Source organism: Labeo rohita, chromosome 8 (genome assembly GCF_022985175.1).
Source record: "Labeo rohita strain BAU-BD-2019 chromosome 8, IGBB_LRoh.1.0, whole genome shotgun sequence".
Classification (NCBI taxonomy): domain Eukaryota; kingdom Metazoa; phylum Chordata; class Actinopteri; order Cypriniformes; family Cyprinidae; genus Labeo; species Labeo rohita.
In genome coordinates this window covers 29,158,875-29,230,963 of record NC_066876.1, presented here as the reverse complement: position 1 = coordinate 29,230,963, position 72,089 = coordinate 29,158,875, and the positions used below count along the sequence as shown (strand labels likewise).

The 72,089-nt window shown below is 34.5% G+C and overlaps 3 protein-coding genes across 12 annotated transcripts; 2 read left to right on the top strand and 1 right to left on the bottom strand.

The window, feature by feature from the left end:
* Positions 1 to 13,184: 13,184 nt before the first annotated feature.
* On the top strand, positions 13,185 to 29,164 carry mapk13 (mitogen-activated protein kinase 13). Its single transcript, XM_051116855.1, has 12 exons — positions 13,185 to 13,567; positions 15,357 to 15,486; positions 15,883 to 15,941; positions 16,249 to 16,354; positions 18,145 to 18,174; positions 21,103 to 21,150; positions 21,239 to 21,353; positions 24,470 to 24,541; positions 26,616 to 26,695; positions 26,968 to 27,046; positions 28,377 to 28,550; positions 28,642 to 29,164. Exons 1-12 carry the CDS (start codon positions 13,455 to 13,457, stop codon positions 28,722 to 28,724), a joined length of 1,089 nt encoding a protein of 362 aa, XP_050972812.1. The 5' UTR covers positions 13,185 to 13,454; the 3' UTR covers positions 28,725 to 29,164.
* Positions 29,165 to 30,906: 1,742 nt separating this feature from the next.
* brpf3b (bromodomain and PHD finger containing, 3b) lies at positions 30,907 to 48,186 on the top strand. The gene is given in 14 exon segments (XM_051116854.1): positions 30,907 to 31,561; positions 34,087 to 35,627; positions 36,851 to 37,007; positions 37,120 to 37,251; positions 38,495 to 38,623; positions 39,966 to 40,128; positions 40,131 to 40,277; positions 40,488 to 40,769; positions 42,683 to 43,258; positions 44,043 to 44,121; positions 44,206 to 44,300; positions 44,387 to 44,475; positions 46,558 to 46,712; positions 46,865 to 48,186. Coding segments are annotated over 13 exon segments (3,693 nt in total). The 5' UTR covers positions 30,907 to 31,561; positions 34,087 to 34,122; the 3' UTR covers positions 47,049 to 48,186.
* Positions 48,187 to 52,379: 4,193 nt separating this feature from the next.
* On the bottom strand, positions 52,380 to 70,027 carry nr1h5 (nuclear receptor subfamily 1, group H, member 5). Of its 10 annotated transcripts, XM_051117501.1 has the most exons (14): positions 69,876 to 69,907; positions 62,133 to 62,187; positions 62,006 to 62,045; positions 61,777 to 61,862; positions 61,198 to 61,336; positions 59,188 to 59,541; positions 57,254 to 57,394; positions 56,936 to 57,078; positions 56,014 to 56,106; positions 55,847 to 55,934; positions 55,653 to 55,769; positions 54,958 to 55,038; positions 54,711 to 54,824; positions 52,380 to 52,797 (listed from the first exon to the last, which is right to left on the bottom strand). In XM_051117501.1, exons 5-14 carry the CDS (start codon positions 61,292 to 61,294, stop codon positions 52,583 to 52,585), a joined length of 1,443 nt encoding a protein of 480 aa, XP_050973458.1. In that variant the 5' UTR covers positions 61,295 to 61,336; positions 61,777 to 61,862; positions 62,006 to 62,045; positions 62,133 to 62,187; positions 69,876 to 69,907; the 3' UTR covers positions 52,380 to 52,582. The 10 variants fall into 10 exon arrangements, with proteins under 10 accessions (XP_050973458.1, XP_050973456.1, XP_050973455.1 ...); XM_051117499.1 differs by having other exon boundaries at positions 61,198 to 61,862; XM_051117498.1 differs by lacking the exons at positions 61,777 to 61,862; positions 62,006 to 62,045; positions 62,133 to 62,187 and having other exon boundaries at positions 69,876 to 70,027.
* Positions 70,028 to 72,089: the final 2,062 nt, after the last annotated feature.

The window sequence follows — 72,089 nt, the reverse complement described above, 5'->3', positions numbered from 1 at the left end:
AAAAGGTTTTCACTCCCTGGCTCTTAATGCATCATGCTTCCTTCTGGAGCATCAGTGAGCGTTAAAAGGGTTATTGTTGGAACGGTTCAAATACACAAAACGCTGCAAAACCAAAGAATTTGTGAAACCTGAAGGATTTTTCTGAAGAACAGCGGGCAGTTTAACTGTTCAGGACAAACAAGGCACTTATTTCAAGAAGAATCAAGAGGATGTAAACTTTTGACCGCAACTGTATATATATATATATATATATACTTAATGAAACATGCAGTGCCAGTAGTTATAGCAATGGAGTGATAAATATATATAAGAGCTGAGTGAGTCAGACAGGAAGTAGCACAAAGTGCTGAGAAAAACGTAGCAGTAATCAATAGTGGTGCTATTTGGAAGAATCACAGAACCATTAGGTTTTGTTTTTGCGCTGGCAGTTAAAGCTATTTGATTTTGAGCACAATCAAAAGCATGGCTTGACAAAGCTTGTCTAGGCTATATTTGATCACCGATCGTTAACTTGCGTGAAAGCTTAGGAAGGGTATCTGGAGGTCTGAAAAAGGTCTTAAAAAGTCTTAAATTCACAAAGTCATGCATTAAATGTTGCATACACAGCAAAATTAATATCTTCTTCAGTATTTTTATCCTGAAATTACATCCTTAAATCAACTTCCATTTACTTAAAAAAGCAAAATGGAGAGATAAAGTTTTTATTTCTGAGAAACCGCAAGTAATTGAGTGTATGCCTAAAATAAACAAATATGTCAATGTCAAAACTTGATTGAATTAAGTTGATTATTCTGAACCCTCTGGCAGGTGATTTTTCTGCTTTCAAAATATATAAACTTACTTGATTTTGATGCAGTTCTCAGAAAACAAACCTTTTATCTCATGTAATTTTCTTCTTAGATAAATTAATTTTAATTAAGGAATTTTTGGACATTAGCAAAACAAGATAAAAACAGGAACATCACTTTTTTGCAGTGTGATCAGAAGGTACAGTAAAGGTTATTTCCCTATATGGCTGAATACTATCCATGTAGTTTTCAAGCCACAAGCCTCATGTTGTTTCAAACACGCAAGGGATACATTGTAAGGGAAGATTGTGTTCATCTTCAGAACACAAATTAAGATATTTTTGACGAAATTGAGAGCTGTCAGACCCTGCATAGACAGCAACACAACTGAAACGTTTAAGGCCCAGAAAAAAAGTAAGGACATCATTAAAATAGTCCATGTGACAGTGGTTCAACCATAATTTTATGAAGCTACGAGAATACTTTTTGTGCACAAAGGAAATAAAAATAATGACTTAATTCAACAATTTCGTCTTGTGAACCCACATCAAAGACTGCCATGTTGTTGTCTATGCAGGGTCAGAAAGCTCTCGGATTTTATCAGAAATATCTTAATTTGTGCTCCGAAGATGAAAACAGGTCTTACAAGTTTGGAACGACATGAGGGTAATTAATGACAGTAATTATTTTAAGACTTTAAGTTTTTAAAAAGTCTTGAATTTTCTGTAAAAATCCTGCAGAAACCCTGTCTCAGAAACCCAGCACTTCTGATTCATTGTATTACAATTATTAACAAAATGCAAAGACGCTATTGAAATTTCAAGTTGGCATCAAAGCCATTTATATAGTGATCAACTTGAATTTTAGCTACAACCCTGCTTGTAGGTCACATGTACCCTCTGCCAGGTCAAATGTGAGACATGAAGTCTAAGACCTGACGACTGGGATGGAAGACAGGAAGGGTCTCTTTCCATCTCTGTCCCTGTCTCTGTCTCACAGGTGCTGGCCTCCTGGGCCTCGATGTCAGGCATGCAGCATCACTGTCACTTAACGGTCCGTAGCCGGCTGGGGGATGACAGGCGTGAGTAACACACTTTTTTTTACTGACTTTAATATACAGTGACACACAGCGACCACATTCACTCAATCAGAAACACGACATCTGAATGCCCACCCGAAAACAAAAATGCACATATGCATTCTATTTATGTACAGACAAATATATGCAGACGTTTGACGGACATGCGTATGTGTGTGTCATATCTGCAGAATCTCAGTATGTATGTATTTCTGTTTTGTATTTATTCAGTTATCTGGTTAATGGAGAAATATGGTGATTTAAATGTTTAAATACTTCTTCATCTCAGCCTAAAGAAATTCAGTCATTTTTTACTCCCCCTCATGTTTTTCAAACTCATATGTCTTAATTTCTTATGCAGTATTCCCATTCAAGTACAACTAGCACACTAGTTGAAATTTCAAACTTCAAAACGTATGCAAAAGCACCAAACAAAATCAATATTGCTTTCCTAGTCTTTCTCATACAAGTTTTATGTGAGGAGGAACAAATCAAAAATTATTTCATTATAGTAATTTAATTTTGTGAGTCTGCTACCAGATTCTTAGGAGTTTGAATCCAAGAAATGGATTGTGAGTGAATCATTCAGACTGTTTCATGAGCTGGAACAGCCAATTCATTAAAGGGAACCCCAGGTATTAAGACTTGTATGGCTCTTACTGAAATATGTAGTAGAAAACCCATTAATATTCATGTTATTTAAAAAATCCACATCGTTATACATATTTTGGACTATGGATGGGGCGCCATTATTTCGGAAAATAAAATACTGATACGATGACCACAGCTGAAAGAGCTTACAGGTGGTGATGGATAGAAGTGTAGGCTTAAACCAAATCCTGTACCATTGATTTTTTTTTTTCCCCACAAGGAGTCTAAACGCCGCCGGATATCAAGTGAAATCCACACTGAGAAATTCCTTCAGGTTGTGACGTCATGACAAGCGTCACATGTTAGCTTCCTGCCAGGATGTCATCTAGCATTTCTTGTCTGTGCCGTTTGTATACTCTTCTGTAGCTGTGGTCTACTAAAAGCCTCAAAGGCATCAAGGCTAAAGTGGAGAGAACAAAGACACGGGTCTTTAGAAATTTTTATTCGTCCACAGGCATCTTCCCGTTCTTTTCTCCTCTTCTTATCGCTAGGAAAAGCAGTGAAGGCTTACATCGCTTCTCTAGTTGACCTTCGACTGAAAATTACAACCAAAACCCGCACAATGTGGCGTCGTATCAATATTTTATTTTCCGAGTTGTGTTGCGGTAAAAATAGCAACAGGTAGTGCCAGTAGCTCACTTAGTGCAGCCATTGCACACCATGGTCCAATATATGTATAAAAAGATGTGGATTTTTTAAATAACTTAAAGGAGAAGTCCACTTCTAGAACAAAAATTTACAGATAATGTACTCACGCCCTTGTCATCCAAGATGTCCATGTCTTTCTTTCTTCAGCCATCAAGAAATTGTTATTTGAGGAAAACATTTCAGGATTTTTCTCCATATAATGGATTGATATGGTGCCCTGATTTTGAACTTCCAAAATGCAGTTTAAATGCGGCTTCAAACGATTCCAAATGCGGTTGTAAACAATCCCAGCTAAGGAAGAAGGGTCTTATCTAGCGAAACAATCTGTAATTTTCATAAAAATACAATTGAAATAATTTTTAATCTCAAATGCTCGTCTTGTCTTGCTCTGCCTGAACTCTGTGTATTGTGACTCAAGACAGTTAGGGTATGTCAAAAAACTCCAATCATATATTCTCCCTCAACTTCAAAAATCATTTCAAAATCATCCTACATCACTGCAGAAGTACCGACCCAGTCTTTGCAAAGTGAACATGCAAAGAAGATCAAATACCCTTAACAAAAAAAGGTAAAACAGCAATATAGGATGATTTTAAAGTTGAGGGAGAACATGAGATGGGAATTTTTCGACATACCCTAACTGTCATGAACCGGAACAAAACAGTTCAGGCAGAGTGAGACAAGACGAGCGTTTGACATTAAAATGTATATAAATTATATTATTTTTATAAAATTACTGATCGTTTCGCTAGATAAGGCTCTTCTTCCTCGGCTGGGATCGTTTACAACTGCGTTTTGGAAGTTCAAAATCGGGGCACCATATCAGTCCATTATATGGAGAAAAATGCTGAAATGTTTCCCCTTAGAAAACAATTTCTTTACAACTGAAGAAAGAAAGACATGAACATCTTGGATGACAAGGGGAAATAAATTATCTGTAAATTTTTGTTTTGGAAGTGAACTTCTTCTTTAAGCCATACAAGTCTTACAAGTTCCCTTTAAGAAGATTTGACTCATTTGAGAATCATTCGTAAAAAATCATTTAAGAATCAGATATCACAACTTCTGTTGTAAGCTCTAAACTAAAAGGTTAGCAGTGCTATGGAAGAAAGAACATCATTGAAATGACTCAAGGGTCACTGTTTTTAGGTGAACTATTTCTATGATATGCAGATTCAACTATAAATTTGTTGGTTAATTCCCCTGAAAAATTTAAACACCATGACTGGTGCTACAAAACATTACTCTGCTTGTCTGAGCTATAGTTCATGAAGCTTTGAAACCTTTGTGCATCTTTTTTTTTTTTTTTTGGAAACAGCGTTTCAAAGCATGTACCATGCTGTCCAAGTCACGTGATTTCAGCAAATGAGACTTTGTTGCCTTTGAAAAAGTTTGAATTCCGATGAATCTGGTGTTTATAACAGAACAGATATTATACATATACTTCATATGTAATGGCATTTAATGATTTGTAGGTTACATAAATGATATTTTCATAAAAAAAACATTTGTAATTGGTTTGTAAAAGGTGTCTAGACTCTATATGCATGCTTGGGTTGAGTTATTGTTACATTTACACAATTTTAACCAGCAGGTGTGCCCACAGTTCCTGGTTTTGAGCACTTTGGAACAGTGAATCATTTTGGTTAAACTGATTCAGTGATTCGAAAAACTCTGGCTCTCTCATCACTAGTTGGAGCATCTGGATGAGCCTGATATTAGCTAAACTAATGGCCTGAGTTAAGGTGGGACTATCTGATTGTCTGTTTGGGTAAACCTGTTTGAAACATTATGCAATTAGCAAAATTATGCTTTCAAAAGCAACTTGCAAATGAAAAAACAAAAGCATTATTTCTCTATTTGTGGTGACCATAGTAATGTAGAAATCACACACTTCAGCTTTAAATTTGTTTAGTCTGATGCATGTTTATTGTATTAGACTCTTTTGCATAAGCTTGGCTGAGCAAAACGGATCATTTCGATATATGATCTTGGATGAAATTCAGCCCTCTGTATTTATCAGTTTTGGCTCATAATAGCTGCCTTTGTTTTGCAGAGCATTGCATATTCTCTGTCAGAGAAACATGACAATGAGGGGTAAGTGCTGTAGTCGAATAATGGAGGACCCAAAACGTCTCATGTGTTTAATTTCCCAATGAATCCAAATTAATGAGCAAATAAACCCATGCATAAATAATTGAGATACATAAATGACCAGCGCAGCAGCCTCTGCGGCACAATAGTGTCTCATTAAGAGTTTATAACAATGAGATGATGAGAAAGAGGAAGAGAGAGAGAGAAAGAGAGGAAGCCTGGCAACGGTGTGGTAAAGGACTCGTCTCTTAATGTAATGGATGGTAATGACAGCGCTTACTGTTGCCCGAATGTACGTTGACCGGTCACACAGTGCAGGGCCGCCGGCACTGTCGAGGATAATTAAAAATGTGTGTGTGTTTGCAAAGAGAAAAAGAAAGAATGACTTTGCGGATGTGTGCGCGTGTCTGTGGGGGAATAGAAAGAAAGCTTATTACCCATCTGCCATCCAATTTCAATCTCTTTAAAACAAATGAAACATTCACAAGACCAGGGACTTTTCATTATCTCCATCCTCAGCCCTAAAAGGAGCCTTTTACTGCCTCTGACTAAACACCAGCAGATGAGGAAGTAGAGGTGAAACGGGAGGAAATGAAGAGCTAGAGGCAGGAGAAATCTGAACTCGGCAAATGGCATTTACGTAGCCTTTACCATGCAGGTCATGCTGCCAAACCCGAGCAAATCAGCTCGTAAATGAGGCGAATTAGACAAGAAACCTGTTGCTAAGTGGAACGGTTCGGATCGCGGAGCGTTCCGCGTAATCTCTGAATCATGAAGACGCCGTAACTCGTTCTCATGTTTGAAACATCATTCCCGAGGTGCCTTGTCATCTTAAAAGGAACATGCTGAGCTCCGACAGCACCGAGCGGCGCGGTTAGTGAGCCGTAGCGTGCCGTTGCTCAATCTCCTGTGGGTTGTTGGTAGCATTAGCATGCTGAGGGCTCCCTGCAAAACTTCCTGTCCTGAGGTCACATCTAAATGGGAGAGATTTGAGAAGAGGAGTCTGGGTCATGGAGAAGGTCGTCGCCATTAATCATGCCAGAGTCTCTTTACCACCAGTCCCAGATAGCATCATTGATTGAGGCCAGTGATTAATTCCCCGCTAAAGCAGGTGGAACTTGTGAAATCACATCTTTAATTTGTTTCTAATCACTGCCTGGATGGTCACATGGCAACCAGGACTCATGAAAAATGATGAATGTCTTCCTTGTGACATGAAAAAAAGCTGTATTTATAGGGTCCTTGAGGAGTGTTCAATGATTCCAACATGGTAAAAAGGAGACATCTAGAAGTTTCACTTGATTTGAATCATTTACCTAAACAAATCTTTCAACAACACTGGTTCATTCAGGAACAAATCAAGACTGTCTTTATGTGAGAGGTATTGAATTGTTCAATCAACTGATTTTTTCAACAAACTGATTCATTCAACAACAAATCAAGGCTGACTTTATGAGCGAGTCATTGATTCATTCAACAATGCTGATTAATTCAGGAACAAAACAAGTGATTGCCTTTTAGTTAGTCACTGAATCAACCGAATTGTTAAACAACACTGGTTCATTCAGGAACAAATCAAGACTGTCTTTATGTGAGAGATATTGACTCATTCAATCAGCAGATTCTTTTAACAAACTGATTCATTCAAGAACAAATCAAAACTGTCTTTATGAGTGAGTGAGTGAGTCACTGATTTGTTCAACAGCATTGATTCATTCAGGAACAAAAACAAGCTAACTGACTTTATGAGAAAATGAATGAATCATTCATTACACAGATTCATTCAAAAACAGACTCATTCAAGAACAAAACAAGCGATTGCCTCTTAAGTTATTCATTTACTCAGCCAAAACATTCAACAACACTGGTTCATTCAGGAACAAATCAAGGCTGTCTTTATGTGAGAGGTATTGACTTTTTCAATCTACCGATTCTCTCAACAAACTGATTCATTCAAGAACAAATCAAGACTGACTTTATGAGCGAGTCAATGATTCGTTCAACAACATTTACTAAATCAGGAACAAAGCAAGCAAATTGCCCTTATAAGAAAATAAATGAATCATTCATTAAACTGATTTGTTCAAAAACTGACTCATTCAAGAACAAAACAAGTGATTGCCTTTCAGTTAGTCATTGAATCAACTGAATCGTTCAACAACACTGGTTCATTCAGGAACAATCAACTGACTGTTTTAACAAATTGATTCATTCAACATCACTGATTCATTCAGGGACAAAACTAGCAAATTGCCTTTATAAGAAAATTAATGTATCATTCATTAAACCATCAGTTCATCTTTTCATTCATTGAACCAATTTGTTCATCAACACTGGTTCATTCAGGAACGAATCAAGACTGTCTTTATGTGAGAGGTATTGACTCGTTTAATAAACTGATTCTTTCAACAAACAAATTCATTCAAGCACAAATCAAAATTGTCTATATGAGCGAGTCATTGATTTGTTCAATAACACTGATTTTTTAAGCCGAATCATTCAAAAACTGAATCATTCAAAAACAAAACAAGTGATTGCTATTTAGATAGTCAATGAATCAACTGATTTGTTCAACAACACTGATTCTTTTAGGGTCTCCACTACTGTATATATTGCTTAGGATGCTCAACTTTTGCTGTAAATAGTAGATAAAATCTATGTTTATTTATCCATACGTATTTTTTATTCCCAATGCAGAATTAAGCTATTTCCTGAAAATGTGAGAATCATAAGCCACTAAAGGTAAATAAATAAAAAATTGCAGTAAACAAGAAAACTATTTCGCTACATACCTGCATTATTATGATTACTATATTACATCAAAATAATATAACAAATACCAGTTTGCTACATTAAGCAGCATAACAGACTTGTACAGCTAATATAACTAGAATTGATGTCTTGCACATACTTTAAAACTAAGGTAGATAATAAATATTATTTAAATATTTGTCATACCTATAGTATTTTTAGAGATAAATGACTGTTGTGAATTTGTTACATGAAAAAAAAAAGATTTTATGTAAGTGTCCTCTTAACTGTTATGCAACCCATTGTCTTGTATGGGGTTTAGCCAAATTAATGAATGTAATCACTGATGTGAAAATGTCCCTCTTCATATCCTGTTACTTTCAAAACACATTTTTTAGATGGAGCATTAAAACCACTGGATTTATAATCTCACTTGACTGAATACCATCTGAAGTCCACTTTGCAGGGCACTCTCAGCTAATCACAATGTATACCCCTGTATAACCTCCAGTTTTTCCCTGCATCCCCTCTGCTTTTCTTTGAATTAACTCTGTCTCATATCGCATCTAAATACGCAAGAACTGAAAAGAGGATCAGAAATGCCAGTCAAGCAGAGTAATTTTCTAGACGCAGAACGAACTGTTGATCTGATTACAAGAGGGATTTTAACAAGTGAAAATAATGAATGTTTTGTTTGTTTGTTCTAACTCTTCTATATGACTGCATTTTCCCCGCAGACAAGCAGCCAGTCATCTTCAATGTCCTTCTTTTTCGACGCAAGACGGAAAATGTCTAAATTTGCACTAATATGAAATCTCATGCTCTTTAAATTATTCATGAGTTGAGAGGCAAACTAACCTGACACACTTCTTCCATTCTCCAAACTCTCTTTAGAGAGAAAGTGGGGTAAATTGGGTTGTTAGAAGAAAAGACAAAGATTTGATACAGTTTTATACAGAAAGAGTTGATAAATGGCGAATATACTGCATTCTGAGTTTAGTCCATTAAATTTTCCTATAGTTCTCAACTGGTGGGTCGTGACCCAGAAATGTGTTGCATATCTGTTTTGAGACGATGCAAATAAAATGCAACTGTATAATTATAAAAAGTTAGGATTGCAAAATAAATGCTTTTATGTCATGACCCAGAGAGGGTTTTCTTTTTCCTAAAAATGCAAGCTTTTTTTATAACAACTTTTTTTTCTTCCCCCCACACTTGCAAAAGTGAACGACTCACAAAAAATATGGTATAAATTTTCTTGTTTTGCTATATTATTACCAAATATCTGATTCAATCTTTTTTATATCAACTTATTTTCTTTCGAACCCCACTGGTTTCGTATTTCTGATTGATTATAGGTCTCACTGATCCGAGCTTATGCACCTTATTTTGAGTGAACATTGCATTATCCACAAAATAATGCTTTTTTCACAGAAAATGAGCTTATGCGCCTCGCTTCTTGAGTGAACAATGCCAAAATTATCCTCAAATAATGCTTTTTCACTCAAAAACTGAGGTGCATAAGCTCAGATGAATAAGTCTGTCAGTTCTAAAAAGAAATACAAAACCTGTGCTAATTGAAAACAAGTTGAAAAAAAGATTGAACCCAAGACTTGGTGATAACAAACAGCATAATGAGAGATTTGCAAGCAATTTTTAAAAGGAGCATTGAGATTTTCAGCACAACACAAGGGTTAAATGGAAGAGAAAACACTTCCTGCTTGTTTTGTTGCTAATATCAAAAGCTAGTATCAAACTTTATGGTGGGCGTAATCAATTGCTAATTAGAAGCTAGCAAAATTAGGCTGGATGTTGAAGTCTGTGTAAAAATATGGGTCCTGATGAGAAAATAAACCAGTGGGGAAGCTCAAACCTGTCTCACTCTGTTCAAAAAAAATTGTAAACGCTGTAAAACCTACACTCAATGTTTTATTAAGACTTCTGAATGCACTGTTATAGTGCATTATTAAGGCTTTCCTAAAGCTAACATGTATTCGTTTGAAATGATTTGCCGACGTGTCAATCCAGGTTTAAATGAGTATTTTAGCTGTGGTTTACACCACCACCCAGATCTTTTAATAAATAAAACCCCCCGAGTTATGAATACATATTAGAGCGACACTGCTGACATTTAGATCCGGTTTGATTATTCAGACAGGATGAAGAGCCAAAGCCCCCCACAACCGTTAGTTCAGGAAGGAAGAGCCCACCACAACGCAGTCTGCTGCTAATGAGCCAATTATCTCTGCACTGCAACACAGGAAGTCGTGGCTGTAAAACAGTGACTTTTTTCATTCATCATTTTCACAAGAGCGTGTCAGCTAACTCTCTGACACTGAAAATGTTAGATGGATTTAGACGGGCTTATTAGACAAGCTGAGTTTTTTTAATGCTTTCATATTCCTGTTTAACCAACACATATATTAAACTTAGAGACCTAATAGGTGTTCATGAGTTGCTACAGAATCTCACATAATATGTATATATGTAAATGGCACATCTAATCAGGTTGTGATGATGGTTCCATGACTAATATTACACAGCTGTCATGCCTGCTCACGTTATGACTGTCTGACAGTGCCATCTAGTGGCTTACATTTGTTCAAATAAATACGCTTTCATTACAAAGCCTGTAAGAATTTTATTTTTGTCTTTCACTGTTATAGCCTTCCAATAATTGAGTGGTTCAGTGCCCATAAAACTAGTAGAGAGATGAATAAGCCCCAGAGGGAATATCCAAGAGCTACTACTCCCAGATTCTCCACTGCATTTAATTTTGTGATGGCTCACTATAACCTTTACTGTACTATCCATCACATTGGTATAACTGTCCTGATATACCAATAGGATGTGCCAGTTTCCATTACAGCCAGGCTGAATATTAGTCCCTTATCTGCTCTAGTCTGACGGCCTATGAGTGAATCTGGGCCTTACAGGTGTGTTTTATAGTGTATGGATAATACACATTTGTTGTTAGAGCAAAATCTCTCTCTCTGTCTGTCACTTTCTTTCTCTCTCTATAAGCAATGATACTTGATTAGAATTTTTATTATTATTATTATTATTATTATTTAATTTTACCTAAATTAAGTCTTTGCGGAATTTCTCTATTAAAATATCACAGCACATCTGTGACCCTGGACCACAAAACCAACTGTAAGTAGTATATTTGTAGCAATATCCAACAATACATTATATGGGTCAAAATGATCGATTTTCGTTTTATGCCAAAAATCATTAGCATATTAAGTAAAGATCATGTGCCATAAAGATATTCTGTAAATTTCCTACCGTAAATATATTAAAACCTAAATTTTTTATTAGTAATATGCATTGCTAAGAACTTCATTTGGATAAATTTAAAAGCGATTTTCTCAATATTTAGATTTTTTTTTTTTTTTTTTTTTTTGGACACTCAGATTCTAGATTTTCAAATAGTTGAAAATCTCGGCCAAATATTGACCTATTATAACAAACCATACATCACTGGAAAGCTTATTTATTCAGCTTTAAGTGACTGGTTGTGTGGTCCAGGATCACATTTATTAATTATGAACATTTACTGACATTTATAAAACATTTATAAACATTTATTATTATTTTCAGTTTCAAGTACACATTTGCCTAATTTTATCATTTTGTCTATGTATTGAATCTCTCTCCCTCACTTTCTTTTTAATGAATGATGTTTTATGTTTTTAGTTATCTTATTCATTTATTTATTTAACCCAAATTGTTTGTGGAATTGACATAATTTCTCTATTAAAATGTCACAGTACATTTTTTAAAAAGGAGAACTCCACTTCCAGAACAATTTACAAATAATGTACTCATCCTCTTGTCATCTTTTCAAAGAGTGTGTCAGTACTTCTGCAGCGATGTAGGATGATTTTGAAATGATTTTTGAAGTTGAGGAAGAAAATCCGGTCAGAGTTTTTCGACATACCTGAACTGTCTTGAGCCAGAATACACAGAGTTCAAGGACTGCAAGGCAAGATGAGCATTTGAGAATAAAAAGTATTTAAATTGTATTTGAATGTAAAATGTAAATAACTGATCGCTAGATAAGACCCTTCTTCCTCGGCTGGGATTGTTTACAACTGCATTTTGGATCGTTTGAAGCCGCATTTAAACTGCATTTTGGAAGTTCAAAATCGGGGCACCACATCAGTCCATTATATGGAGAAAAATGCAGAAATGTTTTCCTCAAAAAACATAATTTCTTTACGACTGAAGAAAGAAAGACATGAACATCTCGGATGACAAGGTGGTGAGTACATTATATCTATGTATCTATCTATCTATCATTCTATCGTTCTATTGTTTTGTCTGTCTCTCTACAAGAAATGGAACTTGATTTGATATTTTGTATTGTTCTTAACTTTTTGTTTTTAAGTGTTTAAGTGTTTGCAGAATTTTTCTGTTAAAATAATAACCATTTTAATAACCATTTTCACTTTTAACTATGTACACATTTCTCTTAATTTTGTCTAAATTTGTAATTATTCCATGTAGAATTGCAGAATTTCTCTATTATGACTGTTCAGCTTCATTACACACAAATACGTTTATAAATTTGTTAAAAGAAAAGGCTACCTTGCACTTTTTCCATAAAAGCCTAAAAAAATAATACATTACAACAAGGTTCATTAGTTAACATATTTAACATGAACTAAGAATGAACGATACTTCTACAGCATTTATTCATTTTAGTTAATGCCAATTTCAACATTTACTAATGCATTAGTTGTTCTTGTTAACATTAGTTAATGCACTGTGAATTAACATGAATAATGAACGACTGTATTTTCATTAATTTACTTTAACAAAGATGAATAAATGCTGTAATAAATGCATGGAACCTAAATTGGTTTTATGTTAACATTTTTTTTAATAAAAAACTGCTGTCATTAACAATCATTTTGGAGAACAACTGAGTTGATTGTCATGAAGGTGACAGAGGAAAGCAATAACAGGTGTGGTTCAGGAACAGTTTTAGATCAGAAATGTTATTTGCTTATTATAGAATTTGCTAAAGCATAAATTTTCTCCTTCAGGGTTAATGACCAAACACGTTGCGTTAACTAAACTGAAGAACCGCCTGCATGTGTTTACATGAAGGTGAGCCGCAGTGTGTCAATCAAAGCGGCAGTTGTTTGAATTCGAAAGTAGGCGTGTGCGGGGGATCATGACGTCAGCGTCAGACAGTTCTCAGCGCGTTCGATCACGGCGAGCGTTCCAAACTTTCAATGGCTAGTGATTTAAAGCGTCGATTCCGCGGCCGCTCCGCGCTACATGTACCCATATAAACGGCGTTTTATTTTGGCGTGAGAAAGAATCGTTCCTACGCAGTGACCTTTTGGTGCTCGGATGCATAATATCGCGTAGGAGTCGCCTTGTGCGCGGTGAACGTTTGCTCTCTGCCTGTTTTCCTTCATCGCTAAATGGAGTCACGGGTGGAATTCAGTCGAGAGGAGATCAACAACACGGTATGGGAAGTTCCGGACAAGTACGTTTGCTTGAAGCAGATCGGAACGGGAGCTTATGGCAGCGTGTGGTGAGTTCCTAACAGACAGGTAGACGCTCGTGAGCAGCCTCTCAACAGGTTGCCACATGAAGCAGAACTATGTGGCAAGCCGTCTTAGCATTCATTGCTTCCAACTAACTAGATTCTAGTTAGTAGTACTAGTGACTAGACCTAATTATGTTAGTCAGCGGTACTTAGGTTTGCAGCTAGTCACTATTACAACACTGTCAGGTAGGTTTTTCATACTTGTTCTTTAGTTGCTCATAACTAATTAGTTCATAATAACTGGGAAGTACTACTATTGTTACCTAATTAATATTTACTGGTAAAACTGAAGTACATATTAGCCTAAAGACAACAGGATAACACTTAATAAGGTCCCATTAGATAACGCATTTGTTAATCTTTGTGAAAGTTAGTAGATAATATTAACAGATACAAATTTTGAGTTTAATAAGCTTTTAGTATGGTAAGCCCCCCCCCCATTGTTTGTTAACTAAAGTCGTTTCAAATTTATTGAAATGGAAAAAAAAACCTTACAGTCAGGTGTTACCTTCATTGGATTAAATGTACAATTTGTTACCGAAAACAATGAGTAGTTATTTGTTACTACTGGGATGGTGACTAGTTAAGTAATGAGTACTAGTGATGACCTGAATTACTGCTAGTATCTAGTGAATAATCACTACTACACTATAACTGACTGGATTAATGAAAAATAAGTAGTAGTAACATGCATATAGATGCTAGTTAGTTTTATGGAACGTTATTATGTTATGTTATGAATGTTAATGTTATGTTCGTGCGTCAACTTTTTGCCATGACATAATAATCTGGCTTGAATTTTGTAAACATTGCCCATTGAGCAATGAGTTTCAATATACCTATCAAATGAGTTCATCTACCTACTTGGCTGGAGTTATGTAATAATATAGAAATATAATATAGGGGCAGTCTGAGACTTTGGGCTGATAAGATAACCAATAAGAAATTTGTGAATGATAACTGATATTATCTACACTGTAAGGCCTGATTTTCACACTAAGTGTAATCACATGCTTTCATTGGAAAGCAGGTGTCAAATGTACTTTGCAGTAGAAAAGATTTATAAAACAATGGATGCTTTGTAGTTTTGAATTTTTTTTTTGTTTTCAACATCCAGTAACGGCTAAATCAGACTGATGTCACCAATATATCATGCATTCCTAATTTTGCAGACTCTTTGCTCTGCTTATGCTGCTTTATATGAAGAGTTCACTTGCAAAACCAGCTAAATCCATCTGACGTCTTTCTTTAAAAAATGCATTTTTATCAGGCTCAGATGTATAGGTTTCTATGTAAGTACCGGTATTCCTGATTGGGCCGAAGCTGGTATTTTAGTGAGTTTGAAGAAAAAGTACTTGATGGACGTATAATATGTGTCGAGAGCAGTGTCCCAGTATCATTATCTCATTTTTGACCGAGATGGCTTTTAGCTGGTTTTGCATGTGAACTCTTCATATACTGTAGTCACATCATTGCTAAATTTAGTCATTTTATGATATATCCTGGCAGCATTGACATTTCCTGTTCAAGGTTTAATGCCACAAAACCTTCACAACAGCTCTAAGATCAAACACTGGTGAAAGTGGGGGACTGTGAAACCCACATGCTCTGACAAAAAGGCTTTGCAGCAAAGCAATGTATCATCAACTAACATGCTTGTGCACTATCTTATTTGAATATTGCAGTTTCTATATCAGTTCCTGAATCGGTCGTTAAACCTTCAACCTCGGTTCAAAATATCTGTTTTTGAGCGCGATTGTTCTCCTTTTCGTAGCTCGGCCATCAACAATAAATCCAAAGAGAAGGTGGCCATCAAGAAGCTGCACCGACCCTTTCAGTCAGAGATCTTCGCGAAGAGAGCCTATCGTGAACTGAGGCTGCTCAAACATATGAAACATGAAAATGTAAGTGTCTTTTATGCATGACGTGCCGTGAGGCCAGATTTTGTTGCTTGCATTGTTAGTTCTGTTTTCCAGCAGTTTCAATTGTTTGAATGACTTTTGTAAGGCACAGAAGGACTTGTATGACACTATATTCACATTGTTTTCACTGAGAATGGTGTGAGTATCAAATGTTTAGCTTAGCGGACTCAGTGTGTGAGCTCAGAACTGGATACTTGTGGCGCCTGGAGACATGCTCATGATTGATTGTAGTGTCATAAACTGTAAGCGCCTTATACAAGTATTTAAACCCAGGCAGCCTTATTCAGTCAGTCTGTTCATATAACACCATTATAACATCTTGAAAAGGCTGTGACTCAATTGCCTTTTCGCTGTGTCAATTTTGCTGTCCAACCCAAGGTAATAGGCCTGCTAGATGTCTTCACTCCTGCCTCCAGACTGGACGACTTCCAAGACTTGTAAGTCTTAAATGAGTGATCTGTTAGCCATATGTCTGAGAGAAAAAAAGAGAATTCTGTCTTTATTCATGCATGATCTTTTCTAATGTAATTTTCCATGCAGAGAATAACAAAAAAGGGTTTGAAATGGTCAATAAATATTGACAGTTCATTTTTGGGTGAATTAGTCTTAAAACCAAAAGAAAAAAGAAATAATTCCTTTCCATGCAGAGAATAACAAACAATGGGTTTGATAAATAACGACAGAATTTATTTTTAAGTGTATTATTCTTTAAAATAAGAAATAAACAATTCCTTTCTGTTTTAGCTACCTGGTGATGCCGTACATGTACACAGACCTCTCTAAAGTCAAGGGCATCCTTACAGAAGACCGTATCCAGTTCCTGGTCTATCAGATGCTGTGTGGACTAAAGGTCAGACCAAAACAACTCACAAAAAGAGGCAAAATTTTGCCAACCAAGCATGATGTAACAAGTTTCCAGCAGTTTATCTGTCTACACTGAACATTACAATGCTGTGTGATGCAACACAACCAGTCAGAACAGGGAATCAAAATTGACTGTTAATACACTTCCGTTCAAAAGTTCAAGGTCTGTGAGAAGTTATTTTGTGGGATAGATTTTTCTTAAATTCAGCTTTGCCATAACAGGAATAAATTACATTAGTAATAAAGTTGAGGTCAAAAGTTTACATACACCTTGTAAATTCGGCAAAATGTTAATTATTTTACCAAAATAACAGGGATCGTAGAAAATGCATGTTATGTTTTATTAAGTACTGACCTGAATAAGATATTTAACATAAAAGACGTTTACATATAGTTCACAAGGGAAAATAATAGTTGAATTTATAAAAATGACCCTGTTTACATACACTTGATTCTTAATACTGTGTTGTTACCTGAATGATCCACAGCTGTTTTTGTTTAGTGATAGTTGTTAATGAGCCCCTTGTTTGTCCTGAACAGTTAAACTGCCCGGTGTTCCTCAAAAAAAGTCATAAAGATATTTAGGCAAAATAAGAAAAATGTATGCATCTTCATTCTGTTCAAAAGTTTACACCCCTGGCTCTTGTTGCATTGTGTTTCCTTCTGGAGCATCAGTGAACGTTTGAACCTTCTGTAATAGTTAAATATGAATTCCTCAGTTGTCCTCAGTGTGAAAAGATGGATCTTAAAATCATACAGTCATTGTTGGAAAGGGTATAAATACACAAAAATGCTGAAAAACCAAAGAATTTGTGGGACTTGTAGGATTTTTCTGAAGAACAGCCGGCAGTTTAGCTGTTCAGGACAAACAAGAGACTCATGAACAACTATCACTAAAAAAAAAACCACACACAGAGCTGTGGATCATTCAAGTAACAGCACAGTATTAAGCATCAAACGAATGTAAAGTTTTGAACAGGGTCAATTTTATCAATTCAACTATTGCTTTCTGTTGTGGACTGTATGTAAACATCTTTGATGTGAAATATCTTAATCAGGTCAGTACTAAATAAAAAATAACCTGCATTTTGTATGATCCCTTTTATTTTGGTAAAATAATTAACATTTAGCAGATTCTGCAAAGTGTATGTAAACTTTTGACCTCAACTGTATATTTAATGCATATTTCATACATAAACATATATATATAGAATTGTTATAATAGAATTATTAATATATTAATAATATTTCACATTTCTGTATTTTTGATCAAATAAATGCAGCCTTGGTGAGCACAAGAGACTTCTTTCAAAAATGTTTACAAAAATCTTACCGACCCCAAACTTTTGAATGGTAGTGTGTGTTTGTGGACTTTACTGTACATGATTCATCAATGCACGTTATTACAAGAAAAATGCTGCACCCCTGAAATCACCATAATCCATTTAAGTCTTAATAAATAAAGTTGCTTCTTTTATTTTCTTTTTTCTAAATACATCACGTTACCGAAGTAAATCGGGTTGTGCATGTAGTTTCCTGTTGACTTTCAGTTGGTAAACATCTAACATATCTAAAGCAACTGAATAACTGACGGAAGACAAATATGTACAGGATGTATAAAAACAGAAGTATGCTGTGGGTTTAAGATTATTTGTCAGTTTTTCAGATCAATCCTATTAGTGTAATCAAATACTAAAACATAACACTGTGAAGAATGTCATAATACTGACTTTATTTCTTTCTTCCTCCCTGTCCCTGTTTCTCTCCACTCCACAGTACATTCATGGTGCTGGCATCATTCACAGAGTAAGTGAGACTGGCAATGAATAAACAGCATCTGCTCATAATTATCATTTCCACACAGATCTGAATTAAAGACACATGGCCTCTCTTGGGATCGCTGTAGCTTTTCCCCGGGAGATGCAAATGTGCTCCATGGGGGAGTTTTCATCTCCGTCAATTACATTTACTTACTGCTAATGCGCTAATATGTATTGATCAGTGGACTATCAACAATGATTAACTACACTGAGAAGATGAGAGAGCAGTCATCCCTTTCAGCTTAAGAGGAGTTAATATGTTTAGAATTTATATTTACTAATATATTAACTATTTTACAACAGCTTATGATGTGGCTCATCCAATTAAATTTAATATAATGGGTTGCTGTTATGAGCCTTGCTGCTATGAGCTGTTTTTGTTCAGTATTTATAAATATATACATATATATAAATCTTAATTCCAAATAATGAAAAGTAAATTCATGTTCAAATTTGTATAACATTATTGGTTTCTAATGATGTATAACACTTATTTGTGTGAGCAAAATCGACAGAGTATTTTTAGTGTCTTTCGCACTTATCTTAAAAAACGTGAGCTGGTCATGCTGGTGTGACCGTCGACCCCAGGGAGTTAAAGGGGTCCTATTATGCTCTTTAACAGAGTCTTGATTTTGTTTTGGGGGAGTACTAGAACATGCTTTCATGCTTGGTGGTTTGAAAAACGCATTATTTTTAACATAATTTACATTATTACAATACATTTCTCCCAGGCTGGCACAAATGACTCGATTAGTTCTGGATTCTGCCTTCCGAAAAATGAAATTTGTTGTGATTGGTTAGCTCTCCCACTGCGTTGCGATTGGCGAATAGCTTCGACGGTATTTCAGTACTGCCACGCCCCTTGTCAAAGAAGCAAGTTCTGTGTACAACTGATAGCGCAAACTAGATTAAGTGATTCTTATGTTTTAAATATGGATATTTTTCTTACAAAAATCGATTCGCTACAGGAGGCCTTAATTAAACCCCCGGGGCCGTGTGAGGCAAATTTTAATATAACTCCGATTGCATTCGTCTGAAAGAAGGAAGTCATATAAATCTAGGATGCATGGAGGGTGAGTAAATAATACACTACAGTGGTGTTGGGTCCTATCATCAGCCTGCAAGATCGCCGATACATGATATTATCGTGTTAATGTTTCATTGCCCGAAACTAGCTCCAGCATAAGGCTAAAAGCAGCCTAACATTATAAAAAACATCATCACTGATCAGCCTAGCCTATTCTAGTGCAAGTTTATGCATTTTAAAAAAAACACTTGTGTTATAAGTGAAGCTGTCTACACTGTATGATGAATAAATCTCTTACCACACACTGCACAGGTCTGCGGCACGTTATGACTCCGACGCAGCAACCGGAGTAGACTTCGGCATGTGTTTCGACCCCCTGTACTGCACACGTCTGCGGCGCGTTACTGCTCTGAATCGGCTATTCTAGCCAATGTTTGTGTTTATACCCGCCGCGCTGCAGTTCGTTGAAGCGGCTCTCGGCGCTTCCCTCACTCCTACCACCCCCCCACCCACCCAACAATTCAAATTTCCGACGTTCCATTTAGAATATTCTAATGGACCGCATTGTGACATCATTGCATGCGGACAAAAACCGTTGTATTTCAAAGGAGCCGTTCGTTGTAGTTCTATAAATGGAATTGTTTAAAAACGAAATATCTCCCTTTGAAGTGGACTTTGAGATTTGTAACTTTGTAGATCTTTTTTTTATGCCCAAAGATACACACCACACACTGACTAAAGCTCAAAAAGTGAAAAAGCATAATAGGACCCCTTTAAAACCCCTTTAAAGTCATATAAAGTACTGTTTAAACGTTTGGGGTCAATACAGTACTGTTCAAGGTGGTATGTATTTCTTTAAAAATAATAAAAATAAATCAGTAATAACTGTAATATTGTTAAAATAATATTACAATTTTAAATAACTGTTTTTTATTTTAAAATATAATTTATTTATGTGATGCAAAGCTGAATATATATATAGGTGCTGTCAAATGATTAATTGCATCCAAAATAAAAAAATTGTTTACATAATATATGTGTGTATACTGTGTATATTATGTAAATATAAATACACACACACATACAGTACAGTATATATTTAAAAAAATATTTACATGGATTTACATGTATATATTTATATTCATACAGTTGATATTACATATAAATATTTTTAATATATAAACCTAACATTTTTCTTAAATATAAACATGCATGTGTGCATATTTACTTATACATAATAAATGCACGCAGTACAAACGAAAACGTTTATCTTGGATGCGATTAATCATGATTGATCATTCAACAGCACATGTATATATTGATTTATTTTTGTAACAATGTAAATATATTTACTGTCACTTTTGGTCAATTTAATGCGTCTTTCCTGTATAATATTTTTAAAAAGTCTTACTGACCCAACTATTTTGAACAGTGGTGTGTATGTATCATACAATATTAAAATGTTCTTCGATTTGTACGAGTGCTTTTCTGGAGACATTCTGGCAGTACGTTTCAAATGGAAGATGCACAGATTGAAATGTCCAAAAAATGAATGTACGCCAAGCTACAGTAGTGATTTATTCAAACGGTTCTAAAATGTGCCTTATTGTGTTTGTAATTCTATTAATATCAGTGAGTTCAAGGCTTTTGCTTTGTCTGAGCTTTCCTATCACACATTGTCCTATGAGGTAATGCCAGTAATTTCCTGTTTGGTAAGGCAGTGCCCGTACAAGCTCGGATCTGTTTGAAGCCGCCCAGCTTATTTTCGAAGTGAAATACAACTTACTGCATTCAAATTTAAGATTTCTTAAGAAATCCACTAGGATCTTGTGTAATTCTTGAAGAACTATGTCTTTGTAGGATGATTAACACCTGTATGCATTGCAGGATCTCAAACCAGGAAACCTGGCTGTGAACCAAGATTGTGAGCTGAAGGTTTGTGCCATCATTCTTTCACCATAAAAGAGAGAAATGTAAACCACTGGCAGTTGACAGTAACAGTCTGCGTTTGGTCCGCCTACAGATCCTGGATTTCGGCCTGGCACGTCATGCAGAAGCGGAGATGACGGGTTATGTGGTGACGCGGTGGTACCGAGCCCCTGAGGTCATTCTAAACTGGATGCACTACACGCAGACAGGCAAGATGTTTGTCATTCATTAAGACGTACACACCTCTTAAAATTATTACCGAGAGCTAAGTTTACTCTGATTAGGCAAAACATTTGGTAACGCTTTAGGGAACACAATTCACTATTAACTAGTATCTAGTAACTTATTAGCATGCATATTACTAGCATATTGGCTTACTTATAAAGCATATATTAATGCTTTATTCTGCAGGTCCATATTTTAGATCCCTTAACCCTACACCATACCTAAACATAATTATTACAACAACTACCTTAATTCCTATCAATAAACAGCAAATTAGGAGTTTATTGAGGGACAACTTTTAGTTATTAGTAAATATATGTGTTCCCTAATCTGAAGTGCTATCTAAAATAAGAGGTTAAATACAGTAAGTATTGATTTATTCATCTGTTATGCTCCAGTTTCTTTCTTGAAATCTGTCCAATAGCACCTCTGTTGGTCTTTGTGAGCAGTTCTAACATGCTCTCATTGGTAATCATAGGTATTGTTCTAACATGCATACATTTTCTTGTTCAAATAGAAAATTTATACTTAAAATATAAGCATATGAACACCTTATATAACATATAAGGCATATAAGTTTACATATGCAATTCTTTACAAATTCTTGAGGTTCATAGAAAATGAAATTTATTTTGTAATTTCTCCTTTTTTTAACAATGAATTAGAACAATTAAAACAATTAGATACTATTAAATGTCTTTAACATGTTGATGAGTTTTAATTAATAATAAGTAATTTAATATAAAATATTCAAAATATAAAATACATGATTAAAATGATTAATGATTAAATGCAATGTTTCTGCATTTATTGGTTGTGGAATTATGTCTAAATATTAAACTCAGTCACTTGTGGTGGTACTAAACTTGACATTCAAAAGTTTGGGATCAGTAAGATTTTTTTTATGTTTTTAAAGAAGTCTCTTATGCTCATCAAAGTTCCATTTATTTGATCAAAATACATGAATAAAGTAATATTATTGCAGTTTAAAATAACAGTTTTCTATTTTAATATATTTTAAAATATAATTTATTTCTGAAAAAAAAAAAAAAAAAAAAAAAAAAAAAAAAAAACTTTACTTAAATAAAGATTAAGGTAAAATGTATTGTTTTAACATTAATTTATAATTAATTTAGTGATTCCTCTGCATACCACTAGAGGGAAATAATCATTAAATTAAAATGTATTGTACCTAAAAGTTAAATAAAAACGGTACTGTACTTAAAAAAAAAAAAAAAAAAAAAAAAAAAAAAAAACTTTACTTAAATAGATTAAGGTAAAATGTATTGTGTTTTAACATTAATTTATAATTAATTTAGTGATTCCTCTGCGTACCACTAGAGGGAAATAATCATTCAATTAAAATGTATTGTACCCAAAAGTTAAATAAAAACGGTACTGTACTTAAAAAAAAAAAAACTTTACTTAAATAAAGATTAAGGTAAAATGTATTGTTTTAACGTTAATTTATAATTAATTTAGTAAATCCTCTGCATACCACTAGAGGGAAATAATCATTAAATTAAAATGTATTGTACCCAAAAGTTAAATAAAAACCGTACTGTACTTAAAAAAAAAAAAAAAAAAAAAAAACTTTACTTAAATAAAGATTAAGGTAAAATGTATTGTGTTTTAACATTAATTTATAATTAATTTAGTGATTCCTCTGCGTACCTGATTACCAGTACTGGTACTCTTACCACACTTTGAGAATCACTGTGCTAATTTATTATCAGTGTTAGAACAGTTCTTTTTAGTTATAATAGTTATAATATTCATATAATATTTTTTGGAACCTGTGATACTTTTTTAGGATTCTTTGATGAATAAGAAGTTAAAAGGAACAGCGTTTTTTGAAAATAGAAATCTTTTCTAACAATGTCTTTATTATCAATTTAACACATACTTGCTGAATAAAAGTATTCTTTTTTTTTTTCAAAGAAAGAAAGACAAATGTACTGACTCCAAACTTTGAACCATAGTGTATATTGTTAAAAAAGATTTCCAATGTTGTTCTAACTTTTTATCCATCAAGGAATCCTGAAAAAAGTATCACATGTTCCAAAAAAAATATTAAGCAGCACAGCTGTTTCCAACATTGATAATAAATCAGCATATTAGAATGATTTCTGAAGGATCATTTGACACTGAAGACTGCAGTAATGGTGCTAAAAATTCAGCACTCATCACAGGAATAAATTATATTTTAAAGTATATTAAAATAGAAAACCACTTTTTTAAGTTGCAATAATATTTAACAATATTACTATTTTTTTTCTGTATTTTTAATCAAATAAACGCAGCCTTGATGAGCAGAAAAGACTAATTTAAAAAACATTAAAAATCTTACTGATCCCAAACTTCTGAATGGAAGTGTATATGTTTAAATGTGTAAATGACTTATATGTGTATAAATGAGAGAATTTGATAAATAAACTCCTCCCAACTGTTAATTTGGAACTCCATTTATCACCGTTTCAAATGAATATTCATGATATAACTAATCTTTTTGTGCTAAATTATGTAGTTGTGTGTGCTAAATAAAGATCACACTTATGTAGGCAAACATTTCCCAACTGCCTACACGGATCAATAATTTGCACTTTTAGGGGCCGTTCACATATTGCGTCTTTTGCACGTTCAAGTTCGTTATTTCAGATGTAGACGCGCGGCAGCAGCACTCATAACGGAAGCGACGCGGTCGCAATTTGTCCTTTGATGAAACTTCCGCGTCTTCATTGAGAGTGCGGGTCATGGTTGCTTAGCAACAGCAGATGCCACGGAAGCGCAAGCTACAGAGCGCTTTGGAAAGAAGGAGAAATCGGCGCGCCTGGCGTTTTCCACACATTTTTAGGCGCGATATGTGAACGGCCCCTTAAATGTTGAATGTCTTCACAAATGCTTCACAAAATTTAAATATCAATTTTTAATTTCCACTTAGAACGAATGTGCTCAGATTTTTTAGTACTAAAGCTATGCTGATTCATATTTACTACATGAATGTACTGTAAGTCAAATGGTTTGCGTTGTTTTAATGACTAGTGGTTGTCATGATTATTATAGTTTAATATGTGTGATTGTTGCCTTTTCTTCTTTCTAGTGGATATCTGGTCTGTTGGGTGCATCATGGGTGAAATGTTCAATGGAAAAACACTCTTTAAAGGAAAAGACTGTATCCTTCAGCATTTACTTTGCCTTATTTATTTCCAGTTTTTACTGAATGAACATATTCCGAGGGCTGCATTTCATGAATTGTCATCATATATTGTATTAAATACTTCATTGAAGGGATAGTTCATCCAAAAATGAAGTTCTTTATTTTTTTATCATTATTTATTTATTCTTCTAAATCTGTATATGTGACCCTAGACCACAGAACCAGTCATAAGGGTCAATTTTTGGAAATTGAGAATTATACATCATCTGAAAGCTGAATAATTAAACTTTGTTAGGATAGGACTATATTTGGTCGAGATACAACTATTTGAAACTCTGGAATCTAAGGTTGCAAAAAAATCTAAATATTGAGTTAATCACCTTTAAATTTGTCCAAATGAAGTTCTTAGCAATGCATATTACTAATCAAAAATTAAGTTTTGATATATTTACTGTAGAAAATTTACAAAATATCTTCATGTAACATGATCTTTACTTAATACCCTATTGATTTTTGGCATAAAAGAAAAATTAATCATTTTGACCCATACAATGTATTTTTGGCTATTGCTACAATTATGACTGGTTTTGTGGTCCAGGGTTGCATATTATTTATTTGTTTTTTTAAGAAATAGTTCACCCAAATGTAAAAATTCTGTCATTAATTACTCATTAAGATATTTCTGATAAAATCCAAGAGCTTTCTGATCCTCGGAAGGCCCAGAAAGGTAGTTAGGACATTGTTAAAATAGCCAATGTGACATCAGTGGTTACTGTAATCAACTGTAATTTTATGAAGCTATGAGAATACTTTTTGTGCTCAAAGAAAGATCCGAAGATGAACAAAGGTCTTACGGATTTGGAACGACATGAGGTTGAGTAATGACAGAATGTTCAGTATTTGGGTGAACTATCACCCAAAAATTAAAGGAGAAGTCCACTTCCAGAACAAGAAGTTACAGATAATGTACTCACCCCCTTGTCATCCAAGATGTTCATGTCTTTTTTTCTTTAGTCGTAAAGAAATTATGTTTTTTGAGGAAAACATTTCTGGATTTTTCTCCTTATAATGGACTGATATGGTGCCCCAAGTTTGAACTTCCAAAATGCAGTTTAAATGCGTCTTCAAACGATCCCATATGCGGTTGTAAACGATCCCAGCCGAGAAAGAAGGGTCTTGTCTAGCAAAACAATTGAAATAATAAATTTTATATACTTTTTAATGTCAAACGCTTGTCTTGTCTTGCTCTCCCTGAACTCTGTTTTTGTTCCGGGTCATGACAGTTAGGGTATGTCGAAAAACTCCCATCTCATGTTCTCAAGTTCAGAATCATCCTATATCGCTGTTTTACCATTTTGTTAAGGGTGTTTGATCATCTTAACATGTTCACTTTATAAAGACTGGGTCGGTACTTCTGCAGCGTTGTAGGATGATTTTGAAATGATTTTTGAAGTTGAGGGAGAAAATACGATTGGAAATTTTTTGACATACCCTAACTGTCTTGAGTCAGAATACACAGAGTTCAGGGAGAGTAAGACAAGATGAGCGTTTGAGATTAAAAAGTATTTAAATTGTATGTTTTTAATGAAAATAACCAATTGTTTCGCTAGATAAGACCCTTCTTCGTCGGCTGGGATCATTTACAACCGCATTTGGGATCGTTTGAAGCCGCATTTATGCATTTTGAAATGGATATCAGTCCATTATATGGAGAAAAATCCTGAAATGTTTTCCTCAAGAAACACAATTTCTTTACGACTGAAGAATGAAAGACATGAACATCTTGGATGATGAGGGGGTGAGTACATTATCTGTAAATTGTTGCTCTGGAAGTAGACTTCTCCTTTAACAAAATAACAGCATACAGGTTTGGAAAGACATGAAAGTTAGGAAATCATTTTAATTTTTGTGTGAACTATCCTTCAAATGACTGACGTACGGTAGATACACTGTCATTTAGTTAATTGTGATTGCATTTAAAAATGCTGTGCCCACTTCTTTTTCTAGCTTTCTTTTTATCTAGCTTGTCAAGAACCGAAACAACTTGGAAATTACATGCTGTGCATTGTCTTTAACTTTTGATATTCAGACATGGACCAGTTGATTCAGATAATGAAAGTCACAGGGACACCAGGTCCAGAATTCACTGAGAAATTAGAAAGCCCAGAGGTAAGACATTTTCAGTGCAACCAAAATGGCATCTTTAATACATGGCATGTCTGGATCTTGATTTAACCTGAGACTGATTGCTGATGCAACTTGGAATGAATTGCTAATGCAGTGTGAAGTAAGATTGAAAAAATGGTCTTGAATGTTTTGGGAGGAAAAAGAAAATCTACTTGAATTATTAACGTTTTGCGTGACGGTTGCTGTAGCTACTGAGCTCATCTGTCATTCCTGATTTCGATCACTGTCAATATGTCTTCATTGCTGTTAAATAGGCAAAGAGCTATGTCAAATCCCTGCCCCACTACCCACGCAGAGATTTCTCGACATTGTTTCCCAGAGCCAGTAAAAAAGGTAAGTAATACCCCAATGAAAAATTACTCCTTTGTCATGTTGTCACATTTCTTGCTTAGCAAGAGACTTTTTTCATTGTAAAACTTATGATTTAGTTTGACTGCATAGTTGCTGCCTGTCAATGTGATGTGCTATTAATTCTGACAAAAATGACAAGATGCTGAGCAAATGCAACAGAACAATTTAAGTACATTTTTACATTTTTCACCAAACGTCAGGTAGAATGTCACCAGAAGGTACTGCCACACATGTTTTGTACTATTGCACAGCAGAGGAAGTATAGCAAAAACAGTAGCATTTTGAAATATTTTTACTATTTAAAATAACTGTTTTCCATTTGAATATATTTTAAAGTCTAATTTATTCCTCTGATTTTAACGCTTAATTTTTAGCATCATTACTCCAGTCACACGGTCCTACAGAAATCTTTAGAATATTCTGATTTGTTGCTCAAAAAAATTTATTATTATTATTATTATTATTATGTTGAAAACAGTTGAGTGGATTTTTTTTCAGGTTTCTTTGATGGATATAAAGTTCAGAGGAACAGCATTTATCTGAAAAATAAATCTTTGTAACATTCTAAATGTCTTTATCATCACTTTTGATCAGATTAATGCATCCTTGCTAAATAAAAGTATTAATTTCTATAATTTCAGATTTTTCTTTCAGATAAATGTCGATCTTCTATTCATCACAGCAAATCAGCATATTAGAATGATTTCTGAAGGATCATGTGACACTGAAGGCTGGAGTAATGATGCTGAAAATGTAACTTTGATCACAGGAATAAATTACATTTTAAAATATATTCAAATAAAAAGCAGTTATTTTGAATGGTAAAAATATCATACAGTATTACTGATTTTGCTGTATTTCGGATCAAATAAATGCAGGCTTGTTGAGCAGAAGAGTATTCCTTAAACATTAAAACTCTTACTGTTCAAAACTGGTATGGAAATGTTTTGGCAACTGGCTGAAATAAAAGAAATTTGACGACTTTTACGTTTTATTATTTTGAAATAACAAAACAATTTCTAGACTTGCATTTTTAGAATACAAAAATGTAATTCCTGCTAATGCAGAATACACTTTAAATAAATGTATTATTTATATTTTTCCTATTTTTCAATGTCTGTTAGTCTAATTAGTCCTAATTAGTGATCAAATAACTATAATATTTCCCAAAGCACAAAGCTTACCCTGTCCTAATACAATATAATGCTCACATAATAAAACACATACTAGCTTTTGCTATTTTAATGATATTGCTATGTTTCTGACCCACTCTGTCATCCCTCAATGCAATTGCACTGGTAACTAACCCCAGCTGTAGAGCTGCTTGAGAAGATGCTAGTGTTAGATGCCGATGCTCGTCTCACTGCTGATGGTGCACTGGCACACAGCTATTTTGATGGCTTGAGGGACCCCGAGGACTGCCCAGTGCCCACGCCATACGATGACAGCTACGACAACGCCACGTTGCCCTTAGAAGAGTGGAAACGTAAGCAACATAGACAATCCAGAGCAATACAGACAATTATGCATGCTGTACTTTATATTTAAACACATTATATAAATCTCTTTTTTCGCAGGTTTATCATTTAAAGAAGTGAGAAGCTTTGTTCCTTTCCCAAGGAGAGACTCAAAGAGAAGAAACACACTCACAATGACCTAGTGATAGTGGGTCTGACATTATTGGCGTACTGTATTGCAATTATGCAATTTAGTTTTTGCCTTGAAACAATTTGGAATTTTTATTTACTCCTAAAAAGTATATGAATAGCAGTATTTTGTACAATAAGTGACTTCTTAAGGAATATGTGGTATATCTGGACATCTGGTGAATGAACATTTTATTTTGATATAGTGGTAACTGTCCTACATTTATCGGCAGTGTGCGTCGCACCTTAAAGGGATCATTTGCTCACCCTCACACCGTTTATTCACAATTTATTGCATCCCTGTCCCATTTCAAACAACTTGTGGGCTATATTAAAACCCATCTAAAGCTGTATAATATCTTTTTGAGGGGAACGGACCCCTCCTTTTGTCAAATAATATGAGGGTGAGTAAATAATGACAGATTTTCTTTTTTTTTTTTTTTTTTTTTTTTTTTTTAAGTAAACTGTCCCCTAAGTGCTATCAGATTAAAAATGCTCTATAAAAGGACAGCCATATACAATTTCATGTATTTTAGTGTTATGGGTCTTAACGTTAGTATTTCAAATATTTCATAAACAGTATACCATTAAAAAGTTTGGGGTGAGCTTTTTTTTTAAATTAAGAAATGAATAGTTTTATTCAACAAGTATGCATTACATTTACCAAATACAGTAAAGACATTTTTAATGTTGCAAAATATTTGTATTTGGAATAAATGCTTACTTACTGACCCCGAACTTTCAAATGGTTGGGCATATATCTAAAAAGAACACACACTACCAGTCAAAAGTTTTTGAGCAGTAAGATTTTTATGAAGTCTCTTCTGCTCACCAAGCCTGCTTTAATTTGATGCAAAAACAGTAACATTTAGAAATATTTTTACTATTTAAAGTAACTGTTTTATATTTAAATATATTTTAAAATATCATTTATTCCTGTCATTTCAAAGCTTATTTTTTAGCATCATTACTCCAGTCTCATGATCTTTCAAAAATCATTCTAATATACTGATTTGCTGCTCAAAAAACATTTTCTGAAATGGAAATCTTTTGTAACATTATAAATGCATTTGTCATCACTTTTGATCAATTTAAAGCATCCTTGCTAAATAAAAGTATTGATTTCTACAATTTCTTTCCCCCCCCCAAAAAAAAAAATTATATTGACTCCAAGCTTTTGAGTGATATAGTGTATGTCTTTCTATTCATCGAAGAATTCTGGAAAAAAATGTATTCAACTGTTTTAAATATTGATAATAATAAAAATGTTTCTTGAACAGCCAATCAGCATATTAGAATGATTTCCATAATTTCTATAATTTAGATAAGTTATTTTAAATAGTAAAAAATATTTCAGAACTCTACTGTTTTTGCTATACTTTCGATCAAATAAATACAGGCTTAATGAGCAGAAGAGACTTCTTAAAAAAAAAAAAAAACAGTAAAAATCGTTAATTGACTGGTAGTGTAAATACTTAATAAAAATAGCATAAAAACGTATAATAAATTGTTGGGAATACATAATGGATGCTGTTACTGACTTTAATTAAATGCTTAAAAACAGCCTTAGTATTGTTACATGTTTACCTACTTAAAGTCAACATGAAATAGCAATGGCTACGCATTTTACTCTGCCGTATTTCTGAGTGAAACAGGATATGCTACTAGAAAAATGTTTATTGTCCAAGTGGGAATTAATTGGTTTGTGAAGTGGGTGTTAAAGTTCCATACCAGAATCAAGCCAGATGGTTAAAGCGGAGGGATTTAGAAAAAAGAAAAGCTGTTAAACGTATTACATTTTAATGAAAGATTACACCGACAAACATTTCTCTTTGGAGTAACATGCACCAAAGAATAATTTACAACAAGACCTAAACAATACATAGGGTCACTTCTAATTTCATGCTGACTTTAAGGCTTGTGTTTGCTACCTTCACATCCCCTAAAAGGTGTGACAGGATGTTTAGCTTGATTGTCCATGACAAATGGCACCAATGTTTTGAGTAACACATTGGTGTAAGAGATGTGGAATCTGACATAAAGACTTATTTTTCTCATTTCATTGTTTTCCTTGGCTTTAGTGTAGTGTTTTGTTACTTGTATGTGAAAATGCATGCCTCAACTCAACCATACTTGAAATATACCCATGTCTTGAATACTTAAAATGTTATTTTCTCTCATGCAAAGTGTGTGATTGTCCAGGCCTGGGTTTTTGATCATGTTTGTTGACAGAAACGCTCATGTTTCAGCTTCTCTTTGCTCACTGGCCTAATCTCTGCATGTCTCCAACCAATCGAGCTGTATGCGTTACAGCTGACAGGTCGTGATGATGAACTCTGACCATAGCATGAACTGTGTGGGAAACACACAGGTATCTAAACACACTCAAGTGTCATAAACTTCCAGCTCTGGTTATGAGTTCAATAAACACTAACGTAATGCTTTATTAAATTAGTCGTACAGCTGACAGAGTAGATGGCCTGCTTTTCTGAAGGGGCGTGTTCTTACTATCTCGACTGAAAGCTCCGCTCTGCTCTGCCTGTGTATCTGGCGAGCTACTAACTATCTACCCAGGCAGCGACGGTTGTAGTAGTCGAAGCTGAAAATAGCCAGCTAGCTGTGCTGCTCCCGTCTAATTTAACTCAAGAGTCGATGAAAAGTTAAAATGCTGGAAATGAATCCCAATTCATGAGTGCGCAGAAGACATTTGCAGGAGGAAACTATGGAAGACTGAGAGACGGGAGACATTTTATCGGCGAATTTTTACCGGCTTTTCGGCCAAGCCACCAGCTTAAAACAGCCTTCGCAAAAAGCTCCTGCTTCTCCACGGCCGTTGTGGTCGGAAAATACGGTAAATTGACTAGTTAACAGTGTGTATTCTCCGTTTGTCGCTAATAGAAGTTGTGAGGTCAATGTCAGCGGTCGCTTTGGATACCACACGCGGCGTTTCTGTGCTGGTTGCCCGGGCTAGAGCGGCTAACTAGCCCGCCAGCTTTAGCAGCTTCGGCGTTTCGATCGCCTCGAAGTTTATCAGTAAGCATAATCGTATATACGCTGTCTGAGAGCAACCGTTTTATGATTTGAAGTGGTAACGGTGTTGTCATTGTTTATTTTTGTGTAAGGGGGTTCTCGGGAAACTTAGCTGAATCTGAAGTTCTGTTGGACTGTAAATATGGCTGACGTTTCGTTCTAGAACCGAGGACGCGCAACCTAACTATTAGCCTGTGTGATACTTTTTCTCGCCGCTGATTGGCTAGACGGAGAGTGTGGACGGCTCTGATTGGCTGTCTAAGTATGTGAGGTTGATAAACTTCTCAGCCTCTGGTGGTCGTCTCACTTCAGTGGGAAATTCCTCAAAACTCCACTTTAAGTTTTGTAATATGCCTCCTATAGTGTTTAAGGTAGTTTATACAAACGTATAACTTGGGCGTGTCTTTGTATTACTATTTAAAAGTGGTTTTAGCGTTGACAGTAAGAGGGTAAACTGCTTGAGGCCTTGAGATCAAAAGTCCCGCCCATTGGACTGCAAAAATAAAAACACACTGTGAATTGGCGACCGGCCTGAACTTAATCCTTCAAATGAGTTTGTGTAATCAAATGGCGTAATAAACTAAACTAGCGATGGATATATTTACATACCAATACACTAATTTCATATTGGAATGTATGGATTTGTACTTTTGTATATTTATCTCACGATAGATGAGGTTTGCACTGAGTTGTACGAGTTGTGTAAACACATTACTGTTTTGAGGAATTGAATTTATTTTCTCTGCTGAATACTTGGTCAGTTTGAGTATTTCGTTTAATTTTTATGCAGGGTTATTCAATTATGCAACTGTTTACTTATTTGTTTAACTTTAAACTTAAACGTTTTTTAACAGTAAGATTTTTAATGTTTTTTTTTTTTAAAGAATTCTCTTCTGCTCACTAAGCCTGCATTTATTTGATCCAAAATACAGCAAAAGCAGTAATATTGTGAAATATATTTTTACTATTTAAAATAACTGCTTTCTTTTTGAATATATTTTAAAATGTAATTTATTCCTGTGATCAGAGCTAGATTTTCAGCATTAATGCTCCAGTCTTCAGTGTATGATTCATCAGAAATCATTCTAATATGCTGATTTGCTGTTCAAGAAACATTTTTATTATTATCAATATTTAAAACAGTTGAATACATTTTTTTTCCAGGATTCTTGGATGAATTGAAAGACATTATACACTATACCATTCAAAAGCTTGGAGTCATGGATTCTTTAAATTGATCAAATGATAAAGACATTTATAATGTTACAAAAGATTTCTGTTTTAGATAAATGCTGTTGTTTTGAACTTTCTGTTCATCAAAGAAACCTGACAAAAATCTACTCAGCTGTTTTCAACATAATAATGATAATAAATGTTTTTGAGCAGCAAATCATAATATGAGAATGGTTTCAAAGTTTCAGCTTTGAAATCATATGAGTAAACTATATTTTAAAATATATTTAAATAGTAAGAAGTTATTTTAAATAGTAAAAATATTCCAAAATTTTACTGTTTTGCTGTACTTTGGATCAAATAAATGCAGGGTTGGAGAGCGGAAGAGACTTCTTAAGAAAAAAAAAAAAAGAACAAAAATTTTTAACTCGTAGTGTATAAATACAAATGGCCTTTCACAAAATTTCAAATCACTGGATAAATTACGCAAACAATAAAATATGTAAAAAGAATATAATAATAATAACATAATAATTAAGTATAAGTATAATAATATTACCAGGCCAAATAGCCTGTATTTTTTATGTTTACTAGTTGGCCACTTTGATTTTGTAATGTGAATTTTAATTTGTAAATGTATTATTCTATTATATAAATTAAATTTTTGTATAATCTTATAATATCTAACATAGTGCAACAGTGCATATTAGCATAATTAAATATACATTATGATTATGTAATGAACATAATTTATACTATTTTTAAATTGTGAAAACAACTAAATATGTACAAATATGTGGGAGGTATAATAAGAGTGCAAAACAAAAAAGGGAGAAAGTGCACATCAGTCAATATTACATTTAACAGTAATAATATAAGGTCTAATAGCCTTTTTTCATTTATACAAATACTACAGTGTTTTTTAAAGCCATAAATAAAATGAAATATAGAAAGTTGAAAAAAGATCACCAGCATGTTGTGATGCGGGTTGTGACCACTTCCAGGAAATGAGAGTGTGCACAGTATTTACAGATACATGACTCATTCAACCATGGGTGATGTGAAAACTTGTCAGTGTTGACTATTTGTCCAAACAATGAATGCCAGTTGCACAGTGTTTAGTAATTTAATTCAGATTCTTATGCTTGTTCTTTTTCTCTTTCGTCCACACAGGTCAAGGTACAAAGGGGCAGGGTGGTGTGAGTCCCCATGAGAAAACCACGACGGAGGGGAGGCCTTCCCGGGGCCCAAAGTGATGCCACAGACACGGCTACATCAGGTAGGGGGGCGTCACAGCCGCGCTCGCTCTCTCCCTACCGGCTGAAGGTTTCACCCACCAGAGAAACCCTAACGTACGCCCAGGCTCAGAAGATTGTGGAAGTGGACCTGGATGGAAGACTGCATCGAATCAGCATATTTGACCCCTTGATGGTGATCACCGAAGATGAGATGACAGCTCAGGACATTGCCGAGTGCAACAGCAACAAAGAAAACAGCGAGCAGTCGACCGTGACCGCCGTCGTCAGCTCGCCGCGCCGATCCACGGCCCACAGGGGGAAAAAGAAAGACGTGAAGCAGTTGTCATCATCGTCTTCATCGCAAAACCACTGCTCCAACTCTCACGGACAATCTCAGACGCATTCGAGTGCAAACAGCCACCAAGGTACCTTACCCAAGCCTACTTTCAGAGAACAAGAGTCTTATGAACCGGTTGAGGCGCCTCCTCGCTCTACAGCGTACTACCGTTACATTGAGAAGTCTGGAGAAGAGATGGAAACGGATGCGGAGTATGACATGGACGAGGAGGACATGGCCTGGCTGGAGCTGGTGAACGAAAACCGAGAGTCGGACGGCCATCCGCAAGTGTCACCGGACACTTTCGAACTCCTGATAGATCGTCTAGAAAAAGAGTCGTTCCTAGAATTGCGAAGCCAAGCGCCCTCGCAGAGCATCATCGACGAAGACGCCTTCTGTTGCGTCTGCCTGGACGACGAATGTCTCAACAGTAACGTCATCTTGTTTTGTGACATCTGCAACCTGGCTGTGCACCAGGAGTGCTATGGCGTTCCCTACATCCCTGAGGGCCAGTGGCTGTGCCGTTGTTGCCTCCAGTCGCCGTCTCGCCCCGTGGACTGCGTGCTTTGCCCAAATCGGGGCGGAGCGTTTAAACAGACCAGCGACGGGCGATGGGCACACGTGGTCTGCGCTATTTGGATCCCGGAGGTGTGTTTTGCCAATACGGTCTTCCTTGAGCCCATCGAGGGTGTGGACAACATTCCACCTGCTAGGTGGAAGCTGACATGCTACCTGTGCAAGCAGAAAGGTTGTGGGGCGTCCATCCAGTGCCACAAGGCCAACTGCTACACGGCCTTCCATGTAACCTGTGCGCAGAGAGCGGGACTCTTTATGAAAATAGAGCCGGTCAGAGAGACTACTGTGAATGGGACTACGTTTTCGGTGAAAAAGACTGCATTTTGTGAGGCGCATTCACCGCCTGTGAAGGACGGGTCGGATGATGAAGAGGCTGGGGGGAGGGTTTTGGGGTGTCGGGCTAATAGGGGACGCAGTGCCTATACGCAGACGCCACAGCTTAAGAAGCAGAGGCGAAGCAATAAACTGGATTCTAAGGAGCAGCAGAAGAAAGGGAAGAAAGAAGAGGTGTCAAAAAAAGTTGCAACGCCATTGGTCACTGTCCCGGAAATACCTACTCACAGGTACGTTGTATTATAAACAGGGGTGCACATACACTACCAGTCAAAATTTTTTGGACAGTAAGATGTTTTGAAGTCTCTTCTGCTCACCAAGCCTGTATTCATTTAATATTTTTATTATTTAAAATAACTGTTTTCTATTTGAGTATATTTTAAATGTATTTTATTCCTGTGATCAAAGCTGAATTTTTAGCATCATTACTCCAGAAACATGATCCTTCAGAAATCATTCTAATATTCTGATTTGCTGCTCAAAAACATTTATTATTATTATTTTGTTGAAAACAGCTGAGTAGAATTTTCAGGTTTCTTTGATGAATAGAAAGTTCAGAAGAACAGCAGTTATCTGAAATATAAATCTTTTGTAACATTGTAAATGTCTTTATCATCACTTTTGATCAATTTAAAGCATGCTAAATAAAAGTATTCGTTTCTATAATTTATTTTCCCAAAATAAAAAAGTTTTTAATTAATGCTGATTTTTGGATCTTACTATTCATCAAAGAATCGTGAAAAAAATGCTCAGCGGTTTTAAATATTGATGATGATGATGATAATAATAATAATAATAATAGGATTTCTGAAGGATCATGTGACACTGAATACCAGAGTAATGATGCTGAAAATTTAGCTTTGATCACAGGAATAAAATTACATTGTAAAATATAAAGCAGTTATTTTAAATGGTAAAAATATTTCACAATATTGCTGCTTTTGTTGCATTTTTGATCAAATTAATAAGTGAGCAAAAGAGACTTACTGTTCAAAAACTTAAAAAATTTGATTTCAAAAGTTTGGGATCATAATATTTGTAAAGACGTTTGTTATGCTCATCAAGGCTGCATTTATTTGATCAAAAATATAGTGAAAACAGTAATATTGTGAAATAGTATTCCAATTTAAAATGATGTTTTTTGTTTGTTTGTTTGTTTGTTGTTTTCAATTTATTTTTTTAAGTTTTTAAAATACTCATCAGCCATTATTCCAGTCTTCAGTGTCACATGATCCTTCAGAAATCATTCTAATATGCTGATTTAACATTTGTACTGCTTTTTAGTAATTTTTTTTAACCTGTGATGATTTTTTTTTCTTTCTTCCCAAACGATATTGTGTAGTGTTACATAAGATCATGTTTTTAATCAAATGAATGCAGAACGTCACTATGTAAAATTTAAGGTAAAGCTTATTATTAATGTAATTATTTTGCTGATGTTTGTTTTTTACAGATTGAACAAAATTTTTAAAGATGTGATTATACAGAAGAAGAATCAGTTCATGCAGAGACTTCACAACTATTGGTTACTAAAGCGTCAGTCACGCAACGGAGTGCCTCTCATTCGTCGTTTACATTCGCATCTGCAGGGCCAGAGGAGTGCAGAACAGGTCAGTGTTTATGCATAATTAATTTTTGTTGACATAAGCCCTTAAACATCCCTTACACACAACAATATTTTGCTTTTTGTGCATGTTATTGACTGTTATAAACTGTGTGTAGGCGGAGCCAGATGAAAAGCTGAATGCTGTGAGAGAAGAGCTGAAATACTGGCAGAAGCTTCGTCATGATCTGGAGCGAGCACGACTCCTGATCGAACTCATCCGCAAGAGAGAGAAACTGAAGAGAGAGCAGGTACTGAAACATTTCTTGCATAATAAAGTCAATTGAGCATATCTTAAATAAATGATGACGACCAGAAATGGACTCAAGTTGAACCCGAGTCATGGTTTTTAAGGTCTGTTTGACACTATTAGCAGTGTGTACTTATTTCTGCACTCATGTTTACAGTTTCCAGCATTCAAAATGCATGCACTGAGCCTGTTATCGCCCCATGCAGCTGACTAAATTGAAAATGCACCATTAAACTATTAATGAACATGATCAATGCAATATAGGCTTTTATGAAACACTGAAGTAAACAAATAAAAAAGACGGCTGTCTGGCTTGGTGCAGGCAGCACAAACACTTTCTTTTTAATAAATTAATAAATTTACTAAATCCAGACAAATAAGCAGTTGATATCTACAATTTGTTTTATGTAAATTACCATTCGAGTGTATATGTGATGCCCCTCCTCATGAAAATTAGAATTTATGAGGATCAAGTTTGTACTAGTTCTCAACTGGTTTTGAAAACTGCTTTTCAGTTGCTCACTCCCAATAACCGTTTCATAATTTATAGCTGTTGTCAAAGAGAATACTCAATTTGGTAACCCAGAATTTTTTTCTGCGTAGAGCTAAAGCTCTGTTGCACAGCAGAAATGTTGTCATTGTGAAAGTACAGCACTAGTCGGCTGTTGCCGTTACGCTGCAGTATAAAGCGTAAAGCGAGTCAAATATTGCATGTAAAATTAGACTTAGTCATTTCTGGAGCTTTGACTTGGCTACTCTTTCAGTCTGGCAAAACCACATGTGACATCTCATACTATGAATGAAAGTGAAAAAGGCAAATTTTTAACATGAATGCGTTTAAGCCACTTCCTTAGCGACTAATTGGTAGTTGAGAAGGGAAATAATCCAAAAGCATTAGTGCTGAACACACTGACAAACTGTAATTTGCTACTTGCTGTTTTGATATTAACATAATTTATAGGAACGGCATGTTTGCATTCAGAAGAACATTTGATTAGATCTTCTGTAAGATTAAATATGTAAAAGGGTTTTAAATGAATTCAAATGTACTAAGAGTTTTTTAGCATTTAGGAATATATTAACATATCTTAGATTCGAAAAGCTCACAGACGTGGACTAAAAGCCACAAAGCCACAAAAAAAAACACCAAGGAATAATGACCCATGACTTATTTTTTCCTATGCCACCTTGACCATACAAAGATGTATCAGGTGTTTTACTGTAACCGTGTGTTGCTTCCGTAGGTGAAGATTCACCAGGCTGTGACTGAGCATCAGTTAACTCCGGTCCTGGTACTGCTGCGATCCACTTTAGAACAGCTTCAGGAGAAAGATACTGCAAAAATTTTTGCACAGCCTGTCAACTTGAAAGAGGTCTGTCTGTTTTATATACATTCATATACACTACTGTTTAAAACAGAAGAATGAAGTCTCTTATGCTTACAAAGACAGCCTTTATTTGATCAAAGATACAGTATAAACTGTAATATTGTGAAATATTTGTAATTGGAAAAAGGTGAATTTTCAGCAGCCATTACTCCAGTTGATTAGATAGATAGATAGATAGATAGATAGATGAATAGATAGATGAATAGATAGATGAATAGATAGATAGACAGTAAAAACAGTACAATTTTGGAATATTTTTACTATTTAAAATAACTGTTTTCTATTTAAATATACTTAAATGTAATTCATTCCTGTTTTTTTTTTTATGCTAAAAATTCAGTATCATTATTCCAGTCACATGATCCTTTAGAAATCATTCTAATATTCTGATTTGCTGCTCAAAAAAACATTTTATTATTATTATTATTATTATTATTATTATTATTATTATGTATTGTTGAAAACAGCAGAGTAAAAAATTTTTTCAGGTTTCTTTGATGAATAGAAAGTTCACAAGAACAGCTTTTATCTAAAAAAGAAATGTTTTGTAACATAATTGTTTGTATCATCACATTTAATCAATTTAAAGCATCCTAGCTAATCTAAATTATACTGACTCCAACCTTTTGAATGGAATAGTGTTACAAAATGTTACAAACATTTTGTTGTTTTTTTATTTCAGATAAATTATTTCTATTAATCAAAGAATGCTGAAAAAATGTACTCAACTGTTTTAAATATTGATAATAATAATAATAATAATAATAAAAAATGCTTCTTGAATAGCAAATCAGCATTATGTGACACTGACGACTGGAATAATGATGCAGAAAATTTAGTTTGATCACAGGAATAAATTACATTTTATGTAATTTCAAATGTAATGTAAATAGAAGGCAGTTGTTTTAAATAGTAAAAATATTTCAAAATATTATATTTGTTGTATTTTGGATAAAATAAATGCAGACTTGGTAAGCAGAAGAGAGTTAAAAAAACTTTAAAAATCTTACTGTTCAAAAATTTTTTGACTTTTTGTGTGTGTGTGTGTGTGTGTGTGTGTGTGTGTGTGTGTCTTTGTTGAATAAAACTATTTTATTTACTTAAAATCTTACTCACCCCAATCATTCGAATAGGAGTGTGAGTGTGTCAAGTCCCGATTTATTAATATGTGGTACAGGTTGTTTTTTGCATATTGGCTAATATAACAGCTTCAAAAATGGACTGACCCATTAAGCTTTGTGAAATAATAATCTACTCTTAAATTAAAATCCTAATATCTTCATATTGAAGTTTTAGTTTAACAGAAACTGTTTTCTTGGGCTCTCAGGTCCCAGATTATCTGGAGTTTATCGCACAACCCATGGACTTCTCCACTATGAAATCCAAATTGGAGGCTCACAAATATCGCTCCGTCACTGACCTTGAGGCTGATTTCAACCTTATGATCTCCAACTGCCTGCTTTATAATGCTAAAGACACTGTTTTTACCAAGCTGCAATACGCCTGAGGGACCTAGGGGGCGCTATCCTGAGGCACGCTCAGAGACAAGCCCAAAACACAGGCTTCGACCTGGACACGGGCATGCACCTGGCAGAATCGCCACATAAAAATGACTACTACCGCTGCACTTTGGAAGATGGTGAGTAGTTAACAAGAAATCATAAAAAAACTAAATGCAAACAGTAACTTGTTGGCAGTGGTAAAGTGCCTACATTTGGCTGAGATTTCTTGACTTTTGTAATAATTGTAATAACATGACATTATTTTTCCAAGATGCAAATGGCATTATGTTTACTCTTTGTTCTTTGTTACTAATGGTTGTTTTTGTTGTGTGTGTGTGTGTGTGCAGTCGACACGCTGCTAGACCCTGATAATCGATTGCACATGACGACAGAAAACCAGCTGAGGGAGCTGCTAGATAAATTAGACGTGGTGACATCCATGCGCTCGAGCGGCGCACGCACACGCCGTATACGCCTTCTCCGGCGAGAAATCAACAACATTCGCTATAAGCAACAGTCGCGGAACTCGCACATGCTCAATGGAGAACTCAAAGAGGAAGACGAGGAGGACGATGAAGACAAGGAGATGGATGGTGAACATAACCTGTCGTCGTCATCGTCAGATAAAGGTGAGACTAGGGTTGATAATTGAAACCCGGGTATTCAGAATTCCTTTTTTCCAGTTAAGATTCCAGAATTCCAGATCTGTTTTTTTTTTTTTATTCAATTCAACATTAAATGTAAGTACACCCATTTATTTTCTAAATGCTAACCTCCTAATTAAGTTGGCTTGAGAAACCAAGCTCGTAGGCTGCTTTGAGTGTTCTCCCTGGCAAATTTTAAAGTGGTTTTGGCCTTTTTTTTTTTTTTTTTTTTTTTTTTTTCCTTTTTTTTTAATCGAATCAACTGGTTTTAGCTAACTGTTGTTTTTTTTGTTAAATCGGCTAATTTTAGGTGTTTTTTTATGCTAAATCAGCTGGTTCTAGCTCTTTATCAACTTTATTAACAGCTGGCTTTAGCTGGATTTTTTTTAACTGAATTAGCTGGTTTTGGCTGGTTGTTAACTGTTTTTCTAAATTAGCTCGTTTTAGCTGTTGTTTAGCTGGTTTTTACTGAAACAGCTGATTTTTAGCTTTTTTTTTTTTTTTTTTTTTTTTTTTTTTACTTTTTTTCCCTTTACCGAATCAACTGGTTAGTTTTAACTTTTTTTTTTAATGTATTTTTTTTAAATCAGCTGGTTTTAGGTGTTTTTTAGCTGTTTATTAACTACTTTGTAAAATCAACTGGTTATAACTGGTTTTTAACTGTTTTTGCTCATTCAGCTGTTTTTACCGGAATGTTAACTTTAACAACTTCTTTTTTTAATCGGATGGTTTTAGGTGGTTTTGAGCTGTTTATTAACTGCTTTGTAAAATCAAATCAAATTTTTAACTGTTTTTGCTAAATCAACTGGTTTAAGCTGGATGTTAACTTTTTTTGTTTGTTTTTTTTTTTTTTAAATCAGCTGGTTTAAGCTGGTTTTTAGCTGTTTATTAACTTTGTAAAATCAACTGGTTATAGCTGGATGTTAACTTTTTTTGTAAAATTCTCTGTTTTTTACTGAATCAGCTAATTTTTAGGTGTTTTTTAGCTATTTTTGCTAAATCAACTGTTTGTTAGCTGTTTTTTTTACTGAATTAACTGGTTTTAGCTGGTTGTTTAGTTTTTGTTTGTTTGTTTGTTTGTTTGTTTTGTAAGCTGGTTTTAGAGGTTGCGCTAGACTTTAAACATCGTGTGTCATTTTGACGGACAGGGTCATAAAAATTCAGTCATCTATTATTACCCATATTTTCCTAAACCTACAGGATGACAGCGCAGTGTTTACAAACAGCAAAATACGCTAGGGCTGGGTAAAAAAAAATTGTTTCTTGATTTTAATAGATTCTCATTTTATCGAACCAATATCGATTCTTAAATCACAATCTGTCTTTTGGACTATGCTGTTTTAAGTTGATGAATGAGCAGTGCATAGTGCGTTTTGCTTCCAATAAATAGCAATAGGCTAGGCTTTGTGTTAGTTTTGAGTCTCATACTTAAAATTCTGTCCATTTCATTAGGAAATTCAACTCTTTAATGTGGCGTAATAGATTGTTGTAGCTTCTGTGTACTTGCCTGTGCGTATCAAATCCATAGGAAAACATTTGTGACAGTTTCGTTTTTGTTCTGGATCTCCTCCTCTGCTGCCACACTAGAGCACACTCGCCACCAACTGGACGGGGTGGGAATTACAGCTACAATTTACAATAGATCACCCTCCGTGTAATCTGTCAAAATGACGGACGGCCTTCAGATTTTTCTGTCACTGATTAAAAAACAACAAAAAAGTACTAATTAACTGATTTACCTTGTTCCCTGTGTTTTTTTTTTGGTTTGTTTTTGTGAGCTGATTTTAGCTGCTTTTGTTAAATGAGTTGGTTTTATCTGGTTTTAAGCTGTTTTGTTTGTTTTTTTTTGTTTTTTTTAACTAAATCAGATTTTTATCTGGTTATTCCTCTTCATCTAGATGACTGTAAGTCAACCCCCCCACCCACGCTGGAACCCACAGGCCTGGCTTTGTCCCCTCCACCAGCAGACACCCACCAGGAACCGCCAACCCTTCGGCCCATGACATCTGACCCCAGGACGTCCCCATGCCCACCTAAGCGCCTCAAACTCAACAGCGAGAGCCAAGAGGCCGAATCAGACACCACACCCGTGAACAGCTGCACCAAACCTGAGGAGCGCCCGCCTGAAATCAAACTAATTAACGGCCTCTCCTCCACCGAGTCACCGACCCGGCCCGTCACAGGAGGGGTCGGTAGGCGGACATCCGTCCTTTTCAAAAAAGCAAAAAATGGAGCAAAGCTTCAGCGTGAGAGAGACAGTCAGATGCAGAACGGAAGCAGGGAGGAGGCCGTCAGCGCTGACCCAGACCCTGCACACACACCTAACTGTACCGCCACTGTCAAGACTGAAACTTCAGCACAGCCAAAACCTTCAACACCTCCGCCCATATCAACCCCAGCCAAACAGAGAGCAAGAAGCCGCAGCTGTAGTCCAGAGTGTGAGAGAACACCTCCTCGACTCACAATAGAGCCTGGTAAAGAAAACAACTGTTTATATGATGCATTTGATCTTTTAATGTTTATTTGTAGGGCTGCACAATTTGGGGGAAATGTAATTGCACGTTTTCCTGAATAGAAATTGCATTTGCACATGAAAATGCAATTTTTTTTAAATATTAATTATTATTATTATTATTATTATTATTATTATTATTATTATTATATATTGTTTGTAGGGCTGCACAGTTTGCGAAGGTGTTGTAAAATAATAATGTTTATTTTTGCTGAATGAAAAAATAAACAAAAGAAATATTTCTATTATACAATTATTTAGAAAAAAATAATAACATTTTTACTGTCCAAATGTAAAATCACAATGTTAATAATTTGTATATATTTTTTTGTATTAAAATCTTCATTTTTGAGTGTTTAAACATCAAGCTTTTAATCATGACTTTGCCTTATTTATTTAGCATTTACAGTGGTGATAGCAGTTGTTGTTCTCATTGTTTTTTTCCCCTTTACGTCCACTTAGTCAAAGTTTTTTTTTTTTTTTTTAATCTTTAAGAATTCAATATTTAAATGACAGAAAGTAAATATGCTTATGATTACGGCGTTATAACCATGGCAAACATTTTGTGTGAGTTTCCACAAATGGGTGGAGGCCTTAGATTTGCTTTTAATTTTATTTATTTGCATTTTACAAAACATGAAAATCTTGTTTTTCATGACAACTGAAATGGTGGTATGGATAATACTTTTTACTGATGAAACCTTTTTCAAAATGTTATTTATTTTATTTTATTTATTTTTTTTAAGCTCTTACCAACGGATTCAGAAAGCACAAAGATGGCGGCTCTGACTCAGAATGCAGCTCATCTCCGACTCTCAGAGAACTGTAAGAGAAAAAACAAATGACTAAAACCTTTCTGTATCATATAACTTACATGTGTGGTTAACTCATAATTTGTGTTGCTTTCAGTGCCTCACCCCCTAAAAAGAGCAGAGGGAAACCTGCTTTGTCCAAAGTACCCTTCTTAGAAACTGTTAACGGAGACTCTGACTACACTGGGACTGGTAAGAAATAAATCCAGATGAAATGTCAGTATATTTGTATATGTTTGAGCACAAAAGTGGAAACTACTAATCCTTGTTTTGTGCAGATGTGCTGTCGAACGGGGATGCACCTGAACCTGAACCTCTGGATTTGGTGTGGGCCAAAAGCAGAGGATATCCGTCCTACCCTGCTCTGGTGAGAGAGGGCGCTCTATATTCATACTTCATGCACACAACACATTGGTTCACACACAAGTCAACGTCTTTAAAAATTGTACCATCTTTTGTAAAAGTCAGTTTTTAGGCTTGAGAACTATCAGCCTTTCACAATGTGAAAGTGACCTTGTTTACATCATTAATGCACATTCCTGGTCTAATTATGAATTATTCCTCAGTCCAGGGATTATCAAGCTTTTTTTTTTTTTGTCAGTCAAACTCCTTTGACCTAAAACACCTCTGAGATGTTAATATTAAATAATAATGCCAGTATTGTAATAATGGCAGTCATTTAACAAAACATTCATGTTCACAGTTCTCTGATTAATGGTCACATGAACAAAAAAAAAGGTTTACTTGGCTGCATGTCATAAGTATTTAATTTTGATTGCTATTATTTATTTTATTTGTTTTTGTTTTATTGAAATAAATGATTTACGTTTATATTTTTATGACTTAATTATATAGTGTTTCAACAATTCACTTCACTGGTAAACAAATTTTTTGTTTTCATTGTTTTTATTTTGGTTATTTTGATTATTAATTTTAATTTTAGTAAAATAAATTAATTTTACATTTTTAGGATGACCCCCGGCAGTTCCATAAACAAATAAAATATTTACATTTTTTTTGTTTTTCTATTTTGATTATTATATTTAGAATATTATAATTTTAGTAATTATTACCACTTTTTATTGACTCACAAACCCCATTTTGGAAAAACCCTGCATTAAGTCCATGTTATTTCAAAATTGTATCCAAATTTGCTTCGCTTCTGTGATATACTTTTTTTCTGGATAACATTACTAATCCCTCTTCTTAACTTTTTGTCCACCCTATATTTTTTCTCAATAAAGAACCTGTTTTTGGATTGTTTATTATTTATCATATTTTAGTTATTTTGATTGTATTTTATTATTTAATTTTAAATAAATAAATGTGACATTTTTATGATTTCATTATTAGCATTTCATCAACTCAGAAACCCCCCTGCAGATCCATGAACAAATAAAATATTTGATTTTTTTTGTATTGTTTTATTTTGATTGCTTTTATTATTACATTTATAATGTTTTTATTTTAGTAAAATAAATAAATGTTCATTTTTGCTATTTAATTATATTTTTGGTTGACTCAGGAACCCCATTTTGGAAAAACCCTGCATTAGTCCATGTTATTTCAAAATTTCATTAAAATCAGCTTCACTTTTGTGACATATTTCCTTTTTGGACAGCATTACTAATCCCTCTTCTCAACTTTTTGTTTACCCTATATTTTTTCTCACTAAATGGCTTGTTTTTCGGGGTAGTTTATTATTAATTATATTTTTGTTATTTTGATTGTCATTAAAATTTTATTGTAGTACAATAAATTAATTTTACATTTTTATGATTTAATTAATTATTAGCATTTCATTTACAAACCCCCTGCAGTTTGATAAACTTTTTTTTTTTTTTTTCATGTTTTGTTTGTTTTTATTATTATATTTAGAATTTTTTATTTTGGTAAAATCAATCATCTGTGATGCATTTTCTTTTAGGATAACGTTACTAATCCCTTTTCTCAACATTTTGTCTGCCTTGTTTTTTTTTCTCGCCAAATAGCCTGTTTTTTTTTTTTTTTTTTTGTATATTATTTACTATATTTGAGTTATTTTGAATGTTATTAAAATTTTATTGCAGTAAAATAAATTTTTACATTTTTATAATTTAATTAATTGTTAGCATTTCAACTCAGAAGCCCCCTTCAGATCCATAAAACAAATAAAATATTAAAAAATAATTGTTTTTTGGATTGCTTTTATTATATTTAGAATATTTTTATTTTAGTAAAATAAATATTTTAATTGTACATTTTTATTATTTAATTATACTTTTGGTTGACTCACAAACCCTGTTTGGAAAAACCCTGCATTAGTCCATATTCTTTCAAAATGTTATTTCGTTCACCCTATTTTTTTTTTCTCACCAAATAGCCTGTTTTTTGGGTTGTGGAAAGTGTTAAAGCAAACCACTGACATTCAAACCATTCATTTAACCTTTGAATTGCCCTTATTTTGTAGATCATAGACCCAGACATGCCTCAAGAGGGTCTTCTGCATAACGGAGTTCCCATCCCTGTGCCTCCGCTTGACGTGCTGCGCCTTGGTGAGCAGAGACAGGAAGAAGCCGGCGAGAAACTCTTCCTTGTTCTCTTCTTCGACAACAAACGCACCTGGTGAGCACAGCATCGGAGATTTACTCTGTTTTCCTTCAGCTTTATCCTCCAGACTTAGAATTTTCAAATATCCCAATGTAATTATCTTTCAGCTTTGAGGATTTCAAAATGAACCGTCAGTGAGTTTTCTGTTCTTATGTCCGTCTCTGCAGGCAGTGGCTGCCACGAGACAAGGTGATCCCTCTCGGCGTTGACGACACGGCCGATAAACTGCGCATGATGGAGGGCAAGAAGACCAGTATCCGGAAGTCCGTGCAGGTGGCCTACGATCGAGCTATGATCCACCTGAGCCGAGTTCGAGGAGATCACGGTTTCGTCGGCTCCAACTACATGTAAAAGAGAAACCCCAACCGCATCTGTCCTACCGTACCACTCACATGGGCTCTCTAAGGCAGGCTGAGAGCCATTTGGTTTGTGCATCAGGTACTAGACTCCTGATCATTCAGTTCAGTTTAGTTTATCCATGACCCTCTCAGTCATTTCAGGTTAAGTTCCGATTTTTCTTTCTCTAGGACAGCGAAAGTAGAGCGGTTTCTATCAATGATTTGTTTTTACGAGGTGTCACTTTATGGTGATGACAAGTCTAAACCACAGCGTTTGGGTACATTGAGAGCAATTAATTAATAATTTTAAACGAATGAACTTAAAGAATATAAACATTTGAATGAATCACTGCCATTTTCTTAAGATAGCTTTTTACTTTTTAAAGTTTTACAAACCACTTCTTGTATATTGTAAAGACACTTGTGTATATAAGTATGTTTTTTATCATATAGTATCTAATTTAATTTTTTTTTTTTTCTTCTCTTGTTTATTGTGAAATAAATTGCCTGGAGGAATGACGAAATGAAGGTTGTGTATATATGTGTAAAAAGATTTTCAGATGAACTGACTTCCTACATAGTGTATCCTGCTTGTCTTTGATATCGGATGGTGTGAGTGTGTTCATATATATGTACATTACCGGCGTGTATGTATGTGTATATGTACCAACTCACGGTTGTCCATGGTTAAATATATATTCTCATTTTTGATACAAAAAAGTAATTTATTTATGGACCGTAAAGAGAGAAAGGAATTAAATTATATTGGTTCAAGATGGAAATCAGATCTCTTATTTAAGATGATAAACTATTGCATAGGCTTTTAAGATCTAACTTCACATGTGCTTTCAGATCTTGGTTTAGTTCTTTTTAAGATTTCGAGTTGAAATGCTAGAGGGATGATGATGATGATAGTGATGATGATGAAGATGACAACATATTGTACACTTGGTGTTAGTCCCTTTTCACCATCAAGCACAGAACCTTGTATTTATTGTAGAAAGTTGTGGAGCTTTTGTTCACTGTTTATAAGATGGAACCTCTAAGACATTTTAAGCTTGTACAAACTGCAGATTTTACCTACCCACCAAATAACCTGTCTCAAACAGTATTTTCTCATGTGGGGAAATAAATGTTCTATTGAAACTCTACTATGACTGTTTGATATTGATGTTTTAATGTCTTGTTTTGTTTTTTCTGTATTGCTTTTTTCCCCCAGGATTAACATTGTAAAGCTCTGTTGGAATGTTGACGTTCTAATAATAATAATTATATACAGCTGAGATCAAAAGTTTACATACACCTCGCAGAATCTGCAAAATGTTAACTATTTTACCAAAATAAGAGGGATCATACAAAATGCATGTTATTTGTATTTAGTACTCACCTGAGTAAGATATTTCACATAAGACGTTTACATATAGTCCACAAGAGAAAATAAACGACCCGGTTCAAAAGTTTACATTCTTAATACCTGAATGATCCACAGCTGTGTCGTTTTGTTTAGTAAAAGTTGTTCATGAGTCTCTTGTTTGTCCTGAACAGTTAAACTGCCTGCTGTTCGTCAGAAAAATCCTTTAGGTCCCACAAATTATTCGGTTTTTCAGCATTTTTGTGTATTTGAACCCTTTCCATCCATGACTGTATGATTTTGAGATCCATCTTTTCACACCGAGGACAGATGAGGGACTCATATGCAACTATTACAGAAGGTTCAAACACTCACTGATGCTCCAGAAGGAAACACGATGCATTAAGATCCAGAGGGGTGAACATTTTTGAAACTGAAGATCTGGGTAAATTTAAATTATTTAGTCTGCTGGGAAACCTGTATTTTCTGTAGCTTTTGAAGGGCAGTACTAAATGAAAAATATCATATTTAGGCAAAAAAAATGTACGCATCTTCATTCTGTTTGAAAGTTTACACCCCTGACTCTTAATGCATTACAAAAAACACAGCTGTGGATCATTGGGTAACAACATGGTATGAAGAATACTTTTGAAAAGCGTAATTTTTTATAAGCTATTATTTTCTCTTGTGGATTATATGTAAACATCTTTTACATGAATTATCCTATTCAGGTCAGTAATAATTATAAAAAAATAACATGCATTTTGTATGATTCCTCTTATTTTGTCAAAATAATTAACATTTTGCAGATTCTACAAGGTAAATGTTTGACCTCAACTGTATATATTTTTGTCTGAACAACATAAATGCATTGTTTTACATTGCATTCTTGAGTATATTTTGTAAATGCAAACAAGCAGCTACAATCTGTGTATCAATTATGTAAATATTCTCATATTTTCAATGTTTGACAAAGTGCTAATTGGGTGAAGCATAAAATGGTGGAATACATAAAATACTATATTATTATAAGTGCTCTGACATATCTATCTTTATTTATTGGAACACCACATAAGACGTTTCTACCTACCAAATATCACTAAAAAATGTTTATTCCGACTCAGAAAAACGCTTGTTTAGCTCAATAGAAAAGTAGCCAATCAAAAAAGCGCTTTATCTGCCAATCATCTTAAACGCGCGAATTTGTTGAGATCCGGTTGGCTGACGTGTTTGCGGGGGGCGGGGTTTTTCCCCATAGGATGAGTGGTTTTCAATGGCGTCTGGCGAAGTTTAAAAAAGGTGAGAAATCGTTTGTTGATCATTTATGCTCACATTTTACAACCGTATTGTGACACATTTTATCTTTTTAAGATGGTGTGAGGTGGTAAATGTGTAATTGTTTGTAAAATATTTACATTAAGCCGCTCAAACGTGTTTGTTTTGTTTGGGGGTCACGTGAGGTAGATGCTTCATTAAATAACATTAGAAATGTTGACCATTAGTGAGAGAATCAAAAATATATCGTCTTGTAAAATTATTCTTGGTGTACTGCTTATGTTTTCCTGATATATATATTTTTTTTCTTTTGTGTAGTGTACCGTTTAGTACTTGTAGGGGGCAGCAGTGAGTCAGTATTGATGATGGAAGAACATGTGCAGAATGATTTCTTCTCCATAAGGTGATCAGCCTTTATCCAGATGTGTTTTATTGTTACACTTGTCACAGATCATATTAAACCAGTATTTTTAGCAGAAACACACACTATTAGTAATTTGAAAGATCACAGGTGATTCATCAAACTAAACTCAGTGATCAATGATTAAATGATCTAGAAGCTTTAGCTTCTTTCATTCATATAAATTACGTTACAGTCTTGCATTTGATTTGATTTGATGAACTCACAAATGAATCTTTTAAATGTTAAAGAACAGTAAGTAAGCCAATGAAGTGTATTGAAAATAAAATGGCATTGCATTTAAATTGATGGTTTAAAACTAGTCACTTAAGTCACTCGGTGACTCAAAAATAGCAGTTTCCCCTAAACAATACAGTCCTCATTTTATTTTTTAGATCAGGAGTGGCGAACTCCGGTCCTGGAGAGCCGCAGCCCTGCAGAGTTCAGCTCCAACCCTAATTAAAACTCACCTACCTGTTGCTTTCTAGTAACCCTTCAGACCTTGATTAGCTTGTTCAGGTGTGTTTGATTAGGGTTGAAGCAAAACTATGCAGGGCTGCGGCTCTCCAGGACCGACGTTCGCCACCCCTGTTCTAGATTGTTACAAGGTTTTTTGTGGTCCTTTGAATGCCTGGAATGTGATTAAATCTAATCTAAGCAAAAGAGAAACCGTTGCTGTGTATCTCTGTAACAGTGTCAAAGCCCACTGAAGTTTGTTTTAGTTTTGAATTTGAAAAGCTAGATATTCATATGATGATGCCTCCATTGCATGACTGTTTCATTTGTGGTCTTAGGGAAATTAAAACAGCTGCAGGTCTTACTCTGGCTTACTCCTGTATGATAGATAACCAACGCCTGCTTGATTACCAGATAAAACTTAGGGGTAGACAGACATTGCTGTTATAAATGAATAGTTCACTTTTGCTATTTGTAGAAAGTTTCTTCTAAATTGTATTGAGAGATAGTAAAATGGAAAAATCAATCAAGAGTCATGCACCTGTTTTTAATTATGGGGGCATAAGTGACAGCCCTGTTACTTCTTTCTGTGATTGTGAGGCAGTGGTTTAGTTTAATCATATACTTCTTTGAATCATAACTCAAAGCATGCTACCTGAGTTTGCACTTACAATATAATTACACTACCAGTCAACAGATTTTTTCTTTTCTAAAGAAGTTTCTTCTGTTCACCAAGCCTGCATTTATTTGATCCAAAGTTAACAGTACAAAAACAGTACATTTTTAAAATATTTTTACCATTGAAAATAAGTATTTTCTATTTGAATATGAATATGATAAAAGCTGATTTTTTAGCATCATTACTCCAGTCCCATGATCCTTCAGAAATCTTTCTAATATTCTGACCCACATTTTTTTATTATTATTATTATTATTATTATTATTATTATTATTATAAGTTGAAAACAGCTGAGTATATTTTTTAAGTTTATTTGATGAATAGAAAGTTCAGAGGAACAGCATTTTTAAAAAATCTTTTGTAACATTTAAATGTTACAATGTCGTTTTCTTTCTTATATATATAAGATATATATAAGATATATAAACAGTACTGGTTTCAAGCTTATTAATGGTATAATGTATAATGTTACAGAAGCTTTTTACTTCTGATAAATGCTGATCTTTGGAAGTTTCTATTCATAAAAGAAAAAATAATAATAATAATAATAAATGTCAGAAAATCATCATATTAGAATGATTTCTGAAGGATCATGTGACACTGAAGACTGAAGTAATAATACTGAAAATGTAGCTTTAATCACAAGAATAAATTATATTTTAAAATATTAAAATAGACAGCTGTTATTTTAAATAGTAAAAATATTTTACAATATTGCTGCCTTTGCTGTATTTTGGATCAAATAAGTAGAGGCTTGGTAAGCAAAAGAGACTCATTTAAAAAAAAAAAAAATTAAAATCTTACTATCCAAAAACTTCATGTATTATTAAAATATATAATTAACATATCATTAAAGGCTAAAAATCTTAGGTGGTCTTGTGTTGACAAATTAATCTTTTGTAAATGTTTGGACACTCACAACCATGCTCATCACTGATTCTGTGCAAATCACTTAAATTGCAACAAATTTTGCCAAAATGTTATGAATTTGCTGCACTATTTTAAAAAATGTGTAATACAATTATCATTAAAAAAAAAAAAAATCTGCTCAAAATCTGAATGGCTTCTGGAGAAAATGATTACATATTTATTATTAATGTAGATCTGAAAATTGATAAACAGAACAATAAATGCAAATTCATATATATTACAACATGAATGAAAAGCAAGTAGTCCTAAAACACAAAGTAAACATTTTTTATTTAACGCATATAAGAAACCATCACATCATGAGGCTTACATTTGTTTTATTTTTTTTTTAATAAACTAAACTATGTTTGTACATGGGTAACCAAAAGTACACTGACCTGGGATATTGTTCTGGGCAATTAAAAGTGTATTGCAACAGATATCAGATGTCATAAATCTCTCTCCCTACAGGCTGTCTCATGACTGCATGTCCCAGGGTTGCTGTGGGAGAAGGGTGAGGTGGTTGTGTCGTAGTGTTCTCAGCTCCGTCAGCCGTCCCAGGAGCCTGGCGAAGCGTCGCGGATCCTGTGGCGTCCCCTGACTACTACAGCAGCAGCAAGCTCGGGACAAGAGCTCCAAAACAAACTCCTGTAAGTTCTCAACACAGCCCACCGCATGCAGAGACGGCCTGTCTGCTTCACAACAGGGGAAAAAAATGGAGGTCATTAGAAACAGTTCTATACACTCTTAAAAATAAAGGTTATTTGTTGGCATCAATGGTTCCCTGAAGAACCTTAAAGGGGTGGTTCACCTAAAAATAAAAATTCTGTCAATAGTTACTTGCCCTCATCTTGTTCAAAAAACAAGACCTTCATTCATCTTTAGAACATAAAATAAAGTTGTTGTTTTTTTTGATAAAATCCAAAAGCTTTCGGAACCTGCATAGACGGCAATGCAACTACCAAATTCAAGGCCCAGAAAGGTAATAAGGACATTAGGGCTGTCACGATTCCTTGATTCAGTTTGAGTACGTGATTTTAATAATCCTCGACTGCATTTTGTCCATGTTGAGTAACTGGCAAAATAATTATGATAAATAGAAATCATAATGATGTATAATGCTATTGTGAATTCACAAACTCTGTGATTCAGTTAAATAAATATATGCATTGCAGGTTTAATATATGTGCTTCAATTATTTACATGCATGTAGTTTATGTATGTACTTCTCAGAGTGGCTCCGTACACAGTAAATGCTGCTCCACACAAACAGTTATCATTTACATGTGTGGAGCGGCTCAAACTCCATCTCTGTATACTATAACGTTCATCTGGGAACGCAATGTTCGCCATTTAATCAGATTAGTAAGGTAATTCTTTTATAAACCTATGAAAAAAACGAAGAATACATAAGTATTTTTTCTGTTTATCGCAGTTTCAAAAATAAAAGCTCAAACCCTCACTCTGAGTTTACATGTTTTGATGTCCATATATTCAGAAATTACAGTGGCTGTAGCATTTTTGTCGCAAGGAAATGGCCAAATATTAGAGACTAAGTGAACCTTTGAATTAAATGTTGTTAAGTCATTATTAAACAAGGATTAGATTGCGCAGTAAAGTGTAAAAACAATCGTCAGGCCGTTGGCGCCTTCTGCAGGCATTCGATATTATACATAATGTACATTAGTTCTATTTATAACGCATTATGTATTTTAAAAGTTTTTAATCTATAAAAACATACGATTACTTGCTTTTGATACTTTATTTGAACCAATTATTATTGCCTCATTGCTATTGTATATTATATTAAGTCTTTTTAAAGGCTGTATTGTTAGCTTAGGTCTATTTTTATTATCTCACAAAAAATTATAATTATCCGATTACTCGATTAATCGTTAGAATAATCAACCAATTACTCGATTACCAAAAACATCATTAAAATACTCTGTACCCTTGTTGAATGTGTGTTGAAGACTGACACAGAAGAGAATAAATTGTTGAATAAAGTTGTTATTTTTGTTTTGTGTACAACAAGTATTCTCGTAGCTTCATAACATCACAATTATACCACTGATGTCACATGGACTATTTTAACAATGTCTTTACTGCCTTTCTGGGCCTTGAATGAGGTAGTTGCATTGCTGTCAGAAAGCTCTTAAATTTCATCAGAAATATCTTAGTTTGTGTTCCAAACATGAACAAAGGTCTTATGGGTTTGGAACGACATGTGGGTGAGTAATTAATGACAGAATTTTCATTTTTGGGTGAACTATCCCTTTAAACATCTATGGAATCTCTCAATTGCAAAAATGACTGTGAAGGTTTTTTTTTTTTTAGATTATTAAAATGTTCTTCACACTAAGAAAAAAAAGGGTTCTTTTAAGAACTATTCACTGAATAGTTATTTCCAGAGCCAGAAATGGTTCTTTTATGGCATTGTTACAAAGAAAAACCCTTTTGAAACATTTATTTTGAAGACTGTAAGCTAAACCTTTATGATGTAATTTGCTTTCTGACCTATAAATGAATGTTCTGAATATGGTGACATCATATAAAAAGCTCACATGGAAATGAGTGACAATTGCGTTAGTCATAATTTACAGACCTGAACATAACACTGCAGTCGCTGTTAGAAGTGCATATTCAGCCTCGGTTACAGCAATAGACACCATGCTGTGGAGGAAATTTACCACAGACCTCAAGAACTCATCATTCAACCCTTAACAAAGATAAAAATTACAATATTAGCAGACAAAAACTTTTAGACAATGTAATGATACATCCGTTGGATTAATCACTGCATGTAATGTGAGATTTTCCTGCTATGATTAACATTGTGCATTATAGATCACCTGAGTGTGTCAATGTCCTGTGGCTGTGCCCAGTCTTGGACTCAAAATGGTTTGAGTTATTCAAATTTGCTGGGTATAAAGCTGGTGATAGAAAACAAAGCAGTGAGTCATAATTATCTATAATGATCTATAATGTGTTGAGTTCTTCATTTGAAGTGACAGTACTATGTTAACAATGCTTTGAGCACAATTTATTTGTAGCACATGATTAAGCTAAAAACATCAATATTCATAAGATACCAATAACTATTCATAAGATGAGTGACTGTCTGACCAACTGAAATCTCAGTACAGCTATAAAGGATTAATATGTGACTTTTTGGGGAGGGGGTATTAGTACAGCACATCATATGTTTATATTACCCTCTGTTATTTCCTTAAAAAAAAAAAAAAAAAAAAGACATAACATCAAGCAGGTTATATGTGATTATTTGTGACCCATCAATCATTAGGATATAAGTAAAGATCATGTTCCATGAAGATATTTTGTAAATTTCCTAATTTTTTATTAGTAATATGAATTGCTAAGAACTTAATTTGGGCAACTTTAAAGGTGATTTTCTCAATATTTAGATAACAATTCCTAACAAACCATACATCAATGGAAAGCTTATTTATTCAGCTCAGTTTCAAAAAATCAAAAGCCTTATGGCTGGTTTTGTGGTCCAGGGTCACATGATAATGTATGTCATTACCATTGCTAACACTAGTGGGGTTTTCGGAGAACTGCTGAGCTAAGAGCAGGAACATGACTTCAACTGAAGAGCTGGACAGAAGAGTGTTCTGGTCAGAACTATCCAAAAGCTCGAACCCTAAACAACAGATGACAACAAATTAGTTGTAGTTAGAGGTGTGTGGTGTGATTTGAGAAAAGTTGCATGTAACTGACCAGGTACGCTCCTTAAAAATTGCAAAAGCTTTTCTGTCTGAGGAGGAGTCAGATCTACACTGCTTGTCAAACTTGACCAGAGAGGCACCTGGGGAAAGAAAAGAATGATATCTTATGATATATTATGGGCAGTATGTCTGTGCTCATTTTTAATGGAAAAAACATACCCGGCAGTGCGTGTTGTCTTGAATTATGTATCTACGATAAGCCTCGACAATTCTATTCAGAATGCATCTCTGCTCTCTGGAGAAGCCGGATACCTGCAAACAGTATTTTTGAAGACAAGAAACTTGTTCTGAATTTTTTTATATAACAGGTCTCACTAAAACTCAAGGTGCTTTCACACCTGGCACTTTGTTTCGATAGCTGGCGTGTTTCCCCCCTTAGCTTGGTTCATTTGGGCATATGTGAATACGGCAATCGCGTTGAATGCGCTGAATCGCCTGAACGAGGTGGTCTCGGCTCGATTGAAAGCGAACTCTGGAGCGGTTCGGTTGTAGTGAGAAGGCTATCTGATCCAACGGACCAACAAACCAAGTTATATCACATTGTATAATGGGTAATTACAGTTCCGTGAACAGCAGTAGCTTTGTTGTTTTGCCAATACGCTTAAACCCGTGAATGTCTGTGTGTGGGCACATCTTCGTCATTCAAAATCAAAGCATGCCTTTTCATTTTATAATGCCGTCTTATTGCTCTCATCGTAGTAGGTGTATTTTAAAAATATTTTCCGGACGAATCCTGGACTCCTGCTCAAAATAATAAATTAATATAACAACAGCTACAAAAAATGCAACAATAAGCCCACACAGCTGTTGTTGTTCCATGCTGACAGATGACAGCTGAGCGGAATCCCAGAAAATAAACCGTGGAACTTTGACCAATGAGAGGACCGTTTACTCACGCGTGACTTGTATTAACACATTTGGTCTGTTTAGAAACTTTGCTGTGTGAAAGCGAACCGCACCAAGAATAAAAAGCAACATTGTAATAATTTTAATCCCTGTTTCGGGACAAAGCAATCAATCCACAGGTGTGAAAGCACCCTCAAATATCATGCTTGGAAAGGCTAAATAATATGAGTTTTACACGTGTGGTGAATTTGCTGGTGGATGAGACGCTTCTGTTTTCAGAGTAGTCATCTTCAGTTCTTCCTGCTGACCCGTTGTGTCCTCTGTGCTTGGAGCCCTTTCTCAGTCTCTTCGACTGGCATTGCACCTCTGTAAGCAGACCTGACAAAAAGACATCTGCAATCAGTTGACGCTGACTGTTTTATGCTAACTAATCTAATTAGATTATAAGCGTTTTTGTCTGAAGTACATCTGATTGAATCACTTTCCCCAGAAATGACAAAACAAAGACTCATGAAGATTCAAATCAGTCTAGAAGTTTTTACGTCAATCTCACACTCTGCCAGCATCCCGACGGCTCTGCACTTGCGCAGTCTGCAGTCCTGACACTTTCTCCGCATGTACATGTCCATCTCGCAGCTTCCGCCACTCTTGCAGCGGTACACAGCCTTTTTAGTCACACTGCGCCTGAAGAAACCTAAATCAGGAGAGTTGCATTACTGTTTAAAAAGTTTGGAGTCAGTAAGTGTTTCTTGATGGTTTTAAAAAAAATCTTTTCTGCTCAACAAAGTTGCATTCATTTAACCAAAAATACAGTAAAAAGTAATAATGTGAAACATTACAATTTAAAATAACTGTTATATTTTAAAATGTAATTTATTACTGATGGCAAAACTAAATTTTCAGCATCATTAGTCCAGTCTTCTGATACATGATGTAACAAAAAATCATAATATGCTAATGTGATGCTCAAGAAATATTTATGATCAATGTTGAAAATAGCTGTGTTGCTTAATATTTATGTGGAAACTGAACTTTTTCCAGGATTTTTTTAATTATTATTAATAGAAAGTTGAAAATGGCATTCATTTGAAATACAAATCTATTGTAACATTATAAATGCGTTTACTGTCACTAGTGATCAATTTAATATAAAATCTTAACTTTTATCTCAAAATTCAGACTTTTTTTGTTCTCAGATTTGCATGATATAAAGTCAGAATTGCAAGATAAAAACGTGTAATTCTGACTTTTTCTCGCAATTGCGAGTTTGTATCTTGCAACAGACTTTTTTTATTGAAATTTTGACTTTTTTTTTTTTTTTAAAAGACTTGAGATATAAGCTTACAATTCTGCCTTTTTTTCTCAGAATTGTCTGATATAAACTCAAGATTAAAAACGTGCAATCCTGACCTTTTTTCTCGCAATTAATTTTTTTTATGCAATTCTAACTTTTTTTTCAGAATTGCAAGTTATATAGTCCAATTTTAAAAAGAAAAAAGACTGATATGTTCTCAGAATTGCGAGTTTATATCTCACAATTCTGACTTAACTCGCAATTGTATGCTATGAAGTCAGAATTACGAGACATAAAAACTGATGTTCTGAAGGATGAAAGTCACAATTGCAATATATAAATGTGCAAATCTGACGGTGCAATTCTTGTCTCGCAATTCTGACTTTATAACTCGCAGTTGCAAGATTATATCATGCAATTCTGGGGGAAAAAGTCAGAAATGCAAGATAAAATGTTGCAATTACCTTTTTTATTATTTATTCAGTGATGGAAGCCTGACTGACCACAAACATTTAAATGGTAGTGTATATTCCTAAAATGTTGTCCTTCATACAGGCAACAGACCAAATATTTTAAGGAGTTGGGGATATATCCAAGCAATTAGCAACAGCAAATAGCAAATACCAAATCATAGTGTGATTATACTGTAATCCAAGTGCATCTTGGATTAATGTTGCCAGATATAAAATTCTGACTTTTTTTTTCACAGAATTGCATGATACAAACACACAATTGCATAAAATAATGTCAGAATTGCAAGATAAAAAGGTGCAATTCTGACTTTAAAAAAAAAAAAAAAAAAGTTTAATTTTAAGTTTATATCTCGCAATTCTGAGAAAAGAAAAGTCTATTTTTTTTTTCTTTCAAAGAAACAAAAACAAACTTACTGACCCCAAACAATTAAATGGTAGTGTATATTCTTAAAATGTAGTCTTTCTCATTCAAAGAAACTGACCTAAAATTGTTGGGGATATATATACAAGCAACTACCAAGTACCAAATCATAGTTCATTGCTATTGGCTATTTTAAAAAAGAGACAAGCTCTTTGATATGTCCCACCTCACTTCCTGTTTCCAATGGAAATAGGGCAGCACTGGAAAGAAACTGTGCTTGTCTCTCCATTACATGGAGTCTTATAAGTGCTGATTTTGGAAGTTAGTAAATACTGTAAATTCAACATGGATCATCGTACCTTTACATCCCTCACAGGTGAGGGCATTGTAGTGATATCCCGAGGCTTTATCTCCACACACCACACACAGCTCATCCTGGCCTTTCACTCGAGCTCCATGGCCCATCCTGGGCCTTTTCAACACTGGAAGTCCGACAATGCTGCCTCTTGTTGGGCTTTGGACCTCCATGTCTGGCTCACAGGTGAACTCAGAGCACTGATGGCTGTAGGGGTATGGCGGGTTGCACGCTTGAGCATTTGGCGCTCCGTACATTGAAAACTGCACATTGACATTGCTAAACGGCTGCTGGCCATAGAGAGGACTTTGTAGATCTGGTTCCTGGTAAGAGCAGCTCAGTGGATCCACAAGAACATCTGCAGCAAGCATTGAAGGACATCTTGATGAATGAAACGATTCACAAGAAATATGTTCCTTTCTCACATGATTCTCAAATTACCTAACAACTTTTATGAGGCCTGTGGGACATAATAAAAAAAATCCCAGAGCAAGACCTTTTGAATCTTTTCTGTCTCTGGAAACAGGATGCAGCTGAAGAGGTTACAGTTTTGTTTATGGTTGTTATTTGCTTTGTAGCTTATGGGTTTTTTATAACCATACAGAACGGAGCCTTCCTGATGTTTTTTCTGTCGGAGGGAAGGTTGTGAAGATGGATTTTAGATTTCCTCCACAGAGGGAACATATGTCACAACTGGCAGCTATTTTGAAGCACATCTGCACAAGTAAGAAGTTTTGATGGACACTTTACAACTAGTAGTGACAACGAGCAAGTGAATATAATATTTCACATGAGAAAAACCTATATTTGAGTAAAACTCACTTCATCCAACCAGTTCCAGCAAATCCATCTCTGTTTTTCCATGTCATCCATAAATATCCTTCTGCAGTGTGGTGGTCTCTTTACTGGCCTTCAATCCTGTCTTTTTCACAGATGTTTTATGTCCCGTTACAGCTAGAGCATAACTTTCCGGTGCTAGTATCTGTTTGTAAACCACTGAAGTTTTTTATAAACATTCGTGTTGGTGAGAAGCTGCTAATATACTATCATTGACTGGCCTTCCAGACGCCACAGTGTGTTAAACGATAAAACGAAACTGAGACTTTGACAAAGCACTATTCAGACGGCAATTGTTACTCGAGGCGACATCTGGGAAATAATATTTGGACATCCAGATATTCATGTATTAAATTGGGGGGTAAAGGAGACAAACCACTGTGAATAACGGATGGTCACATGACCATATTTCAACATGGCGTCAGCAATGACATCCAGTTAAATGTAAGTTTATTAAATTAATTTACTTATTTATTATTTTTTTTAATTGCAGTTATAGTACCCAAAATGTTATTATACTATATTAAATATGATTACAATATAGTAATTAAATAATATTTTTAATTAGTTTTTATTTTTATATTGTCAGCTTTCATTTTAGTTTAAGTTCTAGTAGTTTTTTTTTTTTTAGTAAATAAAAATAAAAATGTTTAGGATCTTAAGGAAATTAAAAGTAATTAAATTAAAAGAAGTAAATTATGAAATTTTGAGTGAACTTATAATTCTATAACAAATTGATTTACTTATGTGACCCTGGACCACAATACCAGTCATAAGGGTCAGTTTTTGTTTTTGTTTTTTAATTGAAAGTTTGTTTTTTAAAAGCTTTCGATTGATATATGGTTTGTTAGGATATAAATAGAATATTTGGCCGAGATACAACTATTTGAAAATCTAGCATCTGAAGGTGCAAAAAAATCTAAATACTGAGAAAATCACCTTTAAAGTTGTCCAAATTAAGTTCTTAGCAATCAAAAAATCAAAAATTAAGTTTTCATGTATTTACGGTAGGAAATTTACAAAATAACTTAATGGAACATGATCTTAACTTAATATCCTAATGATTTTTGTCATTAAAAAATGTACATGCAGTGTATTTTTGGCTATTGCTACAAATATACCCATGCTGCTTAAGGTTTTGTGGTCCAGGGTCACATATAGTAAAGTGTTTTCTTACCATAGTACTGTGGCGGCTCTGTGATGTCAAATGTGTCTGATGCAGAGAGGTAGCCACCGACTGACATGCTCATCTCAGGATCTGTCCCTTCTCTCATCTGATCAGTTGGATTCTCGTTCTTCACAGAGAATGTCTGGATCTATAAAACAGCACAAAAACTTTTATTCACCCTATTTGAGGATCATAATCCAATGCCTTCAAACATTCCTTCAGCAAGCCCCTCGACCACTGAGAAAGGCGAGCTATTTTAGGCATCGCTGTCACGAAAAGGTTATGACAGAACGCAGCGAAGGCAGTGGAGATCTCTGTCTGTGCTCCTCTGGGGCTCTGAAAGGATCTGAAGAGCATCGACTGTGAGAATAAGACGAGAGATGAGGCCCGTGTGTCTGAACAGCTGCTCTGGCATGAGTTTCACAGAAAAGGCCTCACAAAGAGCAGTCTGTCCCAAACGCCCTCAACAGGTTTGGCCTGTAGCTGACTCCCAGCATTCAACAGCAGCTGTGTGAACGTACCTAAACTCGCACTTTTGTCCAGTAACTCTAAAGAGGACCTGCAATACACTTTAAAGAGAGTGATTACCTTATTGGATCCAGAATAGATGCATATCAGCCAATTTGGTTGTTTACTAAATGACGTCTACAGGGAGCAATTTTGTGGCTCAAGAACTGGTGGAAAGAATCAAGTTGACACAGAGAAACAGCTTCCAAAACAACTTGAAAATTTTTAATAATATTTTTTATACATAATTAAGAAATTATAGAAGAATTATATAAGAAATATTATAAAGAATATAATAAAAATTATAAACCTATCCTCTTGTCAATCCCTACACTGTAGGGGGAAAAAATCTGTAGAAAAATAAAAAAATCTGTCAGGGCATTATATGTTAAAGGGATAGTTCACCCAAAATCAAAATTTAGTCATTAATTACTCACCTTCATGTCATTTCAAAACCATAAGACCGTTCATCTTCAGAACACAAATGTGACCCTGGACCACAAAACCAGTCTTAAGTCGCTATATTTGTAGCAATAGCCAAAAATACATTTTATGGGTCAAAATTATATTTTTTTTAAATAATAAAACTAAATAAATAAAAAAATAAATAAAAAAAATTAATTTAACAACATCAGTTCTAACATACAACCAGAGGTTGCGCTACATTTTTCTGTCATTCTGACGGACAGGGTCGTAAAAATTCCATCATAATCTATTTTACCTGTCATTTTAATTTTCATATTTTCATTAGAATAACACATTTAATTGCTTTTATTTTTGTTCACATTTTCGTTTTTAATCATGAAAATACAGTACGATAGTGCAGTGTTTACAAACAATAACAAAATACGCTAGGGCTAGGTGAAAAAAAAAAAAAAAACGATTTCTCTATTTTAATAGATTCTCATTTTAATGAAACAATATTGATTCTTAAATAACAATCGATATCTTGGTCTATGCTTTTTTTAGCTAATAAATGAGCAGTAGTGCGTCCTCCTTCCAATAAATAGCTTTGTGTTACTTTTAATATGAAACAAAGTCTCAGATTTCAAATTCTGTCCATTTCCTTAGAAAATTCAAGCAATAAATACCGTTTTGGCACTCTTTAATGTGGTGTGATAGATCATTGTAGCTTCTGGGTACTCGCTTGTGCATAATCAAACGCATAGGAAAACATTTGTGATAATTTCGTTTTTGTTCTGTATCCTGTGCTCTGCTGCCAGACTGAAGCGCGTTTGCCACCAACTGGACGGGTGGGAATTACAGCTACAATTTTACAATAGATCACCCTCAGTATAATTTGTCAAAATGACAGACTGCCTTCAGATTTTTCTGTCACTGAAAAGAAAGAAAGTGTTATTTCAACAAAAAAACATCAAATTTAAAAAAAAAAAAAAAATGTAACCCAGGGAATTCTGGGAATGTTTACGGTTATTCACTGTAAATTTTACCATTAACCATTTAACAGGTTTTTACTGTAGCATTTTTACTATTAAATTCACAGTCATTTTTTACAGTGTAGTCCATGTGTCATGAGTGGTTCAACCTTAATACGAGAATATTTTTTGTGTCCAAAGTAAACAAAACCGTGTGTGTCGGAAAATGAAACGCTCATTGCCATAACTGAATGACAGCCCTGATGCTTGTTAATACATAGAAAAGATGGCATTGATTTTACCATAACAATTCGAGCGGGAGTTTGACGATGAAACGGCTGAAGTGGCTGTCGTTAGCTCGGTCTACCGTGGAAAGTGCTGGCAATGTGCTTGAGCAAGCAAACCGGGCACACCTCTATGTTGTAAACTTCAACATTGTTTAATGCCGCTTTGTGTGCCATCCTTTATCATTACTCCAACTAATGAGACAGACAGACAGTCAAGCTGCATCAATCACAAATTTTTCAGCTACAGTGGGTCCAGAGCTGAACAACAGAACTACAGAAGCGTGATTTAGCCGGTTAGCAAGACATGTGCAGGGTTGTTACACAACATAACATACACAACTATGTATTTTGAACGATCGCTAGAAAATACAATCTTTGTAAATTCATCTTTTGGAAGTGAATATAAAACAAATTTACTCACAGCGTAGGATACAGCGTCTTATGTATAATGTACGTGTAAATTTCCATGTGATGTAAACCACATGGAAATTTTACTGTTTGTGGGAAGGCAAGTTGTTCGCGACGTGGGCGGATATTATGCAAATGTGTTACTTTGTGACGTATAGCCATAACAGGAACGACCTGTTCAGGCGATTGCGAGCTGACTTTTTCTTTTTTCTTTTTCTTTTTATTTATTTATTTATTTATTTTTAATAGACAATAACTTTATGTATCGTGCGCTGTCGGCTTCACAACTTTGCAGATAGTTTTATGTTCACATACAACTACATGACACACTGCATGAAAGGTCATATTTGAAAAGGCATAATAGGATCACTTTAACAATGTCCTTACTACCTTTCTGGGCCTTGAACGTGTCCGTTACGTTGCTGTCTATGCAATATCAGAAAGCTTTCTGAATTCATCAAAAATATCTTAATTTGTGTTCAGAACATAAGTGAAGGTCTTACGTGTGTGGAACGACATAACAGTGAGTAATTAATGACAGAATTTTCATTTTTGGGTGAACTATTGCTTTAAGTTTACAGATGTTTTTTTTCTTTAACCCTATAACTACACACAGCGCATTGTATTGTATCTGAACATGCTCGTGCTGCAAACAAATGTCAGCATTGTTGTGAACAATGAGGTATTGCAAACAAATTCCAGAGCACCAATATGTTCTAGCAGTGGCGTAAGACCAAACTTTATCTTTTACTTCTCCATGTGAATATAAACAATAAGCCCTCTAACATAAATGAAACTGAAAATGTGCTGATTTTGCTCAACTAGTCAGTTCACACCGCAAACCATATTACATATCCTCTTTGCCAAGTAGGATGTTTGATTGGATTATTGTTCCAGGACTAATTACATTTTTAGGGGTTACATTGGGCCATATTTTTGCAGACTTTTCTTAAAGTGTAACCCCTAAAAATCGTTGCTTTCTTAGTATGAACACATCCTACTCAGTAAAATCACTCAGAATATAATGAATTCTTCAAGAACTACATGATCTAAAGAGGTATGCAATAGACCAATTTGGTGTTTACAAACAGTGATGACAGCCTATCAGGTGGCTGACAATGACAGTTTTCAAGTGGCAGTCTATGGAAACCATGGAATAAAAGAATAAAAAGGTAAATTTGAGTTTACATTTTAGAATTCTGACTTTATTCTCGCAATTCTAAGATTATATCTCACATTTCTGTTAAGAAAAATCAACTTTTTCTCTTTAACATTCCCTCTTTTGAGTTTATCTCCCACACTTCTGACTTTTTCCCCCCTCAGAATGGACAAACATGCTGTTGAGTTAAAAAAAAACAAGATATAAACTTGCATTTGTGATTACAAAAAAAAAAAAGTTACAGGTTTAAATAGTATTTCATATTGTAACTGTAGGGCTAATGTTATATGTCCCCTATGAACTGCATATGTGAATATTATTTAGACCTATTGTTTAAATCAAATTTTAAAAAGTAGAGTAATCACAGTAGGTTTCATTCTAAACGTCTGCGTTTCGCTTCAAATGGCGTCTTTGGCGTCAGTATTCTAAAAAAATTATTTGCATTCCGATTCTGACATCCAAAGGCACAACAATACATTTCATCTCTTATTATGTGGATTTTTCCCGTTTCACTCCACTTGTTACCAGTGTTTTCCAGCATTGCTAAGAACTTAACAAACATTAATATTTATTCTGCTTTCAGATCTGCTATTCTGCTTTTTTTTAAATCTCAGTTTTAAAAAATTGACCCTTATGACTGGTTTTGTGGTCCAGGGTCACATATTTGCTTGCAACATGAGCATGTTGTGATACAATACTAAGCATTTGTTAAAATGCAAAATGGGTTTTTATGAAGTAATATTCAGCACAGTTTGTATTTACATGCTGTGATACACTGCAAATATTTTATTTCGTATATACTATTTAAAGGAAAGGTTTTTAAAATGTTTTTGGAGGAATCTGTTATGCTCACCAAAGCTGCATTTAATCTTTAAAAAGTAGTATTGTGAAATATTACAATTTAAAATAACCATTTTCTCTTGGAAAATGATGGAAAATGTAATTTATTCTTGTTGTGGCAAAGCTGAATTTTCAGAAATCATTATAGCTGCTTTGCTCCTCAAGAAACATTTCAGGATTTTTTGATGAATAGAAAGTTCAGTAGATAGAACAGCATTTATTTGTAATGAAAACATTTTGTAACAATGTTAAAGATTTTACTGTCACTTTTGATCAATTGAATGTGTCCTTGCTAAATAACTATTCATTTCTTTCTAAAGAAAATCATACTGACTTCAAACCTTTGAACAGTCTATTTCTTTTTTTCAGAAGCACTTTTTCCATGATTAATGCTTTGAGCAATCATTGAAAGTTCAACATCACCTGCATGACTCACGTTTTCTTAGAAATCCAGTACTGCTCAATACTAGAGTTACCAGCTTCTCACACTAAATTCTTTTTAATGTGGATGCCAAATAAATAAATTGGTTGATTTTTCTGATTGGGAACAATTCAGTGTTTTTTAAATCTGCACTTTAGATCGTCTGAACTATAATTCCTCCTGTTCTCATACAGCTTAACTTTGTGCTCTGTGTGGCAATGTGGGTCACTCTCTGTTTCCCAAGAGGAATGACAGAGTGACATCAGGCTCATCTCTGGAGCTTTAGGGAGTGTTTATACACGCTGTGTTTGCCACAGCTCTGTTTGTCATGCAGTTAATCTTTGACATTGAAAAGATTGAAGACTGCAAGAATCTAACCTTCCCACCCGCTATACTTTAGACCCCATGAAGGGGCAGGCTTTCCTGAAAACTCCTCAGATTTTGACATGGACGCTCACACGTGCCCTCTTGTATCCTGCTTGTTGCGCTGACATAGAACATCTTCGGTGGCGTTATTGTGGTAGCATCTCAAAGAGGCTGACCTTGGTTTCACAGTGTCGAAATGTAGATATCATTAGTGCCTCTGAGTCCCAAGGGAGGGAAATTTTTGCTATTACTCCCATGCCATCCATCACAATGACTGTGGGTTCTTAAAAAAATTGCACGATTAACAAAACGACCTTCTTTGAACTACATGGATAGTTCATTCCACATGGGGTTAAAGGGAGCAAAGCTCCAATGGGTTTGAACACTCATTAATTTTTCACACAGTTTTCACAAGAACATAAATAGCAACTATATAAATAAACGTGCCTTCAGCATATCATAACAGTTGTTCATTCTTAAAAATAAAGGTTCCAAAAAGTAGCTTTCTCAGCAGTGCCTCAGAAGAACCATTTTAGTGAACATTTCTGAAAAGAGCATTTTTCTTCTTTAAAGAACCTCTTGTAGAAAAAAAGGTTTTCATGGATGTAGATGCCAATGCCAATGAAGAACATTTCTTTTTAAAAGTATTGGATGAAATTTTTGCGTAAGAAGTCCTTAAAGGGATAGTTCACCCAAAAATAAAAACTGACTTTAATCGCTCACCCTTATGTCTTTCCAAAGAACATTAAGACTTACATGGAAGAGAAGAAACTGTTGCATAGGCATTGTTTGTGCACAAAAACTATTCTTATAGCTTAAGTAAATTACGGTTGAACCACTGATGTCACATGGACTATTTTATCGATTTCCTTACTACCTTTCTGGGCCTTGAACATGTCAGTTGTATTGCTGTCTATACAGGATCAGAAAGCTCAAGGATTTTATCAAAAATGTCTTAATTTGTGTTTTGGAGATGAACGAAGGTCCTACCTGTTTTAGAATGACATGAGTAATTAATTTTTGGGTGGACTATCCCTTTAAGGGAGTACAGTTTGCTAAGATGGTGAAACATCATGTTAAACATCTAGAAATGTCCAGACAGCACTGTATCTGCTACTTTCATTTGTCCATCTGTTATCTTATTTGATGTTAGCTAGCTGCTTTTAGCCAGGCCGTGTTTACAGTTTTAAGCAGGAAACAGGATTTTTAGACATTTGGGGGGGTGTTGGACTAAAGTCCAGAGGTGCTTGTAATGTTTTGAATGTTGATGATTATCAACAGTGGCTCATCAGGACAGACTGATGCCAGGCTGGTTAACTCAGTGATAATGAAAATGTAAGGTATCCACATAGATAACACAGATGAAGCAGTCTAGTCTATTAAAAACAAAGTGCGTATTGATTAAATGGCAACTTATCATTGATTTCTGCCTGTGATGTTGACTTCCGTGTAGCAGCTCACAGACAGAATAAACATGCAACTGAATGTCCAAATGGCTGCTCAACAAACGCCAACATTTCAAACATTCTTTGTTAGATTTGGAATGTTGGGAAACAGAATTGTCATCTTCACACTGACTGACCAACCGCTGACAAAGCCAAGAATGAAAATTTTATATATATATATATATATATATATATATATACACATTTATTTATTTATTTATTTTTTCCCCAAATTCTGTTTTATTTGATTGTTGTTGTTTTTTTTTTGTTTTTTTTTGGTTTTGTTTTTTTTATTCTTCTGAAACCTTTTTTTTTTTTTTTTTTTTTTTTTTTCTTGACTCAAAAAGCATGTCAAAATCAAAAAGCATGTCTAAATAATTGAAAGTTGAAACATATATTAACAATTTAACAGCAATTTATTAAAAGTTTAACAAAAATTACATTTTTAGGGCCCTATGAAATACGTTTTATTTTTCCCCAAAATCTGTTTTATTTTTTCTGAAATCCGTTTTCTTTTTTTTTGTTTTGTTTTCTTTTTTTTTCTTGACTCTGGTTTAATGGTTAAATTCAATTTTATAAGTCAAAAACCATGCCTAAATAATTAAAAGTTGAGACTTACACTATTTAACAGCAATTTATTAAAAGTTTAACAAAAATAATTTTTTCGAGCTCTATAAAATACTTTTTTTTTTTTTTTTTTTTTTTTTTTTTTTTTTAATTCAGTCTTATTTTAACCAGATTCTCTGGATTCTATTTAAATTGTTTAATAAAATTTTAATAATCAAAAGAATCTTTAATTAATTGATCTTATTAGAAAAATAACTTGAATTATCATTTTATTTATTTCCTTTTTTCTTTTATTATTACTATTATTATTATAATAAGAAAAATCGTATTATTAGTAGTGCTGTTATTACATTAATACACAAGTCATACATTTGTCAGTTTCTTTAAGTTAAACCAACATTTATTTTGACTGGTTGCTGTGAAGACTTCTAAGTTTCTGTTTGTATATGATGGTTACGATATTTTTTCTTTTACTGACCTACTTTTTATTTAATAATCCAAATTTTGTAAAATTCCATGACATTACGCATTATACAGTACATTTCATTTTTATGACTGGATTAAGAAATTAATAGTTTTATTCAGCAGGAATTTTTTGCACAAAATCAATTAAAGGTGACAGTAAAGACATATTAATGTTGCAAACAGATTTCAAATTTCATAGATGTTAGTGTCTGTTTTCAACGCAGTAATAGTAAATGTTTCTTGAGCAGCCATCCAGCATATTAGAATGATTTCTAAAGGATCATGTGATGTTAAAGACTGGAGTAATGATGCTGAAACTTCAGCTTTGTATCCCAGGAATAAATTACAGTTTAAAATATATTATAATAGGAAACAGTTATTTTAAATTGCAATAATATTTCACACGTTTACTGTGTACTGTATTTTTGATCAAATAAATGCAGCATTGGTTAGCATAAGTACTTCTTTCAAAATCTTACCAACCCCATATAGATATACATATTTTTCACATTTCAAAAAATGTATATAAAGTCATCAACAATATGAAATAACCAAACAGTAAAATAAGTGTGTGACTATAACTCACTTAACAAATTAAAATTTCTTTTTTATCTAAGGAACCAACTTCATGAAGTGCATCCTGGGATGCTTTTTAAACAAAGATGACTTCATGCATGCTAGACACTTACTGGCTGCTACAATCAATTCCAAATCATCGATTACAAAAAGTACAACTTTCAAAATTCGTATAAAGAGATTAAATAATTGTGACTTGATATTTTAAGAATTTACTGAAACGCTTGACCGGTAGCGCTGACAGTTTCTACAGAAATTTTGTGTACTCACCAGCGCCGATGTTGCGTGTGCTGGATCTCAGCTTGATGTGACTCTTGCATTTGTGATGTTGACAGCAGTTCAGCCCCTGACGTCCAACACTTGCCAAACACACACTGGAACACACATGCGCAAAACAAACAGCGCTTCCCTCCAACACAAACCATTAATTCAAACACATACCAGTACGTGTGTGAGTTTACACATGGGGGTCACGAAAAGTCGATAATACACCAAAAAAGACAATTTAACATTGTCCCGTCCAGCTTTTAGGATCAACTTCACATTTGTCGTTTAAAGTTAGGAACATAGTTTTTTACAATTTGGACCTGTTGAACTCAACCAGAGAGGGCCTTGTTGGGAAAAAGGAGCTGTTTAAGTGAAATAATAACTGATTTCTGGACATACACGATGTGAATGAGTGGGCTCATTAGAACATTCCCAGCAGCCCAGTGTTTATAAACAGCCCTAGTTCATCTAACTGATGGATGAGCGCACGCTATCTCTCCGTTCTTCCTGCCGCTCCTCAGAGAACCGACTCGCTCAGCCAGGGTTTCACAACCACCCCGACACACTCCCACGTGTCACTACACAATTCAGCTGGAGGCACGCAACTGAAGACCCCCTTATCTGTCTCTCTCTCTCTCTCTCACACACACACACACACACACACAGACCCCAACTGCTCTTCTGCTTCATGGGTGGGCCCTTCATGTCCTTCGCTGGGGGCAGAGGGGACATTCTGAGGTTTGCAGATCCTGCCCTGATGCTCTTAACTCACAGGATGCTAATGACAGCGACTGCTATAATGAGGAAAAACAACATAGATGTGTTTTTCCAGGAACAACAGGGCTGCTGATATGAACCATGGGGTAGAACAAGGAGACAAGGTTCTTCCTGAAACAAAAAAATGTGTCCAAGAGATTCAAAAAGGCGCTAGTTTGGAGCTTAGTGAGCTGACTACATAGGCAGTATTATTATGTAGCAGTAGCACAAAAGCGACACAAAGGTTATTTCAAAAGGTAGGCTTCACAAGCCTTCTAAGAAAAAGCTTGTTTTGGCTGAATGCAAAGGCAACACCACACATATAGTAAAGAAGGCAATCTCACAATACACTGCGAGCTCAGTAAAAGAAAAAATCCAATTTTTACACATTTGTCTGCAGTGTATTTTATATATTTTTATATCAGGGTTTGTACAAACTGCTTAAAAGGCTTGAATTTTAAGGCCTGGAAAAGCCTTGAAAATAGCAAAATTCCTGAAGAGGTACTTGAAAAGTGCTTGAATTATTTAAAGACAAAGTATCTATGAAATAAGTGTTACTTTTTTTTCATATCTTTTCACGTAGAATTTACACTGCAACTGTCTGATGTTGACCTTATACTGACCCTTTCACTTTCAAATATTTATTACAATATATACTAATAAATTGAACATTCATTTCAGTGGTATGAGATGACTGGCTCCTTTCAACTGATTTCCTATTAAATTGAGTGAGTCACACTGGAACTGCTCAGACTGATTCAAACTCATGACTTTGATCGTTGAGCTCAAGCAATTCACTAGCAAAAAACAGATCAAATTAAAAGAGACATTCATTTTTTGAATTTCGATATAGCTTGTAATGATTTTAAAAAGCATGTATAGTAATGGGTGAAACTGAACTTTTCGAAACTCTGAATCAACTGAACCATTGCATCACAAAATAATTGACTGTTTTGAAGCACTCATATCGCGTAACACGAATCATTTAATTTATATCGGGACTACAAATTGCAAATTAGACTTCGGAGCGGGTTCACGAATCATTGATTTAGATCAGAATTTTGGAGCAGGTTTGCAAATCTTTTGATTCATATCGGTACTTCAGAGTGGGTTTACAAATCATTTCGCAAATTTAATGATTTGCGATCCACGCTCCGAGAACTGATCTGAAATGATGGTTCGTGAATTATTATTCAGATCAGACTTTTTAATTTGTGAAATGATTCACAATCTGCGCTCATAACTGATCTGAAATAATGGTTCGCAAATTATTATTCAGATCAGACTTCGGAGCACAGATCGCAAATCATTTGATTTAGATCAGAACTTCGGAGCGGCTTCACAAATCTTTTGTTTCAGATGTGTGCTTCGGTGCGGGTTCGTGAATCATTGGATTCAGTTCGGGACTTCGAAGCAGGCTCACTTTTTCTTATTTTTTTTTAATTAAACGGTAGAAAACAT

What these genes read in the sequence shown, in the direction of transcription:
- nr1h5 (XM_051117498.1), bottom strand. Translation starts at nt 61,294, where the DNA reads ATGAGAGAAGGGACAGATCCTGAGATGAGCATGTCAGTCGGTGGCTAC. An exon ending in CACCTGTGAGGGATGTAAAG is followed by an intron (nt 57,395 to 59,187) that starts GTACGATGATCC and finishes CTCCTGATTTAG; the next exon opens with GTTTCTTCAGGCGCAGTGTG. An exon ending in CCCCACTAGTGTTAGCAATG is followed by an intron (nt 55,039 to 55,652) that starts GTAATGACATAC and finishes TTCTATCACCAG; the next exon opens with CTTTATACCCAGCAAATTTG.
- mapk13 (XM_051116855.1), top strand. Translation starts at nt 13,455, where the DNA reads ATGGAGTCACGGGTGGAATTCAGTCGAGAGGAGATCAACAACACGGTA. An exon ending in GATGCACTACACGCAGACAG is followed by an intron (nt 21,354 to 24,469) that starts GCAAGATGTTTG and finishes TCTTCTTTCTAG; the next exon opens with TGGATATCTGGTCTGTTGGG. An exon ending in AGAAATTAGAAAGCCCAGAG is followed by an intron (nt 26,696 to 26,967) that starts GTAAGACATTTT and finishes GCTGTTAAATAG; the next exon opens with GCAAAGAGCTATGTCAAATC.